The 72,089-nt window shown below is 35.0% G+C and overlaps 1 protein-coding gene and 2 pseudogenes across 1 annotated transcript; 2 read left to right on the top strand and 1 right to left on the bottom strand.

Moving 5' to 3' along the window:
• The first annotated feature begins 10,604 nt into the window (after window positions 1-10,604).
• Window positions 10,605-11,534, top strand: LOC143672691 (olfactory receptor 4P4-like). Its single transcript, XM_077147247.1, has one exon. It carries the CDS (start codon window positions 10,605-10,607, stop codon window positions 11,532-11,534), a length of 930 nt encoding a protein of 309 aa, XP_077003362.1.
• A 19,534-nt stretch (window positions 11,535-31,068) lies between these two features.
• Window positions 31,069-32,474, top strand: LOC143672671 (olfactory receptor 5I1-like; annotated as a pseudogene).
• A 26,693-nt stretch (window positions 32,475-59,167) lies between these two features.
• On the bottom strand, window positions 59,168-59,944 carry LOC143672689 (olfactory receptor 5W2-like; annotated as a pseudogene).
• Window positions 59,945-72,089: the final 12,145 nt, after the last annotated feature.

Below are 72,089 nucleotides of genomic sequence, written 5' to 3'. Positions count from 1 at the left end.
AAATCTGTCTCTCTGAACTGCTGCAATTCTGAAGGCTAGTCACAAGGCTTTTTCAATCATAGGAACAGAAGATAAAGTCTATACAATCATTATTTATAATTACAATTTAGAGATTTCAGGTATTTCCCTCTGTCTACTCCAATGTGCCAGAAAACAAAAAGGAATACCTATATAATGATTCAGCAATCAAATTTGTCCCTTAAATCCTAATTTGTTGGTTGCATTGTTAAGTATATCTTGAGATTATATAATTCAGTACTTCTATCAGTCAGGGTCTTACAGCAAAAGTGTAAAGTCAGCTAAAAGAAATTATATTTGGTGGCTTATCATCTTGCCTGGCTTAGCTGAGTGATGAACTCCTAAGTCACAATAAGGCAAGGGTCTGGGATCCATTCTTTTCTTTCTTCCCCTCATCCATGGGCCTCTCAGGAGCCTAGGTTCTGTTTTTCCCCATGCCCCTTCACTGCCCTCATTCTCCCTTCACACCCTCCTCACAATTTAACTGATAAAATGTCTTTTCATTCATGCTGGCTGGCTATTTGCATTTGCATCTCATCAGTGGAAGAAATTCCACTTAACATCCAAAATAACTACCTTTAATTAACTTCTGTAATGAGTATATAGTAAGAGATTTTATAATAAGTATATAGTAAGAGATTAGCTGCAAAAGATATGGACAGCTGAAAGAAAGGCACAAGGAATATGCAGTACCTGAAGGCTAGTAAGAGTAAAAGTCTGAAATCTACTGCACAGAATGCAGTGGGTGTCAGGTGGGAGATGAAAGAGGATAAAATAATGCAAATTAAAATAAAATATAAGAAGGACTTTGTAAGAAGGACTTTGCCTGGACCCATGAGAATTGTTTGTTCTGAACTAGAGATTATCATTATCATTCTGTTTCCTTTAAGTTCAACTGCCCTCTCATTCTCCCTGCCCCAGAAATTTTTAAAAAGGCAAAAAAAACCACTGAAAACTAAAATTTTTTTAAACGATCATGTTTTGTGGTGTTTTCCTAATTATAACCATTACATGAATATTTCCTAATAGCTATTAACATGAAATAATACTTAGTAATGTAAAATGCAATATAAACAAAAGAACAAAAGCTTTTAAAAGTCCATATGATCACTAAAATAGGATGAGTTTTACTCCTTCTACTGTATAGTGTCCATGGGAGTTTACCTCTCTGGGTCAACTCCTGTACATTTTAATTCAAGGTGATTCCAAGAAAGCTCCCCTATAAGACTCTTGATGGAAGATTCATGGAACTAAGAGGCCTTCTGCATCTATTTGCTGCTTTCATACCACAATCACAGAAGATAAAAGGACCAAATTGGAAGGACACTTGGGCATTCTGAAGAAATGTTGCAGAAGTGAGTTCTAAGGTTAGTATACATATTTATGTGTGTATGTCTGTGTGTGTTTCTGTAAAGCTTTCAGTCTAAATCATCTGAAATCCAAACAACTTTTTAATTTATATAAAGATTTTATCTTTAGTAAATTCAAATTTTAAGGAAAAGTTTTTTTTAATATTTTTGCTGTTGAGGTGAAGATGAACTGAATGAGCATATGAAATATCTAGCGCAGTGTCTACAATGATTACTGTTCAGTTTATGATATCTAAACATATTATGTTAAAATAACCACCAGATAGTTATGATCATTATTGTCCTTTTCACAAACTTTCTTTATTGTCCATGTGATAAATAATTAAGGGTATTGACTGAAAATAAAGATATATTTGGCATGGTTGGAATTTTACATAATCTTTATCCTTTACTTAATATAGTTGTAATTCCTTCTTTTCAGTATTCTTAGTTCAGTGATTTATCATCTTTCAGATTGCAGTTGCCACACTCACAAAAATAATTCTTAACAGGAATTTCTAGATGGTATAAATGATAAAAACAGAAGGACTTTTAGAAGAGAATCTTTAACTGAAGTATAACTTAAAAGTTAGATTAAAAATTTCTCTAAAAAATTGCATTAATTACATGCACATCTGTGTGTGTGTTTGAGTGAAAGAAAGAGAGAGAGAGGGAGGATTGATATGCATAAAGCAGAGGGAAAGTTTGAAGATTAGAAAAAGACAATGAGGGAAATGATTTAAGAATATTTCCAAGGATTCCAGGAAAAATTTCAGGGCAAGGGCACTTTTTCAGAGGATTCCTAATAAACACTCTATGGGTAATGTTTGGAAGAATCTTTTCCTACAATGCTGTATGTGTGTTTTAACAGATGGTCATTCACTTTCAGGGCACCAGGAGTGCATCCATATTTTAAGAGATGCCATGACTTGCGTCAATATTAGATGAATATTTTAAACAAATAGTTTAAATTTGTAATTTCTCAGCAGTTTTGTTCTAATGCTTCATTGTAAAATTGCTGCTACCTTCTTTTTCATTCTTTAATGTCAGATTCTTTCACATACATGAAAACAGGTTTAGATAAACTCATTTTATGAAGAATTTTTTTTGTTAGGCTATATTTTGAGCCCAGAATAAACTACAGTATCCCATGTGTTTTTCTCTCTACTTAATATTTATCTACTCTGAATTCTTTTACCCCTTCCTTTATGGGAGAACAAAAAATAACAGGCTACCAATTAACTGATGAAAATGCAGAGGTATACTTTCTTACAAAGGGTTTGTTGCTATTCAAAATATTTTCATGGAGGCTGTTCAGTGGACTTGGACTTTACTTAGGTTGGAATCAGAAGTCATTTTAGAATATATTCTTTACGTTGAATTTTTTTCTTTGCTATTGGCAGAAGATAGATAGATCCAGTGTAATTACTTGCAATTCCAGATAAACAAGAAATCTCAAAGTGAATGGATAGTAATAGCATGGGAGAAACTATTATACACTCCAAGAAAGGGTGTTCATCCTCATGATGTTTAGTCTATGGACCAAAATACAATTTCATAGCATTCCCTCATTCTGACAAAAAAAAAAAAAAGCCAATCCACTAAATGTAAGATTTTCTTAGTCACACCATAATTTTGATGAGGAGGCATACTTTCAACTTATGATCTCTTTTTTCCACAATACTCTGCATCTCCACACCTACACTCATGGAAATGTAAGTGTAGACCTGTAAGTGGATCATTTTTCATCTCATTAGTTCCTTCCACATGGAAACAAAAATGAATTAGCTTTATAAAGTGTTTCTAAAATGCATCCAAAATACATCTTCAGAATAATCAGGAAAAGATGAAAATGTTTCTTATAATAATATCCTGTGCTCACGTATTCAGAAAGTCAACAATTGTTGTTTTGCTTTCCTATTACACTTAATCCATGTCTTGATCTTGAACCAAACATGCCAAATAGAAATTCACAGAAATTTTAGGAACTTCTTCTTTTTTTATTAATTAAAAAGATTATTAACTAACAAAACATTTAGAAATCATTTCATTCTACATATACAATCAGTAATTCTTAACATCATCACATAGTTGTATATTCATCATTTCTTAGTACATTTGCATCAATTTATAAAAAGAAATAAAAAGACAACAGAAAAAGAAATAAAATGATAATAGAGAGAAAAAAACACTATACCTCACATGCAGCTTGATTCAATGTTTTAACATAATTACATTACAATTAGGTAGTATTGTGCTGTCCATTTCTGAGTTTTTGTATCCAGTCCTGTTGCACAGTCCATATCCCTTCAGCTCCAATTACCCACTATCTTACCCTATTTCTATCTCCTGATGGTCTCTGTTACCAATGACACATTCCAAGTTTATTCACTAATGTCGGTTCATATCAGTGGGACCATACAGTATTTGTCCTGTAGTTTTTGGCTAGACTCACTCAGCATAATGTTCTCTAGGTCCATCCATGTTATTACATGCTTCATAAGTTTATTGTCTTAAAGCTGCATAATATTCCATTGTATGTATATACCACAGTTTGTTTAGCCACTCGTCTGTTGATGGACATTTTGGCTGTTTCCATCTTTTTGCAATTGTAAATAATGTTGCTATAAACATTGGTGTGCAAATGTCCTTTTGTGTCTTTGCCCTTAAGTCCTCTGAGTAGATACCTAGCAATGGTATTGCTGGGTCATATGGCAATTCTATATTCAGCTTGTTGAGGAACTGCCAAACTGTCTTCCACAGTGGTTGCACCATTTGACACTCCCACCAGCAGTGGATAAGTGTGCCTCTTTCTCCACATCCTCTCCGGCACTTGTCATTTTCTGTTTTGTTGATAATGGCCATTCTGGTGGGTGTGAGATGATATCTCATTGTGGTTTTGATTTGAATTTCTCTAATGGCCAGGGACATTGAGCATCTCTTCATGTGCCTTTTGGCCATTTGTATTTCCTCTTCTGAGAAGTGTCTGTTCAAGTCTTTTTCCCATTTTGTAATTGGATTGGCTGTCTTTTTGTTGTTGAGTTGAACAATCTCTTTATAAATTCTGGATACTAGACCTTTATCTGATATGTCATTTCCAAATATTGTCTCCCATTGTGTAGGCTGTCTTTCTACTTTCTTAATGAAGGTCTTTGATGCACAAAAGTGTTTAATTTTGAGGAGCTCCCATTTCTTTCTTTCTTTCTTCAGTGCTCTTGTTTTAGGTTTAAGGTCCATAAAACTGCCTCCAGTTATAAGCTTCGTAAGATATCTCCCTACATTTTCCTCTAACTGTTTTATGGTCTTAGACCTAATGTTTAGATCTTTGATCCATTTTGAGTTAACTTTTGTATAGGGTGTGAGATACAGGTCCTTTTTCATTTTTTTTGCATATGGATATCTAGTTCTCTAGGCACCATTTATTGAAGAGACTGTTCTGTCCCAGGTGAGTTGGCCTGACTGCCTTATCAAAGATCAAATGTCCATAGATGAGAGGGTCTATATCTGAGCACTCTATTCGATTCCATTGGTTGATATATCTATCTTTATGCCAGTACCATGCTGTTTTGACCACTGTGACTTCATAATATGCCTTAAAGTCAGGCAGCGTGACCTCCAGCTTCATTTTTTTCCCTCAAGATACTTTTAGCAATTCGGGGCACCCTGCTCTTCCAGATAAATTTGCTTATTGGTTTTTCTATTTCTGAAAAATAAGTTGTTGGGATTTTGATTGGTATTGTGTTGAATCTGTAAATCAATTTAGGTAGAATTGACATCTTAACTATGTTTAGTCTTCGAATCCATGAACATGGTATGCCCTTTCATCTATTTAGGTCTTCTGTGATTTCTTTTAACAGTTTCTTGTAGTTTTCTTTGTATAGGTCTTTTGTCTCTTTAGTTAAATTTATTCCTAGGTATTTTATTCTTTTAGCTGCAATTGTATGGAATTCGTTTCTTGATTTCCCCCTCAGCTTGTTTATTGATAGTGTATAGAAACACTACAGATTTTTGAATGTTGATCTTGTAACCTGCTACTTTGCTGTACTCGTTTATTAGCTCTAGTAGTTTTGCTGTGGATTTTTCAGGGTTTTCAATGTATAGTATCATATCATCTGCAAACAGTGATAGTTCTACCTCTTCCTTTCCAATTTTGATGCCTTGTATTTCTTTTTCTTGTCTAATTGCTCTGGCTAGAACTTCCAACACGAAGTTGAATAACAGTGATGATAGTGGACATTCTTGTCTTGTTCCTGATCTTAGGGGGAAAGTTTTCAATTTTTCCCCATTGAGGATGATATTAGCTGTGGGTTTTTCATATATTCCCTCTATCATTTTAAGGAAGTTCCCTTGTATTCCTATCTTTTGAAGTGTTTTCAACAGGAAAGGATGTTGAATCTCGTCAAATGCCTTCTCTGCATCAATTGAGATGATCATGTGATTTTTCTGCTTTGATTTGTTGATATGGTGTATTACATTAATTGATTTTCTTATGTTGAACCATCCTTGCATACCTGGGATGAATCCTACTTGGTCATGATGTATAATTCTTTTAATGTGTTGTTGGATTCGATTTGCTAGAATTTTGTTGAAGATTTTTGCATCTATATTCATTAGAGAGATTGGTCTGCGGTTTTCTTTTTTTGTATTATCTTTGCCTGTTTTTCGTATGAGGGTGATGTTGGCTTCATAGAATGAATTAGGTAGCTTTCCCTCCACTTCGATTTTTTTGAATAGTTTGAGCAGGGTTGGTACTAATTGTTTCTGGAATGTTTGCTAGAATTCACATGTGAAGCCGTCTGGTCCTGCACTTTTCTTTTTGGGAAGCTTTTGAATGACTGATTCAATTTCTTTACTTGTGATTGGTTTGTTGAGGTCATCTATTTCTTCTTGAGTCAAAGTTGGTTGTTCATGTCTTTCCAGGAACCCATCCATTTCCTCTAAATTGTTGTATTTATTAGCATAAAGTTGTTCATATTATCCTGTTATTACCTCCTTTATTTCTGTGAGGTCAGTGGTTATGTCTCCTCTTCCATTTCTGATCTTATTTATTTGCATCCTCTCTCTTCTTCTTTTTGTCAATCTTGCTAAGGGCCCATCAATCTTGCTGAATTTCTCATAGAACCAACTTCTGGTCTTATTGATTTTCTCAATTGTTTTCATGTTCTCAGTTTCATTAATTTCTGCTCTAATCTTTGTTATTTCTTTCCTTTTGCTTGGTTTGGGGTTAGTTTGCTGTTTTTTCTCCAGTTCTTCCAAGTGGACAGTTAATTCCCAAATTTTTGCCCTTTCTTCTTTTTTGATACACGCATTTAGGGCAATAAATTTCCCTCTTAGCACTGCCTTTGCTGCGTCCCATGGGTTTTGATATGTTGTGTTTTCATTTTCATTTGCCTTGAGATATTTACTAATTTCTCTTGTAATTTCTTCCTTGACCCACTGCTTGTTTAAGAGTGTGTTGTTGAGCCATCATGTATTTGTGAATTTTCTGGCACTCTGCCTATTATTGATTTCCAACTTCATTCCTTTATGATCTGAGAAAGTGTTGTGCATGATTTCAATCTTTTTAAATTTGTTGAGACTTGCTTTGTGACCCAGCATATGGTCTATCTTTGAGAATGATCCATGAACACTTGAGAAAAAGGTGTATCCTGCTGTTGTGGGATGTAATGTCCTATAAATGTCTGTTAAGTCTAGCTCATTTATTGTAATAATCAAGTTCTCTGTTTCTTTATTGATCCTCTGTCTAGATGTTCTGTCCATTGATGAGAGTGGTGAATTGAAGTCTCCAACTATTATGGTAGATGTGTCTATTTTCCTTTTCAGTATTTGCAGTGTATTCCTCATGCATTTTGGGGCATTCTGGTTCGGTGCATAAATATTTATGATTGTTATGTCTTCTTGTTTAATTGTTCCTTTTATTAGTAGATAGTGTCCTTCTTTGTCTCTTTTAACTGTTTTACATTTGAAGTCTAATTTGTTGGATATTAGTATAGCTACTCCTGCTCTTTTCTGGTTGTTATTTGCATGAAATATCTTTTCCCAACCTTTCACTTTCATCCTATGTTTATCTTTGGGTCTAAGATGTGTTTCCTGTAGTCAGCATGTAGAAGGATCCTGTTTTTTAATCCATTCTGCCAATCTCTGTCTTTGATTGGGGAATTCAGTCCATTAACATTTAGTGTTATTACTGTTTGGGTAATACTTTCCTCTATCATTTTGCATTTTGTATTATATACATCATATCTAATTTTCCTTCTTTCTACACTCTTCTCTACACCTCTCTCTTCTGTCTTTTCGTACCTGACTCTAGTGCTTCCTTTAGTATTTCTTGCAAAGCTGGTCTCTTGGTCAAAAATTCTCTCAGTGACTTTTTGTCTGAGAATGTTTTAATTTCTCCCTCATTTTTGAAGGACAATTTTGCTGGATATAGGAGTCTTGGTTGGCAGTGTTTCTCTTTTAGTAATTTAAATATATCATCCCACTCTCTTCTAGCTTCCATGGTTTCTGCTGAGAAATCTACACATAGTCTTATTGGGGTTCCCTTGTATGTGATGGATTGTTTTAATCTTGCTGCTTTCAAGATCCTCTCTTTCTCTTTGACCTCTGACATTCTAACTATTAAGTGTCTTGGAGAACGCCTATTTGGCTCTAATCTCTTTGGGGTGCACTGCACTTCTTGGATCTATAATTTCAGGTCTTTCATAAGAGTTGGAAAATTTTCAGTGATAATTTCTTCCATTAGTTTTTCTCCTCCTTTTCCCTTCTCTTCTCCTTCTGGGACACCCACAACACGTATTTGTGTGCTTCATATTATCATTCAATTCCGTGAGCCCCTGTTCAAATTTTCCCATTCTTTTCCCTATATTTTCTGTTTCTTTTTGGATTTCAGATGTTCCATCCTCCAGTTCACTAATTCTAACCTCTGTCTCTTGAAATCTACCATTGTAGGTTTCTATTGTTTTTTTTTCATCTCTTCTACTGCATCTTTCATTTCCATAAGTTCTGTGATTTGTTTTTTCAGACTTTCCATTTCTTCTTTTTGTTCATTCCTTGCCTTTTTCATGTCCTCCCTCAATTTATTGATTTGGTTTTTGAAGAGGTTTTCCATTTCTGTTTGTATATTCAGAATTAGTTGTCTCAGTTCCTGTATTTCATTTGAACTATTGGTTTGTTCCTTTGATTGAGCCATATTTTCAATTTTCCTGGTGTGATTTGTTATTTTTTGCTGGTGTCTGGACATTTAATTACCTTAATCAGTTTATTCTGGAGATTGCTTTCACTTATCTTACCTAGGGTTTTCTTGCTAGATGAGTTTGTTGTCTATCTGTTCATTGACCTTCAGTTCAGCTTTTTCTGGGCCTCTAGCTTAAGTTTTGTTTAACAGAGGGTAAATTTTAAGTTCTTATTTTCTTGTTTCTTGACCTGCTTGTAAGGTGCCTTTTCCCTCCCTACCCTTAGGAGGGTCTACATAGGTATTACAGACTCCAGCCAGGTTTTCTTGGACTAAGCTGTCCTCCTTTTAGGGAGAAGGAATCACCTGTGTCAGTTTTCCCTGAGTGTGAGACCCAGCAGGTTGAAAGACTTTCCTGTGAATTCTCTGGGCTCTTTTTTTCTTATCCTGCCCAGTATGTGGCACTTGTCTGTCTGCGGGTCCCACCAGCACAATATGTTGTGGCTCCTTTAACTTTGGAAGGCTCTCCCTGTTGGGGGCATGGTGGAGACAGAGGAAAGGTTGTAGGCTGGTTTTAATGGCTTCAAATTGCGAAGCCTTGGGATCTGAATTCCTTGAGAGAGGGACTCCACCTGAGTTGCACCTCACCCCTCCCGTGGGGAAGGGCCAGGTGGCAGACAGCCCCGAAAGCAGCCTGCTTCTGCGTTTGGGGCAGTTTCAGCCTGTGCAATCCTGGTGCTGGGTCCAGAGGCAACCAAGCCTCCACAGAAACAGCCACAGAAGGATCCATTTAATCCCCTTTCCTCTCTTTCAGTCAGCCCAACAGGTGACCTCTGCCCCGATCAGTTTTGCCTGAGCTGGGGGCCCACCCCTTGTAGTCAGAATTTGCCCATCAATGCCACCACCAGTGTTTGGTTGGACTCAGTCCCTGCTACTGTTGGAGACTCTTTCCTTTCCCTCTGGGAAGCCACCTGTGGGGGAGGGGTGCCGGTCGCTGGCTGCTGCAGCTTGGGAAACTCGCTGTTCTGAGACTCGCAGCTGTTCCGGAGACCTGCAACCTGTCCGGGAAGCCGCCCATTGGGGAAAGGTGCCAGCTGCCTCCCGCCGCAGCTTGGGGAACTCGCCACTCTGAGACTCGCAGCCAGTCTGGGAAGCCACCTGTGAGGGAGGGGCGCCGGCTGCCGGCCGCAGCGGCTTGGGGAAGTGCACGCTGCTCAGGAAACTCACCATTGCAGAGACTCGTAGCTGGTCCAGCTGATCCAGACTGGGGTATACTGTGTGTCTTGTCTCTGCTGTGGCTCCAGGAGGTGTTCTGTACTGTTTCTGGTCACTTAGTAGTTTCTCTGGAGGACGAACTAAAACGCACGCACCTAACAAGCCACCATCTTAGCAACATCTTTTATAGGACTAAAAGTCTTGAATTTTTTTCAAATTTCAAAGAATATATAATGAATTTAACTGTCATATTGAGTTTTACCCTGAGTTTGGGAATGTGGAAATGAATTGTATGCAGCATAACGAAGGGGAGGGAATTGCTTAAATGCCTATGAGGAGTTAGTGGCAAAGATAGATAAAGACCACTTTTCTTTACAGAGATGGAAAACATCTGGAATATCTTAGGCTTGTGGATAATTTAAAGCAGTTTTGATGAGCACAGGAGCTTGCATCTAGTAGAGGTTCATTACTGAGGTCTTCTACTTAATATCTTAAAGATTTGGTATAATTAATTGAACTTTACTTGCCTCTACTTTTTCACATGTAAAATGAATTTAAGAAAGATAACTACTTATTCATTACATTGTTACAGAAGTTATATGCATGTAAATTATCTGTAAAAGTGCCAAGAATAAAATATGCTCCCAATAAATACAATTTGGCATGTAAATAATACCCTAATCAACAAAGTTTTTATAAGATTAAACCACTAATAAAACCACTATGACTTGTGCCATGTCTCAATTTATCAATCTACAATGTTTAAAGGGCTATTAACATTTATCTTTGCTCTCTGTATTATTTCAGATAAAATAAATTTCTTGTCTGTACTCTGAACCCACCTCTTCTTCATGGAAAGTCAGAACAATGTCACTGAATTTGTCTTCTTGGGGCTGTGGGAAGATAAGCAAACAGAGCTACTGTTCTGTCTCTTGTTCATGCTCTCTTACTTGGCTGTCTTAATGGGGAATTTCATCATCTTACTCACAATCACCTGCAGCCATCTAATTGAGCAACCCATGTACTACTTTCTCTGCCACCTCTCCCTCATGGACCTCTCCTTCACCTCCACTGTGGTTCCCCGACTAATCATAGACTTAGCTTCAGAGCAAAAAAACATTTCCTACAGTGCTTGTATGACCCAGCTCTTCAGTGTCCACTTGCTGGCGGGTGTGGAAATATTCATCTTGGTGTCCATGGCTTTTGACTGCTATGTAGTCATTGTCAAGCCCCTGCACTACATGGTCATCATGAACAGACAGAGGTGTAACACACTGATCATTGTGGTCTGGGGCTTGGGTCTTTGGCACTCAATTGCTCTACTGCTCATGATCCTCAGTGTACCTTTCTGTGGCCCTAATCAGATCAACCACTACATGTGTGATGTGAAGCCTCTTTTGAAACTGGTCTGCAAAGATATTCATGTTGTTAATATCTTAGCTACTGTCAATTCAGGGATTGTGTTGGCTGTAGTTTTTCTTGTCCTGGTGGCTTCTTACATAAACATTGTGTACAATCTTAGGACTCACTCCTCTGCAGGGCAACGCAAAGCTCTTCCAACTTGTAGCTCTCACATAATGGTTGTAGTTCTGTTTTTTGTGCCCTGTATCTATATCTATGCTCCACCTGCTGGCAGTGAGAACAAGGACAAGGAAATCTCTGTGTCTTACACTGTAATTTCCCCCATGTTAAATCCTGTCATTTATTCTCTGAGAAATGTGGAGATGAAATTTGCCATGTGGAAAGAGTGGTCTCATATGGCACATTCAGAATTAAAGTAAATAAACTGATATTCATTGCACTTACAAGCTTAGCTTTTTATTCTCCGTATAGTTATCATGAGAAACATTGTGCAAAAAATTTAAGCTTTTTCTGCTAGTTGTACTAGATGACCATTGAATTTACATGAGCCAAAGCATCAAATTCCATTCAAATAGCAATCTCACTTGAAAGGGCCCAACTAGCTACTGATGTCACCATTTGGATTTAAAGAAAGCAGAAATAATTTCTAAAGCACAATGTTTATCATGCTTCTCTCCAATCCAAAATTTCATATGAAAACTAATCTCCTTGGGTTACAATTGAGGCTTCTCACATGTCAATCAGAATTCTTCCCAAATTGGGAACCATACTTTCTTCCAATATAGTAGGCTAGCAATCTTAGAACCCACCTCATTGGTAGAAAGTGTGGTTTAACACAATAATAGGCTGTCCATTCAAGGAGATTTTGTTCAAATACTGACTGCCAATATTTATTTGGCAATTCACTCAGTTTTGGTAACATGTTCTACAAAGTTGTTGTAAGACTGTGGGGGCTAAGACTTGTGATATTTTATCATGGTATATGGTATCATAGAAATTAATATTAAAGTAATTTCCTATTACCCCTTTTTTATTTGTTTTCCTTTGCTAGGATGGTTTAACCCCTACATTGGACATCTCTATATTCTTAAATCGTTCTTTACAATCTCTCACACATTTGGATTTATTTATGTTCTCTCCTTTGGTAAAGATGCCTCTTACTCTCTTCCATGTCTTACCTATGATTCGCACTTCTTCATGTGTTTCATTACACAGCATTATTTTGCAAAGCCATCAAAACACAAAAATTATTTCATTTTTACTCCTCTGTTCTTTAATTGCTAATTATTTGCAATTTTACCCTGCTTCAAATTATGCGCTAGCGTTTCTTCTTTATGAAGTGTATTTCACCAATTTGACTGAGTCATGTATTATGTACTAGGTCTCTTTTATGTATGTTTTGTTTCTTTCTTTTTCTTAGCAATATGTCAGGTAGAAAATAAGATCTAGATAAAAGCTAACAATTGAATTCATAGATATAGGCTCTTTTTTTATTTCAGTGCATACACAATTCTCACATATACAGAATATTCTTTACATCATTTAACTCATGCAACAAAGTGAAGTATGTGACTCTGAAATGCCAAAAAATTAGCACAGTCATAAGTTCCTGTGAAGTATAGGATGGAATTTTGTACCGTTAGTGCCTATAATAACTTCTCATTTATTTTCTGCATCATGGAGACATTATTATTCCAGTTTCTTCTTATTTCACATGTCACACATCACATGATCCAGTCTAATCCTTGTGCCTTGGTTTCCATTTTTCCAGAAACTTCTGTGTCCAGGCACTTGACTTTTCTCAAGAGAATGATTGTGTTACTTTCATGCAGCAATTTTCTGATTGAGCTACACCTTCCTTGAGGCTAGTGGTAGGTCTGGATAAAGCATTGGGTGATAATGTATGCCTTTAATGTCAAGAACTCCTCTTCTGATATTTCATTTCTAGGTGCTCTTCACAAATAAAGCACAACTTTTTTCCCCCTGTGGCCATGGAAACCTCTGGAGTATTAGAGGAAAATCCTCCCATCTATTCTAAAAGAAATAAACTCTGACTAGTTAATCACTTATGGGCCAATTCAATTTAATTTAATGTAGTAGTTCTTCCTGGGAGTATTTGGATATTTTTATTAAAGAACTTTCCTTGTTGATGTGGGATTGTGTTTCTGTGTGTATGGTATGGGTGACTGGGTCAGGTTAAAGACTATCCCATCAGAGAAAATGTTATTCTACAAAACCGTAAAGCCTTTTATTATCATTTTTAAAGTCTCTGTTGAGGATGTTATATTTGTATTCTCTTAAAGTTCTTGCAAAATTTAAGATTATTGTCACAATATATCCTAGAGATTTCAAAGTGATGTTAATTTCAACAATTATTTTCTTTCTTTTCTACATAAACCATCAGATTTCTAAAATCAATTTGATTTTACTAAATGCCTTCTGGCATATTTTTTAATCTGAAAAGGTTCAAAAGTGTCTTATTTCCCTCATTTTCTAATATTTTACTATAAAATGAACTGTCATCTGAATTGGGTTCCACTATCAGGAAAATTGGACTAGCAGCTGTTTTTTATTACCTTCTTTATTCAAAGAACTTTATAAGATGAGTAAATAGGAAATTTATGTCAGGCTTATAATTTAATTTAACTCATATAATAGGACTGGTTAGTATACATTTTCACATACAAGGGACGTGATGTGCACAGTGCATTTCGGAGACCCAGAATTTAAAAAGTGGAGTCAGAAAGAGCCCTTTGCCATAGTCTAGCTGTTTAATCATGAACATAAACCATGTAAAGTCCCATAGTAATTCTTGGCATAGATAATTTTAAATGTCCCATATTTGGTTATAGTAGTTGATTCCATTACTAGGATTTCAGAGAATTTATTTACCATCCTCAGAGGAGTCAAGCAACACCACTCAGTAGAGGTTCTATCCAGGCTCTCCTACTTTGAAATTTAAGATTTATCTTTTGTGCTGCATTATCTCTGGAAGTAATAGCAGCAGTTCTGTCTGTAATAGTAATTACTTAATGAAGCACAGTGTCTGCTTCCCTCATCATCAGCTGGGACCAACAATTGAAGAAGTGGAGAGAGAGAGAGATTGGTGATTTCTTGTCTCAAGTTAACTCTGTTCTTGGCAGGAGCTTTGTTGTTGAGGAGCAAGACTGTGCCCTGTTTCACTTTTTTTCTCAAAAGGACAGAAGAAGTTTGGAAAGTCCAGGGACAAGTGTTCAGTCTCTGACTATCCTCACAATCTGCCAGTGGTTCCACACCTCCTGATGCATGTGTCCTTGAGATTGGAGTCCCAATTTCCCTTAGCATTGTATTTCAAAGCATTTTAAATCTTTATCCATTGCTTTCTTTACTCATTTATTTTCAGTTCCCCAACATTAAAAATTATGTAACAAATTTATTATATAACATGCGTAAAATGATTTCATTGCAACATAATTAGACCTAATACCAAAAGGATTGGCTGGACAGAGTAAATTTACTTAAATTTATTTCTTCCTACCCCACTGGTGAAACATTTTTACTAGATGAAGGTTTTCTTAATGGAAGTTTTTTTTGCATAGAAAAGTATTATTAAATGCCTCTCCTTTGTGCTGTATGTAAATATGCTTCTTTCAGGCTCTTCCTCTTACTCGAATCCATCCAGATTGTCAAAGTGTAAATGAATGCACCACTGTAATCCATCTAGAGATTTTCACATGAAAATCTTTATGTCAATTGCAAATAAGCTTCTAAATTAAACTTTGCAGAATTCCTCAAATGTCAAGTTTGTGAGGTTCTTGTCTCATATGCCTCATCTAAGTGGTTAAATTATCTTTGCATTTAAAATGATATTGTATATCCATTTCAGGGTCAGACACCCAAAACACTAAGTCCAGTGTCCATATCCACTTGGATGAAGCACATGAACCAAAAACTTCACCAAATTGGTTATTTCAGCATTCTGCAGAGCCCAATATTCCAGCAGTCTACTTTCAGTGGGCTTACCTAAAGATTTTCTTGCATAAAACTCTCAAGGTGGATCCAGAAGTAAATCAATTATTACTTGGTGATTTGAGCAAATAGGAGAGAGAGAAATAGAGTGAGGCTTATTGACATGAAGGATTAAGGAAAAACTTTGAATAATACTCTTTATAATCAATAAGGAGCCATTATGATAATCTTGGCATAGTAGAAATCATCATTTGGGAAAAAGGAAATATGTTTAAATAAAATATAATGTGTCTAACTCATCTTTGTGATTTAGGTGTAACTTTGATGTAGTAAAATCATGTTCCATGTTATCTCATAACTTTTTCACAGAATTTACAATGTTAGAGGTTGAAAATAAATAAGTGACAATGTAATAACAAAAAAATTAAAATCTTTGAAGTATGTAACGCTAAAAGAGCTTGGAATCTAATAAATAAGACATATGGAAAATAAAGTGTCATCACTGGTGGACTTTGAGGATGTTCAGAGAGTGTAGTCAGGCAATGGAACTTCCAACCTTCTTCAATCATCATAAGGAAAAAGTGAGACAAAGCACACCCTTGCTTCTCAGTCAAAAGGCCCTGGCCAAGCCCAAAGTAACTTCAGGGAATAAGTCATCAACATCGTTCTCTCCATTATCTCAAAAATATGATGCTCCAACTGGTGAGAGAAGGAAACATCTGTACCTTTTTAACTCAGTTACTATTACAGACGTAACTGTTCTCCTACTACCAGACACAATGCAGCACAGTGGTTGAAACTTGAACTTCAAAATCAGAGAACCTGGTACCCTCTAACTAGCCACACTGCCCAACTCCTGTTGTGATGATGTGCAAATTGTTTGAGGTCCTAGAAACAAGAGCAACTACTGCAACCACAAATGGAACATTTGCTGTACACTATGTCAATAATTGAATTAGAAATTTTATGTGACATTTTTTGTGGGGTTGAAGCTAGACTAATGTGAACAGTGTTTTCTGAATCCATAGCATAAATTCTACAACACTATAATGCACCCTTGGTGAAATATCCCCTGCAGGTGAGAATCGAATATCTGAACACTGGGGATTTTCTATATCAGCTGGGCTTTAATATAATCTTAGCAAACAAAAACCCTATAGACACTTAGCAGTTGTGACCATGAGCTTATTGCTTAATATTTTTAAACCTCTTTATCTTCATCTATGCAACTGGGAAATTATTACATAATTCAGAAATATATTAAGGAATACATGAGGTAGTATGAAATACCCTGTTATCACACATGGCACACAAGTCATTTTCCTTTTGCTTTATTTCTTCCAGGAGTGAGAGGCTTTGCAACAGCTTATGTTGTCATTGTTATGGAACTATAAATGATAAATATAACAAATGAAGAACAATAGATTGCATAAAAAATTAGATATAAGGAAGCCTATGTCCTGTAGTTGTCATACCTAACCATATGGTCAACAAATTTCTAAAAGCCAAAAAAGGAAGAAGGAAAAGAATTTTATAATCATCAGTCAAATATTTTTACGTTAAGTGACCCCATTCACTTTATATAACTTATTCTCATATTTTTTGGGGGGAACTCTTTTCCATGTTTTATTTGGAAGCTGCCTGATTCATGCATTGTCAAGTATTCAAATAAAATTTCCAAAAGAATATTTCTCTAATAATTTATTTTTGCATAAATAGAAACAAAATATTTTCCTAACTGGAAAACCTCTTGACAATGGAAAAAGAGAAAGAAGAGCAATTTTATTATTAAATAAGCCTTTAAGAAGAATGTGATGCATCACAGGTGATCAGCAAAGGGAGCTCACCTTTTGATGTGGTTGGGGGATACAACTTGTCATATACACATTCTCAAGTAATTTCAAAGGAGGATTTGTAGGTAGTGGCTAGCTTTCCTGGGAAATGATGCTAATCTCTTTCAAGAAAGTGTAAGTTAAGGGCACTATCTTCCTTGATTTTATTACAAAGAAATGGAGACCCTCTTGAGACATGAACTTTGCAACATTTTACATCTTGAATGTAGGTATATTTAAAAGGACAAAAAAAATTAAATGTAGAGAGAGATGGAAGGGCATAAGAAGGCTCATTCTTATATCCAGTAGGAAGAATTAAACTCTTTATAATTATTTTACATTAGCATATGTCCTTCTCATGCACACCTACACAACCAAGTTAATGTAGATATGAACCACAACAACAAAATTGCAACTAGACTTAAGGAAAGTGATCAATTAAACTACAATTTCCACAACCCATTGGTGAAAAGAACAATGTTATTCTGATGAAAAAGTGATTATCTTAAGACAATTCTTAACACTAATCACGGCCTGATTTTTTTCTTGCACTATAAAAATATAGTGAAGCAATTTTTATTTCTTTGGTAGATTAAATAATTTTAAATAAATATTCTGCATGCTTTTTTTTGTGTTCTATACCAAATAAGAAGAGGTGATCTTATGGTTAAAATACAGTTGCCATGATACATTTAAATTTTCTTCTAGGGTATAAAATACACCATGTTATAATAAAGCACACTATATTTGATGGCTAAAATAAATTTTTTAATTTTAATTTTAATTTTAATATAGCAGTTTGTTTGAAAGGTTCCTCTTTGAGCATAATTTGCTCATCTAGTCTTTGAAATTGTTTGCAAAGGAAGATTAGGAATGCTAGAAATGTGAGCCATGTATACTTGGAAATTATTCTTCCTGATAAGATCAGATATAATGTTATAACTACTACTTATAATTGATGATGCATTCGTGCTGTTCATGCAAATTTATAGCATTGTAAATGAATACCTAGGGGAAATATCGTTAGGTCAGAAGTGTATGATAGCTGAAGTAGTGCCAATTTGCCAGGGTTGCTATGACAAATATCACAGAATGAGTTAGCATAAACAATAGAAGTTTTTTGTCTTGCCATTTTTTAGGTTTTATTTCTGTGGTGGTTTGGAGTTAATTACCCCTGGAAAATATGTTCTTGAACCCTACCCATTCCTGTTGGTGTGAACCCATTGTAAATAGGACCTCTTGATGAGGTTACTTCAGTTAAGGTGTGACCCGTCTTAGTCAAGATCAGTCTTATTCCTGTTACAGGAGTCATTTGTAAGCAGAATGAAATTCAAACAGAGAGAAACAGCCATAAACTGAACATCAATGGAACCAAGTAGAGAAGGGAGTGATCAGGAGAGACCACAGTGTTCATCGCCATGTGACAGTGGAGCTCAGAACCAAGACTCACCATCGGTTACCCCCAGAACACCAGTCTTTCAGGAGAAAGGATCACATTGATAATGGCTTGATTTGGTCCTTTTCCCAGACTCCAAATCATTATCAAATAAATTCTCATGTTTAATCCAACAAATTGCATGGCATTTGCTTTAGTCACAGAATGTTTATTAAAAAAAGATGGTCTTAACATGATGGTGGGTATGATTCTCAGTGTTATAATGAGGTATAGGTCACTTACAGGTTAGGATTTAAGTTACTGAGCATGTCAAACAGGTCAATTCCAATTAGAACCAGTTTGTCTAATAAAATAGGTTATGATTTGGGGTGGATTAGTTCTGAATCAACTCAAGTTCCTTCACACAAACATTAAGGGGCTGTATGCATGATCACAGTATGTCAAGATTGTGAAACAGGGTAAGGGATTAACAAACAGTGTTGGCCATAAGTCATTATGAGGCTTTATAGTCACAAGGTGAAGATCATATATGTATACAAGAGAGCATTATTATCAAAGATCAAGGCATCTAGGTCACAGTTCAGTGAGTTTCAGTAGCTTCAGGAATTTACTTTTGGCTATTCTGCAACATACTAGAAAGTAAAAAAGGCATTTATATAATGATTCAGGAACTATAATCATTTGTTAATTCAACTTCAGTTTGCAATGTTTGGACATCCGTATGAACAAACAAAAAGGAACCTCAATATATACCTCATGCATCATACAGAGCAAATTCAAAATGTATCTTAGAACTATATGTACAATGCAAAAATGCAAAACGTTTCAAACAAAACTGGGACAAAATTATTTCTCGTTTTAGAATAGGCAGAAAGTCCTGTATTCCAAGGCTAAAAGGATGATCCTTTTAAAAAATGAATTGAAATTAATCAAAACTAAAACCTTTGCAGAAAATTATATTGAGAAGATCAGAGATGAATTCAGGATTGAGTTGGTAATGTTCCACATCACAAATGAGAAACAAATAAGCATTGCTAATGAATATCTAAGTGTGTGCATTTGTGCAGGTAGGGCAGTATGTATCCTCTTTCTATGTATCAATAAGGGTGAGCTTGAATGAAGAGTGGTCAATCTCAGGCATTATGGTGAACTGGAGAACCATTCAAACACTGAGATCTGATATCTTTCATTCTGAAGTGCTAGAGTCCTCCATTTACTCAAGGCTACTTAACTTTCAAAGACAGGAAAAAATAATTAAGTTTACAACACCCATTTCTTTCAATTGAAGACAAAGTCTTGTTCAGTAGTTTACTGGTTGTTTAGGCTGGTTTTTAAACTTCAGAAACTAGCTCAAACTAATGATTTCTGAATAATAGAGTTTATAATACTTATTTCAAAATATGCATATGATGAAGGTTACTTGATACAATAAACTTAAAGCTTCAATATTTTTGCAATAAATTATTAGTATTAAGAAGTTTGATATGAACCATAAGTGGCACTCTATTGTAATGATTTCTTGAAGGTTTAATTGTGTGAAATAACCTTTAATGTTTAGATTTGCATATGGAAGTATGGGAACAGCTAAGTGAATTTCAGTGTGTTTTGGGGGTTGAATCTGTATAACCTCTGACAATGCAGAGACTTGGAAATAACTGCATAGTGATCAAGATAAAAGAAAGGCTGTATTTTAAATTTTATTTATATATTTTTATTGATAAACAACATACAACACAAACATTCTTAACATATAAATATTCCATACATGATGTACAATCAATGACTCACAATATGATTACATAGTAGTATATTCATCACCAGAATCATTTTTTAGAACATTTGCATCACTCCAGAAAACAGGGAAAAAAAACCTCATGCATATCATACCCCTTACCCCTCCCTCTCATTGATCACTAGAATTTCCATCTACCCAATAGATTTTAATCTTTGTTCCCCCTATTTTTTTCTATACCACTTAACACTCCCTTTCATTGATCACTAGTATTTCAATCTACTTACTTTGTTTTAACATTTGTTCCTCCTATTATTTATTTGTTTTTAATTCATATTTTTTACTCATCTGTCCATACCATAGATAAAAGGAGCATCAGACACAAGGTTTTCACAATCACATAGTCACATTGCAAAAGCTATATCATTATACATTCATCTTCAAGAAATGCTACTGGAACACAGCTCTACAGTTTAAGGCATTTCCCTCTAGCCTCTCTAATACACCTTAAACTAAAAAGGAAATATCTATATAATGCATAAGAATAAACTTCAGGATAACCTCTCCACTCTGTTTGAAATGTCTAAGCCCCTGACAATTAATCTTGTCTCATTTTTCTTTTCCCCCTTTTGGTCAAGAAGGCATCTCAGTCCTGTGATTCTGAGTCCCAGCTCATTCTAGGATTTCTGTCTCACATTGCCAGGGAGGTTTACACCACTTGGAGTCATGCTCCACATAGATAGAGGAGAGCAGTAACTTTGCTTACCATGTTGGTTGAGAGAGATAGGCCACATCTGAGCAACAAAAGAGGATCTCTGGGGGTGACTCTTAGGCCTAATTTTAAATGGGCTTAGCCTATTGAAAAGCTATACTTTGAATGATGATTTTCTCTGACATTTTCAGCATGTTTCCACTTAGTCATAAATCATTTCCAATTCTGGTATGCACAAATGAGTAAATGTTTCTTCTTTTTTACTTTCCTTTTCTTTGGTTTCCCATTACCCAGCCATTTATTCCAACAATGTTAGTCCCTGGCAATGAATAACTTGGTTATAGTTGATCCTACATGTCATTGATTTTCTTGGTCTATTTGATTTCATTGGAGTATATATTTAGATTACTCTTAAAAATGATCCTTGTGGAACAATAAATTCCTGACTTGGCTATGTCATTCTTTATTTCAAACATTTGGCCAGTTAATATAATGCAATTCCAGGTTGCAATGTCCTTTCTCCTATTCTTCAGAAAGCTAGATTAGCACACAGACTGCAGAGTCCCTGATTTGCACTGGGACCCTGGAGAAACAGTGCCTGAGACAGGCCAACCAAAAGATGGAAAGTAAATGCCCAAAGGCCCAAGGGTCATTACCCTGAACAGTGGTTTATAGACATTTGGCTAGGATCCATTTAAACATGCTTCAGGGAGTATGCATTTGAAGAGTTTCCAAAGACCTGTTAATTCTTAAATTGTTACATTGTATTTGAGTTTCTGGTTTGTAATTTTCTGGATTTATTTCACCTTTATGTAATGGAGAAGAATTCTCAGAGTATTTAATTTAGGGGGACTTTTCCTGATGCAGCCTGAATATAACATGAAGGCCAGACTGATGACCAGTGAATTACTCATATAAGTTTGGTTTGGAGAGAATCTCATGAACCACATCTTTGGGTGTTATGTTCTGTTTACATTTATTCCATATAAATTCATCTTTAGACCATAACTTCACTTGCACATAGGATAATATGATTAGTACAAAATTGTTTTAGCACACTTTAGTTTGAATTGCACACTATAAATAAGCTCTCTTCCAGTTGAGAATAGTACAGTTAAAGTTAATAAAATTTCAGTTGAGTCCCGCTAAAATGTTCATGTAGCCTCCTCCAAATTCTTATCAAGAAATATCTCCATTTATGTTTGTTATCAACAATAAGAGGAATTCAGTATACTTTAGACAAACTGCCCTCTTAAAATAAACTGGATTCATTTGTATCAACTAAGCAAATGTTGAAGCATAGCATGTTCTTCTACCACTAGGGGAAAATTGCACTTATGATGAAAACTGTAATTTAACATTAGAACATTTATGGCTAGTATGCTATAGCACACATAAAAGGTCATAGAAAATGTTTATTCAAACCATCAAAGAAAAAATTTTAAAATTCACCATACTTTTATATTGATAGAACAAAAATCAGACTAAGAATTTGTGTTAGGAATGGCCCTTAAAAATGCCAATTTATCATCAGAATAACTTTGTTTCACCTAATGATTTGCAAAAAATTGAAATTTACTTCATCACTTTCATTAAATTTATGCTTTACTTTACTTTTCTTTTTCTTTTCCTATGTATTTCCTCATTGAAATTTTTTCTATCTATAAGCATGACAATGTTACTAGTTACTAAACTGCTTAATCAAAGACTAAAAATGCTTGGCATGAATGCTGTATAACACTATGGTATTTCATGCTATCACATGTATTCCTTATATTTCTGAATTGTGTAATGATTCAGTCATTATATAATTGACAAAAATGAAGTTTAAGGAAATTAAGCTTTGAGTTCAATATTCCCAATTGCCTAGTTTATTTTATACTTCTCAAGGTTTCCAACTCTGTCTCTGTTGCCACTGTTTTAACCACTTATGCAGAAGCTCTCTAATATATATTTATTTTCATCACTTATGACTTCAATTAATTTTAATAACAATGATTTTTCTCACTTGAATCTATTTACATTTTCCTTTCACCTCTGCTAATAGCAGTAATCCTAATAGCACAGTCCCTCAGATAGCAGGATGGAATTTTAGAAGACATTGTGGATTAAACATATCAGATCAGGGCAGGCCATGGTGGTTCAGCAGGAAAAGTTCTTACCTGCCATGATGAAGACCCGGGTTTGATTCCTGCTGCCTGCCCATGCAAAAAAAAGAAAAGAAAAGAAAAGAAAAAAATTAAACCCATCAGATCAGGAGAACAAGCAAGAATATTGACCTATGGAATGTAGACCAAGTAAAACTGAAGTATACTTATTTCAAAATGATTTAACATCTGAGAATTCTGGACTATGTATTTATATTAACCACAAGTTAAAGCTTTACATCAATATTCAGGAAGATTGGGTGGTCCAGTAACTTGCTGAATAACATAATATTTCTGCAGAGATAAGGATTCACAGTTCCCACCACTGCTTCACCCTATGACATCCTTCCATCATCCTACTCAGCTCTTATGCATGAGGTATGGCATCAAAGAGTGAGAATCCATATATCTCTCTTCTAATATCAGTAGTCTATTAATTATTGACTCTGAAAAATCACTGAGATTTTTGATTTGACTTTATTTTTTGGAAATTTTGGACTTTGAGTGATCATTTTTAAATAGTTCACTAACCAACTTACATAACAATTATTTAAAGCAATTGATATTATGTAAACATATGTGCTTAATAATAAACAGTATACCACTTCATTGAGAGATAATCAATATCAGTTGTAATAAGTAAAGGAAAATAACTGCTCCTCATTCATTCAATAGTATTTAGTTTCCTTTAAGTGTTAAACACTCTTGCCTGGTAATTACTTTTCAATAGCTTTAAGAAATTAAAGTTTAACAATTTGAACAATTTAATCTTAAACATTTGCATCTCCTGATTAATTTTCAGATGATTCAGTGAAGTGTTCCAGATCATGCTGGGTGAAGGAAAGTTGATGCTATGGCTATGGCAATGCATTTTTAAATAAGCAAGACCAGTATTAAAATGTACAGTGTGCAAAAAAAGTGTACAACAAAAAAAAGAAATAAGAAATGATGACCCATCAAAAGGAAGAGGGTAAAAATACAGAAACCGCAATAAAGAATGCAGACACACTGAAAAAAGCCTTCAAAATATGTTCTTAAAAATGTTCAAGTAGATGAAAAGTACAGAGAAAGAACTAATGTATATCAGGATAGCAATGAATGAGCAATATGAGAGTCTAAGTAAAGAGTTAGAAATTTTAAAAATGAACCAAATAGAACTGCTGGAGTTGAAGACCACAATAATTACAATGAAAAATGTACTTATAGTTTCAAGAACCCGTTGGAGCTGGCAGAAGAAAGAATCAGTGAACTTGAAAACAAGACACTTGAAATGAGTCAGACTGAGAAGTAAAAAGAGAAAATAAACATAAAAGCAAAAATATCTTAAGTCAACTATGGAACACCATCAAGGGCATCAATATATGTATAATGGGAGTCCCAGAAGGATAAAAAAGAGGAAAAAAAGGTAGAAGAAATGGTCAAAATCAAATAAATAATGACAGATAAATTCCCAAACTTAATAAAAGATGCAAATATGCAAATCCAAAAAACTCAGAGGACACCAAGCAGGATAAACAGAAAGAAAAATAAACTCCATCATTATACTGAGTACACTGTCACATGCTAAGGACAAGGAGAGAGTTCTGAAAGCTGCAAGATGAAAGCAACCTGTTATGTATGAGTTAATCTCAATTAGACTGATGTCAATTTCTCGGCAGAAACTAGGAGGCAAGAAGACAGTAGGTTGATATATGTAAAAGTGCTAAATATAAAAAAAAACTGACTGCCAAACATTATATTTCTGAAGAGGCACTTTCAAAAATGAGGGAGAGATGAATTTCTCAAAAAAACAAATGTTAAGGGAGTTCATCACAATTAAACCTTTCCTACAAGCAATGCTAAAGGAAGTTCTTCATATTGTAACAAAAGGACACTAGATAGTGGTTAAAAGCAGCATCCAAAAATAAAGACCTGTGACAAGGGGAACCACTTGCATAATTATAAATGCTAGTACTATTGCATTATATTGTTTAGTATGAAATTTCACTTCTTAATTCCTACAGATGTTAAAATGCCAATGCATAAAAATAATTATAAATCTATGTTTTCAGGCATACATTGGACAAACATTTATGTGGAAACAAGGACAAAAATAGTAGGGTGGGTCATGGTGGCTCAGCAGGCAGAGTTTTCACCTGCCATGCTAGAGACCCAGATTCAATTCCCAGAGCCTTTCCATGCACCAAAATAATAATAATAATAACTAATAATGGTAGTGGGATAGAGGAGTATAAGAAAAGTCTATGTATGCTATTGAAATTAATTTGGTATCATTTCAAATATGACTTTATTTAGGTTGTTACATTTTAACCCCATGATAACTGCAAGGAAAATAGATGAAAAAAATATATTCAGATAGAAATGAGAAGGTACTAAATAGGGTACAACACAAGAAATCTGCTAAATATAAAGGTAAGGGGAAAATATAAGAGTGGGGAACAAAGTATAAGACTTAGAAATGCAAAATAACAAAATGGCAGGTCATAATCCTCTAGTATTAGTAAAGATTTTAAATGTAAATAAATTAAATTCCCCAATCAAAAGGTAGAGATTGACAGAATGGATTAAAAAGCATGAACCCACTATAAGCTATCTGCAATACTTACCTTAATTTCAAAGGTACACGTGGGCTGAGGGTGAAAGGATGAATAAAATACCATTGAAGTAGTAACCAAACAAAGTCGGGGGTGACTATACTACTACTGAGTAAAATAAACTTTAAGTCAAAACAATCATAATGGATGTGATGATTAGGTTCCTCTGTCAGCTTGGCCTGGTGATGGTGCCCTGTTGTCTAGTCAAGAAAGCACAGGCTTGACTGTTACTGCAAGGAGATGTCATGAAGTAAAATCACCTGTAAAGTTGATTGCATTTAAATATACAAACAAATAAAGAAAGTGTCTTCAGCAGTGAGATATGCTTAATCCAATTAGTGGAAGGTTTTTTAGAGGAGAATTGATGACTTCAGCCATCAGAAGACAGGACTTTCATATCCACTTCAACCAGCCAACTTCTCCTGGAGTATACATTGAAAACCTTCATCACAGTTGCCCTTGCAGCCTGCCCTATGGAATTGGGATCCATGCATGCACACAGTTGTGTAAGACACTTTTATAAAATCTCCTAATATTTACAGATATCTCCTGTTTCTCCTGTATCCTTCAATAACCTTCACAAATAAAAGGGACAAAAATGGTCATTACATATTGATAAAGGAGATAATGCAACTGAAATATGTAGCAATTTTCAAAATATATGCACCTAACAGTAGATACAAATATGTACTGCAAATATTGATAGACTTTAAGGGAGAAATTTCTCATTCTACTTTAATAGTAGGAAATGTTAACATTTTTCTCTCTACAATGGATAGAGCATTTAGTGAAAAAATCAATAAAGAAGCACAGAACTTGATAATACATTAAAACAACTAGACCTAATAGATATATATAAAGATCAAATGGTGTACTGGTTGATACTAAAATAATTAATAATGTCTGGTGAAGCTCAAACTTTGCCCAACTGTTCAATAATAACTAATATCTATTGAGTTTTTGGTATGTGACAACCATTCTTCAAAATAATTCATATGTAATAGTTCTTTTAATCCTGATCATGATGCTAAACCTAGAGTAATATACAATTTTCACATCTGAAAATGAGCAATAGTGCTATTAATGATTTGCTCAAAGTCACAAAGATAGTGAGTACACAACTGGGATGTAAATCCAAGTATTCTGTCTGTAGGGTCTATGCTTTTAATCAACACATTATAAGTCTCTGTTATTGTGTTGAAAGAACTAAACCTGTCTTTTCTTGCCCATATACCTTAAATGACAATTTAACTTAGTTTATACTAATATTTATATATCAAATGCATTGTATTCAACTTCTAAGAAATAATGACACCTAATTAATCTTCTTTTTACATTCTGGTATCTCTGTTTCAGTTCTACATTCTGTGGAGGCAATGCTTATTGAAGATCGTTATTATTCCAATAATACAGAATTTTTGTCTTTCCACCCTGGCTCTTTTATATCAGTGCTTTGCAACTCAATGCAATCATCTGGCCAACTTACCGAAAATTCACCAAATTTATCTAGCAGAAACAGAAAAAAGGTATAAAAATGAATTTTGAGAATTAAAAAATTCTTAATCATTAAATATTGTAGTATATTTCATTCTCTGTGCTCAGATAACAAATATTCATATACACTACTTTAAATTTATAGACAATTTTAATAAGAACATTTAGATTTATTATAAGTCTGCAACAAATTGGGATAAGGCTAAGATTTGGTATTGTTAGATCAAGTTCTTGGATAACAATGACAGATAAAAATGGAACTAAATATAAATAAATGTTAAATTTATTTTAAATGTTAAATTTAAATTTAAATGGTAAATTTAAATGGTATTTAAATTCTGAGCTTGGAGGAGACAGAATCATTGAAGTGGTTAAGAAGGTGACATAATAAAAAAATCTATTTTATACAGTTCTTACTTAGACAGTGGTACATGGATATATTTCGCTACATGAATGGCGATAGGGGCTCCAGGGAATGAGACCAAGTAAGAGCTTCAAATGAGGAAAAAAGCAAACAGGTGTTAAATAAAAGAATGATAGTGATAGTAAAGAAAGTTTGGATAGTTGCTGTATTTGCAAGATTGAGTGAACGGTTCTTGGCAAGCTTTCATTAGGGGAAGTTAGTTATTTGTACTGTAACTGAGAAATAAGGATTTAAAGGATGATTTTGATTACTGAATCATTATACAGTTGTTCTTTTTGCTTTCTGGGATATTGGAGTAGACAGAGGGGTATACCTGAAAGTCCTAAGCTATAATTGAGCTGTGTGGATATCTTAAAGGACTGTAAAAGCCCTTATCTCTTGTCTGGTGCCTTTGTGACTAGAAGCTGTTATGCCCCTTACCTGGTCATTTTCTTGTAGACCCTATGCTAATGAAGACAACCATTAACTAGCCTCAGCCCCTCACATTTGTAAACCATATTGACTAGGCTCTGCTATTGAAAGATGACTAGCTCTATAGCTCTGCCTCCCTTCCTTTCAATTTATGTTAATTTAAATTAACAATGTTTATTTTCTGTTCTGCTAAGCTCTGCTATTGAAAGACAGATAGCTCTGCCCCTCTTCCTTTCAACTTGTGTTAACATTGTTTAACAATGTTTTGTTTTCTGCCTTGAACTTCTTATCAACACTGTTTTCTTATCTTCTTTGAATTTACTATCTGAAGTGACCTCATCCCCCCCCTTTAGAATCCTTAAAAACCTCAAATCTTCTACTCTGGGAGATAGATTTTAGGCTGTTAGGATGTCTGTTCTTCTACTACACATGTAGTAATTAACTCTTTCTCTCTTTGAAACCTTGGTGTCTCAGGAATTGGTTATTGAGTGCATTGGGCAAAAAATCCGTGCACATTGTCCAGTAATAATATCATCAATGTAGGTGATAGAGACATATTTCAAAATAGGGATAACAGAATAGAAAAAGTGTTAGGGAGTGGAATCTTTCTACATGTTTAAATCTTATTTTGGACATGCTAAAATTTACATAGTACCTATTTGGCATCCAAATGGGTATTGTCACTTAGATATGTACTGACTCCCTATAGGGAATAAGTATGAGCTGGATGTCATGATTTTGGAATAGAAATATGAAAGTTTTCATTGTGCATTTGGTCATTTAAGAAAAGACAAAATTAACTAGAGCTGTTGTATATGGTGAGAAGAGAAGAAAGTCAATAATGACTCTCTAAGAAAGTACAACAGTCCTTTGAGGTAGACTAGGGTCATATAGAACTGTGGGAGTTAAATCAAGAAAGGAGTTTAGATGCCAAGAAAGGTGGGAATTTAAGACAAAAGGAGATGTCAAAACTATTATATTGAAAGAAAAAATCAAGTGAAGTGCACTGTTTATGAAATAATACTCTTTAGCTTTGGCGGTTATGGAACAGTTTGAGGTGTTGAATAAAAAGGGCTTTAATTAAATTGTCAAAACAAAAGTCATCTCTCAGTAGGCTGAAATGGGAAAGTGGAAAGCTGTGTATATCCCTCTAAGGGAACATTGCAATAAAGCATTCCATTCAAAAGGAAAATAGAATACAGTAGATAAAGGGCAATATTTTTAAAGCTAGAAATGACAAATATTGTTATGTGCTGAAAATATAAGAAAGAGTAATAACATAAGTTTTTGAATTAAAGCAAATAGCTGGCATTGTATACACATTTGGGGGAATTATCCTCAGAGGATGGAGTAATATCTTTCCCCTCAAAAAAGCAAGCAGGTGGAAGGAAGGGTGTCACAGAGGAATTAACACACTTTTAGTTGACTTGATTAGAAAGCCAAGGATGTATGTATTTGCTACCCTATTGTGTCATCTGTAACATAGAAATACATTTCTGAAAGTGAGACAAGATGATGAGTTCTTAAAAAGAATAGGGAGCATTAAAGTAGCTGTTCAATAATTGAGGGAAATAACTATGAAGTATTAAAAAATAAATATGAGAGAGAAGAAAAGAGTAAAATTTTAAAATGGTGAATGCAAATGTAAAACAAACAACATGTATCAAAAATTGTACTGAATTCATTAATGAATTAAGCTGTTACACCTGGTACAAAGGAGAATTCAAAGAACCACACTTTTACAGATCAGGAAAATACAAAAACATTTACGAATATTAGCTTTTTCCATAGGAGGGTGAGAAATCAGTTGTTCTCTACTGGAAAGGGTGTATGTTTATGGACAAGTATCATCTGCATTGCCATCAATTATACACAATTCACAGGGTCCTAAATACCAATGGATGGCTAGATGAACCAATTTCAAAGACCTATAATTTTTCACTACAGAGGGCATAGAAACATTCCTGAATATCACTGATGTATGATACGCTGGGTTGAATATAACAAATTGACAAGCATAAAGATTTCTCTAGTTATATCCACAGCATGGAAAAATAAAATACATATCTGGACTGATTCAAAATTACTATGTTGCCACTTTGGAACAGTTTGTGAGTATAAAGAACCTGTCCATAGGAGAAAATACTATTGTTCTCATATTATAGATGAAGAAACTGAAATTTACAGATTAATTTTTATTTCACATATACTGAGTTTGATGACAAGATTCAGTCACTTGTCTATTCCATTCAAAATATTTCTTGTTGTTTTTTCTATTTTAATCAATGAATTTCAAAATAATCCAAAAAAATTCATTGTTCCTCAGAGGCAAAGTCACATCGGAAGGTGAGAAATACAGAACTTCTGGTCCTCAATCCCTAATACTTCACCTGATATTTAATTAGGGAAATGGGAAGTCATTAGCCAAATACTTCCTTTTTTGAACTGGTTGTTGCAAAAGCTGTGGTTTAAATTCCTGGGCTAGTTGCTGCAGAAACTGTAAATCAGCATTCTATTTTTGTATATGATTTTGTCATTAATTATTCATATACACAAACTCAGTGTTTATATATCAGGGATTATAACTTAGTTCTTTAATTTTTACTAGTTGACAATCTACTATCATTTGATATTATACAAGGCATTGTTTATACAGTTATAGAAAATAAAATCTGTCATTTATACTCTCACAAGTTCTACAGTCTAAGTAGGGAGACAAAATAAACACATAACAGACCATAATAAAAGAATCACAAATTTAGTAAGTGCTATGTAGAGAATGTATAGGATCTTCTGATAGAGAATAATGAAGGGATTACTTACAGTTTTCTCAGTTAAGACTTCATTAAAAATATAGTGCTTAAGCTGTTGTTTGAGAATAATGAAATTTGGAAGATGTTTTGTCAGAAGAAACTGCATATGCAAGGGCTCTGAGGGCCAAGGCTCATACAGCAGCACTCTGAAAAAGCAGCCACTCTGGGAGACTGGTTGATAGCTCAAATTCTGTTGTGCTATGCTGGATGAGCTGTTCTCTTTCAAAGAGCTGAAACTAATTGAGAAATGGAGCACCTTTTCCTTTGTACAAAGTCATCTATCTATTATTCAATCCCTAAACCTGTGAGGTTACTTAATTTCAGAGGTGGAAACTTTCCCTTAGCTCCAGCAGTGCTGATGGAGACAAGCTTTCAATGTGTTAGAGGGAGTTTTTGGGACTGTAGCATGGGAGGAGATGGCAAAATGAACTGTTTCCAAAGAGATTGGACATGGGGAATATGGTAGAGAGACTAGGACAACAGTCTAGGAATGAGGTGAAGGAGGTATCAACTAATGTGGTATTGGGAATGGTACAATTGGACAGAGATGGGATATTTTAATTGTGGAATTGTTGTTCATTAGATGTAATGAAAAAGAATGCTGAAAATTTATGGAAGACACCCAGTTTTAGAGTTCAGCAGCTGGCTTCATGATGGTGCCATTTACCATGAAAACCAATAACTTTAAGGAATAGGGGATATTAAATTTAGCAGCTACTTTTAAATGAAGGATTCCACTGCTAAAATATTTGAAAACCTATGCAGTGCACTATATTCCAATGTGTTATTAAGATGTCCAAATGAATTTTAGAACTACTGCTCTATTTCTTTTAACCTTTTTTTTGTTTGTGTTCAAGTTATTAACTAATATCATCATCATCACTCTGTCATTACTCCATATATCTAGGAATATTGCAAAGAGGTGGAGGAGGAGAATGCCACAGTGAAGACTGAATTCTTTCTTCTTGGATTTAGTGACCACCCAGAACTTCAGAGTCTTCTTTTTGCTGTGTTTTTTTCCATCTACTCTGTGACCATAATGGGGAATCTTGGGATGATTTTTTTAATCATAACCAGTTCCTACTTGCACACACCTATGTATTTTTTCCTCTGCATACTGTCCTTCATAGATGCATGTTATTCTTCTGTCATTGCACCCAAATTACTTGTGGACTTGGTTTATGATAAGAAAACCATTTCTTACAATGGGTGTGCTGCACAGTTATATTTTTTTCTGTTCTTTGGTTGATACAGAGTCTTTCCTTTTGGCTGTCATGGCTTATGACTGATACATAGCAATATGCAACCCACTGCTTTATACTGTTATTATGTCTAAGAGGATTTGTTGCCAGCTTGCAATTGGAGCATTTTTAGGGGGCACCATGAGCTCAATTATTCACACTGCTAACACCTTTCTTCTGTCTTTCTGCTCCAAAGAAGTTAACCACTTCTTTTGTGATATCTCTCCATTATTCTATCTGTCCTGTACTGACACTTACATGCATGACATGGTTTTGGTAGTCTCTGCTAGTTTTGTTGAAGCTGTCTGTCTTCTAATGGTTCTTCTTTCTTATGTCTACATCATCACAGCTATTTTCAGGACAGGATCTACAGAGGGAAGAAGGAAAGGCTTCTCCACTTGTGCTTCCCACCTGATCATAGTCACTATATACCATGGTACCCTAATCTTCATTTATTTGTGCCCCAGCACAGATCACTCACTGGATATTGACAAAGTGACCTCTGCGTTCTATACATTGATTATGCCTATGTTGAACCCTCTGATTTACAGTCTAAGGAATAAAGATGTCAAAAGTGCCCTTAGAAAAATGATTAGCCTGAAATTACTTTCTTAGGAAGGGATAAAATTGCATATGGTAGCCTTTCAACAGTGTTCAATCCTTGTATGGTTAGAATTGATGGAAAAGTCAATTTAATGTGAGTGTTTCCCACATCTGCAGATAATAAGTCTTCAACAAAAGAATATGGCCAGAGCCTAGTACCTGAGTCAGGTTACTTTCATATCATTTATATTATGTACATTTATTATTTTAATGTTGAAATTTTATGCACTTACTTCAGTGGCATATTCATCTTTAACTTTATCTCCTATATTTCATAAACTTGCATCCCAATATTGGATAAGCCATTGATATAGTATAATCCTTTTTTTGCAAAAGAAAATAAATACAATTCACTGAGTCTTTTTTCTTGTTTTCTGTGTACATATGTGCACATTGTAGTTTAGTTTTTCAAATTTTACTCACACAAAGAAGCATGGCTCAAATAGTAATGCTGTATGATTATACGTGGATTACCCTTCAATTTTCATGTGATAACTCTGAACACCACTAGATATTTATATGTGCTTATTTTAAGACCCTCAGCATGTTCTACCTTACCTTGTAGCACTTTGATACTGTGATTTATCCCTGTAATAGATTTACTCCTTAACAGTCTATGCATTATTTGATCCTTTCCTTCTTTATGAAAGGGAAAACCAAATTTGTAGAGTCTGCTTTGTTCAACTAATGTTGCCATTGCATGACCTTGGAAAAAATTGTTAAAATATGCACTCCAGCTGGAGGGGCTGACTATCCTTCCAGAAGGAAATGTATTTTGATAAAGTTATCAGGGTACCAGGAAGCTCCTCTGGGTCCCTAGCAAGTTCTCAGAAGACCAAACTGGGACCTGTAATGTAAGCTAATTAGAATTCAGCTACTATTGTGTAAAGATACCGTATAAACTGCATGCAAGCTGTTAGACAAAGAAGGAGGGAGAATCTCATCAGAATGAGAGAGTGGATCTCATCTAGGAAGAGAATGCTCTATTCTGGATTTTTATCAGCCAGACTCTGAATGCTGTCTCTGAGATTCCCCAGAGCTCCTCTCCAGGTGTTAATGCTATCCCTTCTGGAGATGTAACTATGTCTTATTTCTAATAATCTTCTAATTATTTTCCTAATAAATTCTGTTTTTACATCACTGAAGTCTGCATTGTCCATGAATCTGAGTCTATAAATTAAAATGCCACAAATATCACATTACCTATTGTGTAACACTTTATTACAGGATATCCCCAATATAGATACTCAGAGAATTTATAAGAAATAAATACAAATAAATTTATTACTAATTGTTTTTAACTTATATTTTGTGCCTTCAATAGGGAGAAACTATTTCTTTCTCTTGCAGTATTTTGATTCATTTTCAAGTATGGCACTGAATACATAAATGTCTTAAAAGATGCTACCTTCAATAGTGGTTTTTTAGATAACAATCTATAAATATTGACTAAATAAAAAATGGGCTCAAAGAATATTTCCTCAAGGATATATTCAATCTGGAATTTCTTCCTTGATAAGCAAAGAGCAAAATGTTCTATGTGGTGGTGGGCTTTTGGAACCACAGATGGAAACTGGGACCTATGAATGGTGGGATATAATCTGGTCTACTGCTAGTCTGCTCTATGGGACATAAAAAAAAGTGTGACTGGAATGTACAAAGAAAGTGATAAGCCTGAAAGTAGTGGGGAGATGAAAGCCTTCTGATTGTGAAAATTTATGGTAGGCTCTGACACCATACCATAATTCTATTCACTACAGTAAGACCTATTCTCAAAAGAGGGGGTTTTCCTTGCAGATCAATGATGACTCAGAGCTCCAGCCACTTTGTGCTTTCAACTGTGAAGAATGGAGTGTAATGCATTCTGAAGATGATAACAATTTTCTAAATATTGAGCAGGAACTATTTTCTGTAATGCATGGGTCAGTGATACTAGATAGCTACTGATCCATTCCTTAATGCAATTTTATTGATATATGTTTATATACCATGCAGTCATCCAAAGTTTGTCATTTTTGGTTCACAGTATCATCATATGGTTGTGTTATCATCACCACAATACATTTTTGAAAATTTGTTTACTCAAAAATAAATAAAATGAAGTATAAAAATAGAAAAGAGGCAATGTGATGGTGGCTCAGGGACATAATTCTCATTTGGCATGCTGGACACCTGGGTTGGATTCCCGGTGCCTGCCCATGCAAAAAAATAATAATAATTAAAAAAAATACCAGAAACATCCCATACCACTTCTCAGTTGTGTGCTGGTTTGAAACTGTTATGTATCCCAGAAAAGTCACATTCTTTTAATCTAATCCAGTGTTGTGGAGGCAGACCCACTGTAGGTTGGATTCCCTTGAGCAGGTAATTTCCATGTAGATGTGACCCTTCCTATAAAGGTGGGTCCCAGTGAACTTACCTGAGTCCTCATAAGGGCTCACAGAGAGAGAAATTGCTCAGAGCAAATACAGAGATGAAACAAGGTGCAGAAGTTTAGAGATGCTTGGAGAGAGAAGCTCAGAGAGGAGACCACTGGAACCAGAAGCCCAAAGCAATGAAATCTTGGAGCAAAAGGTCAGCAGATGTCACCATGTGACTTTCAATGTGACAGAGAAAGCCCTGATGTGACCAGTCTTTCTTGAATGAAGGTGTCCTCTTGTACATGCCTTAATTTGGATACGTTCATGACTTTAGAACTGTGCACTTGTAACTTAGTTAGTCCCTTTCATAAAAGCCAATCCATTCCTTGGATATTGCATTCCAGCAGCTTTAGCAAACCAAAACACCTGCCTTATTATTTATTTATATTTTGTCCTTATTTGTTTACTCAAATGTCCATATACTGAATAAAGGGAGTGTCAGAGAAGGTTTTCACAACCACACAGTCACAATGTAAGAGCTGTATAGTTTTATAATTGTTTTCAAGACTCAAGGCCACTGTACTACTGTTCAGTGGTTTCAATCATTTCCCACTACTTACTTCAATACACTGAAAAATGAAAAGGGACAGCTATATAATATATAAGAATAACCCTCTAGAATGAGCTCTTGACTCTATTTGCAATCTCTCATCCACTGAAAATTTATTTTGCTTCATTCTTTTCCCTCTTCTGATCAAGAATGATTCCTCAATTCCACAGTGCTGGGTTCAGGCTCACCCTTGGAATCATGTCCCACATTGTTAGGGGAATTTACACTCCTGGGAGTAATTTTCAACATGAGGGGAGGGTAGTAAGTTTACCTGCAGAGATGGCTTTGTGAGGGAGAGACCATATCTGAGCAACAAAAGAGGCTCTCTGGTGATGATTTGTAAGCTTAATTATAAGTAGCCTTAGGTTTTCCTCTGCATGAATAAGTTTCATAATGGCAAGCCCCAATATCAAGGTCTTGGCCTATTATATTAGTAGTCCCTAGTGCTTGCAAGAATATCTGGAATTCTCCAGGTGGGGAAGTTTAATATTTCCACATTTTTTCCCAGTCCCTTAAGGGGGCTCTGTAAATATTTTTTTATTCCCTGCATAAACTACTCTGGAATGTATCAGAGCATCACACCAACCTGCATAAACCAACAAGATCTCACACCCTTTCCAAGGTTCCATGTAATATGATGTTCAAATAATAAGTTGACCATACAAGTTAAATTAGTTAGTGGGCTAACAAAATTTAAATTTGCTTCTAGCCAACCATCACATTGAAACTAAAGCTCTCTAAACTTCCAGCTGATCTCATATACAGGTCAAGCCAGGTCAAAGTCAGCAAGAATTGACTAGATTAGGACAAGCATCCAGTTTATCCTGCAAGAATGAGGAAAAGTAAATGGCTCTTCTTTTAAGCCAATATGCTTTCAAGTGGCTTGCTAGTTAGCCATTAGGGTCAGCCTCTTTCTCAAGTTTTGGAAAAGTTACAAAAGTAATTGTTCTAGTTTGCTAGCTGTTGGAATGCAACATACCTGAAACAGAATGGCTTTTAAAAAGGGAATTTAATAAATTGCTAGTTTGCAGTTCTAAGGCTGAGAAAATGTCCCAATTAAAATGAGTCCATAGAAATGTCCAACCTAAGGCATCCAGGGAAAGATACCTTGGTTCAAGAAGGCCGATGAAGTTCAGGGTTTCTCTCTCAAGTGAGTAGGCACATGGATAACACAGTCACAGTTTCTCTCTTGGTTGGAAGGGCATATGGTGAGCAAAGCATCATCTGCTAGTGTTCTCTCCTGGCTTCCTGTTTCATGAAGCCCTTGGGAGGTGTTTTCCTTGTAATAAGCATGGTATTGATTTCCCTCACTTTTTTTTCTTTTGCATGGGCAGGGATCAGGAATCGAACCTGGGCAGGTGAGAATTCTAACACTAAGCCACTGTGGTCCGCCCAAACTCACATTTCTTTTTTACTTGAATAAAACTTTATAAACACTCCAAAGTTCCTTAGGTCTAAAATAAATAGTAAGACAGCTTGGGAGTGAGTGGGCTGCCTAGATGATGCAAGTTTGCAAACAATAGCTTTTAGAACTGTTCTTACAGTTTTTCTCTCTAGGAATGCTCTCCTCCAAGAGGGATGCATCATGTGGCCAATAGTTTGGGGATTAACTGAGAAAAACAAATTAAAGGATTAAATATTACCACCACTTTATTTTATGTTTCCTTTCAAAACATTACCATATACATTAAAACATATGACTAATGCCATTCCTTTTCATGGACAATGTCTTAGTTTCCTGGCTGCTAAAATAAATACCATCCAATGGGTTAGCTTAAACAACAAGAATTTATTGGCTCATGGTTTTGAGGGTAAGGGAAGTTCAAAATCAAGATGTAAACAAGGCAATTACCTCTCCCTGAAGATTCTGTCATCCTTTGGCTGGTTGCCCTTTCTGTTGGATTTTTCTTCTGTGTCCAATTTCCTTTGCTTAAAAATACTTCAGCTGCATTGGATTAAGATCCACCCTCATTCACTTTGGTCATTACTTAATTGATAACATTTTCAAAGTTCCTATTACAAATTGGTTCACACCCACAGGACAAAGGGTTGATACTTGAACATGCTTTTTTGGTGAATCTAATTCAATCCCCAGCAGAAAGAAATATGAGAAATCCAGAAAGATTCCTAGTGGGAATTTTCAATGCCAGAGGCTATTAAATGGGGATGTTTCAAAGATCCCTCCTAGACTTAGTCCTTTGCTGACTATAAAATGTCTACTTAAACCAATAGTGTTCACACCAGAGTCTGTGTGCTCTAGATATAACAAAAATTTCAGGAATTTCATGGATATAATTAGGCATGATGAATTAATGTCTAAATTCATAAAATTATAACCATTTTCCTAAAATTAATTGGAAGATGCCCTTAGGTTGGGGAATGTTTTTAGTTTTCCTTTCCCACCTAGCACATTTTAAAATTTCTCTCTCTCACTTAACAAATTCAAGATATTTCTTTTATCCACTCAGACACTGCTATGATGAATTGCCACATGAGAGGAACAGAAACAAAGATAAAGTTCTAAACTCAAAACACAACCACTTGAATATTTTCATCTTGTTGTTTTCTTTAATCAAAGCACCTCAAATAATGGTATGACAAAAACATGTATTTGAGGTCTTCTTCCTGGAAATATCTTTTTCTCTTTGAGTATTATGAAATAATCTAGATAAGAAATCGAAAAATATTACTCTGCAGAGCAGATCCAGTGGCATCTATTATTATGAGAAAAAGAAACAGTAGTAACAAAATGGAAAGCATGCATTATTTGTTTACTTTATTGTTTTTGTTGTTGTTGGTCTCTTATACTAACTCCACTATGGAATCTAGTTGAAAAAGCATGGAGGTTCTCTTAGCAGTCCCCTTCAGAGTGAAGGTGACAACACAAGAAGCCCAGGACTGCTCATGGAAAGACCCAGACATGTGAACATCCTCAAAAGCAGAAGAGAGAGGAATCATTTGGCCTTGGGTAACACATTGTGAAATGCTTTTTGAATGTGGGGCTTTTTATACTTGGTCATATTGTGACATTTTGTGCCAGATAATTCTTTGCTGTGTGTGGCTGCCTTGTGCACACACTGTAGGGTGTTTAGCAGTACCTATAGCCTCTATCCAGCAGATGCCAGCAGAATGTTACCCAATTGGCATAACCAAAAAGTCTGCAGATGTTGCCAATTACCTTTGAGGGGTAAAGTCCCTCCTCAGTGAGAACCACTGCTTCATGTGTATGTATTAATCTGATTTTTAGCTTTTACCCTTGAAAAAAAGAAAAGGTTTTCAATCTTATGTACTACCTTGAACTCAAGGAAAGTTAAATAACTCAATTTTCCTGGTAAGAAAACCTTATCATTGGAATCATTGTCTGTTTTCAGGTAGGGATTTCTCGATGCTTGTTTCCTTTACCTCTTCTAAATCAACTGAGAGTGGGGGAATACTTGGTTGTGTTGGATTCTAGTCCAGATACTCTTTCCCTCATAATAATTCATTTGGTGCCTCAACAGTCATACATGTACTAATCAAGAGTCGGGAAGAAGTGGGCCCTTATCCACTATCTGCATTTTTTGTGTTTTAAGACTTGAAGTAATCTACCTCTCATTGAAGAAAAAGAGTTCTCACCTTCTCCACTCCATTCCATGAATACTCATATTTAGTGAAAAAACAGGCAAGTTTATATATTCCCCTTTTGAAAAATGGAGATAAAACATGTACATTTCAAAGATGCTATGATGATTAGGTATACAATGCAATCTATAAATGTTGGCATAATATTCTCTCTGTGCAAACTGGTCTGCTATTTTTTAATGTGAACTGTTACCACAACCATTTTTCAGGTTATTAAAAACTCTTCAGAATTAATTTAATAGTGATACATTACTTTTAAGTTTAATATCATAAGTAATGTTGTAGTGTGTTAGTAGGCATTTTTGTTATTCATTTCTTATTTGCATCTTTGGTCAGTTCTTGTGATAGAGTGAAAGAAATGAAATCAATTTATGAATAATGTAATTTTAGGGCTTCAGGGCCATTTTTACAAGAAGTGTCATGGGAGCAGTATAATATTTAAGAGTATCCAATTCCTTAAACCCTGGCCAATATTCAAGAGCATAGCTAACAAAATCATTATGGTAATGTCTTAGAAAAATACCGATAGAGTGTAAAAATTACAGATATCAACACAAAATGGAAACTTCTGATTTAGTAATTAAAAAAATACATTTATCCCATTACTTCAAAGGAAAAGTGAAGGAACAGTATTTTATATTGTAAACTTTACTTTCTAGGATCCCAGGTTTGGGTAATTATTTGAAGGACTTTTGGGGAAACATGAAATTTAAACCATGGCACAATAAAGCAAATTAAATACAATTTTACCTTCTTTCTAGTGATATTATCCCAAAGATAATTTAAAGAGTCTTATAGACTTCTGTAGCTACAATTGTTTTGTAATGATTTTGTGTGAACTGTGAGCCTTGTTCATTTGTATTCCACTATTTCTGAATTACTCCTAAACTTCATAAAAGCCGTGTCCTATTTCTTTGTTGCCAAAATTATTTCACTTAATTATTCTCATATCTGAGTTTAGGAGAGAACAAAGTTGAATTTTTAATTCTATAATGGAGAAGGAATTTTAGTTTAATTTAGTTTTGTTTTCTTTTCTTTTTCCCAGTCCCAAATAAAGTGGGGACACAGCAGGGAAACTGCAGCACCGTGTCAGACTTCATTCTCCTGGGATTATCAGACCTCCCTGAGTTGAACATCTTCTTCTTTCTTATGTTCCTTCTCAGCCATGGAGTCACACTGTGGCAACTGGGCATGACCACAGTGATCCAGGACAGCTCTCAACTTCACACCCCGATATATTTTTCCTTAGCCACTTGTCCCCTGTGGATTTCTGAAACTCCATGATCATTGGGCCTAAGATGCTGGCCAATATCTTAGACAAAGCCAAAAACTATTTCCTTCCTGGGCTGCACTTTACAGTGTTTCTCATTTTGGTCATGTGTAATCACTGAGTTCATGCTGCTTGCTATGATAGTCTATGCCTATTTTGTGATTATCTATAATCCATTGTTGTACATGGTTGTCATGTTGCAGGAGCTCATGACAGTCTGGCATCTGCATGGAATAATGTATTCTCTGCTTCACAAGTATTTAGCTCTTCAGATTCCATGCTATAGATCAAATGTGATTAACCAGTTCTGTGATTTGCCCCCTCTCTTATCTCTTGCCTACTCTGCTGTGTCTAGGAATGAATAGATGCTGTTTATTGTGGCCACTTTCAATGAGATCAACACCATCATGATAATTCTCACCTCCTATTTGTTTATTCTCATTGCAATCCTGAGGATGCACTCTGCAGATGGAAGGTGCAAAGCCTTTTCCACCTGCCTCTCCCATCTTACAGCCATTGTTATCTTTCATGGAAAAATTCTTTTCATTTATTGCCAGACCAGTTCTGTCTGTAGTCTGGAAACTGATAAAGTGGTCAAAGTGTTCTATACTGCAGTGATTCTCATGCTGAATCTCCTGATCTAAAGCCTGAGGAAGAAGGTTGTGAAAGCAGCTCTCAGGAAAAATGGCAGTCTTCAAAATACTACTTCAGAGAAAATTTTTAGCAGTAGCTAGATTTCCTAGTTGGGAGTGTGATGGAGGGCTGAGTAAGTGGGTTGCAGTGTTGGAATGGAGTGAACAGTAAGTTGCTAGATAGTTCTGAATGAGTCTTTTTGATTCAGTTATTTTATGTGTTTTCAATTTTCAAGAGTGTCAGGACTCAGAAAAAAATCTTCCCATATAAAAGGAACTTTTTTTAGCCAGGGGCGCCTTCAGCTTCTTTTGCAGAACCAGATGTGGCAGCAAGATCCCCAGGCATCCCACATGTTCATTCACATCATTGCATGCCTCACAACTTTGTTCCTTTTTGTAGCAGCACAACCTTCATTCATAAGTATGCACCATCGTTCACAAATCTACTTCTCTGTCAGTGCATTATTCAACCACCTGCATTCATTGGGTTTCATGCATAGGGCTCAAAGTCCATAGTCCATAAAAACTCTGAATTTCAGATAATTTCATTGTTCCCAAGAGAAAGAAAACCAATAAACACACCTCACCAAATAGGATATCTAAGCCTCCTCTTGTTGTTGCTGTGGTAGTGCTGATGGTTTCCTTTTGGACAAAGCTCATAGCATGCAATAGCAGTTTTCCCCCTGAACCTTGGACTTAAACATTCTTTGTACAGGAACCATATCTTTGAAGTACCACTTGCAAGAACTAATTCATATTTCTGGTGTTAATCAGTGGGACATGCAGGCCTATACAAATCTTGTTCATCTTCAATGTGGTAATATTACTTATAGACCCACTAGGGAGCCCCTTCACTCCTGCCTATTTCCTTACTTTGAAGTTCAGCCTCATTAGCTAAGGGTTCACCCATCTCCAGCTTCTATGTATCTCTAAGTCCTCTATATTCTGTATAGTAAGCCTCTGATGATGCTTTATGCTGGTCATAAAAGTTTTATCATGCAGTGTCTATCCTTTTGTGTCTGACTGGTTTCAGTCAGCATTATGTCCTCAAGGCTCATCCACCTTGTCATGTGCTTCAGGACATCATTTTGTCTTGTTGCTGTATGGTGTTCCATCCTATGTGTGTACCGCATTTTGTTGATCCACTCATCTGTTGATGGGCGTTTGGTTTGTTCTCATCTTTTGATGATTGTGAAAAAAGCCGCTATGAACATGAAAAAAAAAATCCCCAGGCATGCTGGTGTGGCACCCATCAGAAGGCACCACACCCATCAGAAATGATAAACAGTCATGTAGTCAAGACCTGTCCCTGCTTGATAACTCTCCCCTCCTAGCATGTTTTTTCATATAAAATCACAGCTCTCAGAAAGAGCTGGGGCATTTCCTTTCTTTTCACTGGCAGGTTTCACTGACTCCACCCACTCTCTTCCCTCAATAAATCTGTTAAGCTATCACTCACTGTCCTAAGTGGAATCCTTCATGACTCCATGCCTACAAACAGTAGGACTGAGTGTGTTTCAAAATGTTCATCCCACATTTTGCTTTCTTTGATGTGTTTTGTCTAAGAGGAAATGAGAAAGGGCACTGCTAAGAAACAGGCATTTAATATGCTGCAAAACCTTTATGAATCTAATAAATAACCCATGACAACTACACTTTCTTTCTGTATCCACCATGGAAACTAGGATTCTTTTCAAAAGCATGCTTCTATTTTCCATGTAGCATAGTTGCATTCATTTGTATAATTATTATTATCATTAGCAATATTTCTGATTATCTTGTCACTTATTTTTTCTTCTGGTCTTCATAATTGCTATGATCTAGTCATAGTGGATCAAATTCCTCCTATAGCTCATAAATGGATGACCTCTCCTCTGCATACACTCTTTGCAAACATCTGCTTTTCTTCAACTCCCCTTTCTTCACCTTTTCTCTGCATGCCTAAATCACACCTCTCCATTCAGTCACTATTAATATGCATGAATTTACACTTTAATTGTTTTTCTGTTTCATGTCAGTTTCTACATTTCATTTACTTTTTGGAAAAAAAAAGATTCTCTCCTTATGCCAGTAATGATGTGAGAATTATAATGAGCTTGAATCCATGAAACCATGATTTTGATCCTGATTTTTTTCTTTTGTTACATAATTTATCACTTACAATTTCAGTTTCCTGAAGTTTATATGTTGGATAATATTGCCAACCTCACAACATTATATTGAGATTACATTTTGAGAACGTATTTGACATATGACAGCTCACTGGACCAGAGGAGGTACTTACTTAATGTCTATTTAAATGAAGTCTTTGTGGCCTGGGGTTATTTTCCTTTTATTCTTTCATTACCATTAGCATATCATTGTTTTCTTTCATTTTTATTTTATTAAATGGTTAATGAATAAATACTGGTGAATAATGCTTTTCCTTCAACTCCTATAATATAAACAGCCTTGTATGTTTCCTTGGTTGTTGATATTCATTCACCAAGGAGAAGCTCTGTTAGGGAGGTTGGTTCAAAGGAAATTTTCCTTATCAATGGAATAAATGGTATATGTATCAGACAATGTATGAACTGAGGGCACTATATTGACTTTCAAGGATTATGAATTGGCTTAAAATTGTACACATTTTCATGAGTATGATATCATTTAGGATCCTCTCACTAAAACAAATCCTTAGTGGGATTTAATACATGAAATTTTAGATGTAGAGAAGCTGAAACAGCACAAAGGAGATACTGTGTATTAATTGAAGGATTGTTACCTGAAGGAAACAGCTATTATACTTGACATTGGGTGACAAAAGAGAAAGAGATATTGTTATCAGAATCTCAGAGCTTAGAGGAAGCTCTCACTCAGCAGCTAACTCCTTGAGTAAGAGTCCTGGTTCTCAGGGTGCCTGAGCCACACAGGGTGGGTTAGGACTCAGCAGTTTTCACACCTCTGGTGGTATATCCAATAGGGACTTTGAACAACAAATTCTACTGTTCCAACCTCTGAAGAGAATAGTGAAGTAATGAAAAGCTGTTAGCCAACACCATGTGTCTATTTCTGCTGGATTCACCTAAATGGTCATTGGAAAACTAAAAGGAATCCATTCCTCTCTTTTCTCCACATCTTTACAGTCCTCCCTTTCTCTTTCCTTCCCACCCCCACCTCCAATTCCTCCACTTAGCAAAATCTAACAAGAAGACAGATATCAAGATGTAAGGAGAATGAACTGTTTAGATTCTCTGAAACATTATCACAGACTGAAGAATGGAAAATAAGACATAGAGATGAAACAATGGACACCAAAACAACTTTAGATTGCAAGAAATCTAAATGCAAGGAAGAGATACTTTTGCTACTTATTATCTCTCCAGAGTGAATAAATCTCTCTAGATCTGACCACTTAAATAAGCATCAAGATTCTTCAGCCTTTACCCGTTATATAAATCATAGATACAATTGTTACTTTGTAGCATTTGTAAACCAGATATGATGGAGAAAATGGTGCTGTTGTTGATGGTCACCCTTTAAGATCTAGGTAAGTGAAGTTACATGGATCCATTTCAAAGTGTAAACCTAAGGCTTTCCCTTCAATTCTTATAATATAAGCAGCATTGTATGTTTCCTTGGTTGTTGATGTTCATAGTCACTAAGATGAAGTTCCTTTGGGAAGGTTGTTTCAAAGGAAATTTTCCTCATCAGTGGAATGTTCTCTTAGCAGTTAGTGACTTTGGTGATATGACAGAATTGAAGGGATGCTTCAGCATTAGCTAGGGCATGAGGGAGAGACTTAATGACTGAACCATAAATCCCATTCACTACAATTGTGTACTTTCTCATTTTGCATCTGCAGTTAAAGTGGTATATTCAAAGTGCATGATTCACCAAGAAAAATATATAAGGACCCATATTCACTATAACAATATATTTGGAATAGCATAAGGTTTTGGAAAAATTCTAATGTTGATTTTACCCAAAAGAATAGATCATTTATGTGATAACTTGAAAATTTGGAACAGAAGATAAAAAATAAAGGGAAGAATTTGAGAAATTGAAGTATTAACTTTTCAAATAAAATTGAAGTATTAACTTTTCAATTATATATATATATATTTGCATGGACACGCACCAGAAATCAAGCCCAGGTGTCTGGCATGCCAAGTGAGAATTCTGTCTCGTGAGCCTCCACGGCCTGCCCTCAATGATATGTTAAATCATTTTCTATGAGATCCCCATTCAAGCACTTTGCCCTATTTCTACTTGGTATTAATGTTTTCATAATGACTTGCAAGATATTTTATATTTCAAGAATACTGACTCCTAAGGAATATAATGAGAAATTATAATAATTTGGTATTTGTCAATTAACGTTACATAGTATGCATATATCTTATTGCATAGTTTATTTTTTAAGTACCTATATTAATTTCTTTTACAATGTAAAGAATAAAAGCAGTATAAATCATTTTACTATATTCTATGTTTCATGTTGAATTTTATGCTGTTTTAAAAAAATTTAAATCTTTATGTCTTAAATTTATTGGTTTTTATGTAATTTTGCATGTTTGTTGACTGAATGCAAACAAAGAAATTGTTTAACTCCTCATTTTGTGATAGCAATTGTGTAGCAATTGTGCAGTAATTTTCAAAACCCTATTTACTTCCTTATCTACTGAAACTCTATCATTGATTGAAGTCAATAATGAATAATCCATTTTGAAATAGTAAATGTGGAATTTTCATGCTTAACCATCAGTGAATATCTTAATAATTAATTAAATGTGATTAAGCATTTTATTCTATTTGGTTAAAGGCAAATCTGGCCATTTCCTTACCTTCAAATGGAATTTTTATGTAGTCATTTAGACACATTAACCATTTTGTTTCCTAAGAAGTTCATAAAAAACAGGGAGGGCAAGCTTTAGTGAGAGTTATTAAATGAAAATTATAAAGCTTGTTAAAATCTCACTTACTTAAATCTTTAAAAAATAAAATCAGAGTTATGCCTTCAATTTAGGAGGCAGATAAATAGAAAGAGTTATTTTCCCACTCTTATAGCACAAAACACTAGATATTCTGTGTGCTTGTTTGAAAGGGTGTATGGACATTAGGAAGCCATGTTTTAATCAAAATCCCATTTTGTAAAGGCAGAATAATCCCTATTCACTATTCTATGGTTGAAATTGTGATTAGATCATCTTCCTGGAGATGTAACACAATCAAGCATGGTTGCTAAACTGGATTGGGGGAAATGTGTCTCCACCCATTTGGGTGGGTCTTGATTAGTTTCTGGAGTCCTATAAAAGAGGGAACACTTTGGAGAATAAGAAATTCAGGGAGAGCAAAGCAGAATAGCCATGAGAAGCAGAGTCCACCAGTCAGTGTCCTTTGGAGATGAAGAAGGAAAATGCATCCCAGGGAGCTTCATGAAACAGGAAGCCAGGAGAAGAAGCTTGCAGACAATGCCATGCTCGTCATGTGCCCTTCCAGATGAGAGAGAAACTCTTTGTTCGCCATGTGCTGTTCCACTTGGGAGAGAAACTCTGAACTTTATCAGCCTTCTTGAACCAAAGTATCTTTCCCTAGATGCATTTCTATAGGCTTGTTTTCATTGGAACATTTCCTCAGCCTTAGGCTTTATTAAATTCCCCTTTTTATAAACCATTCTGTTTCTGGTATATTGCATTCCAGCAGCTAGCAAACTAGAACATTCTGAAAAATCACAATATTTCTGGGTTCCATTACATAGCAGGGGACACTGGGCAACTAAACAACACAAGCTTTGAGTAGCGAGTAATAGCATCTACTTCTAGAATAGGGAGAAGAATCCTGGGAGATATCCTCTCATAGGTTCAGGTGCAAAATGAAAACCTAAAGTTTAGGAGACATTAGACATTATGAATCTTTAATAAACAAGAGAGTATCTTAGGACAAGAACTTAAAGTTTACTGTCACACTTTTACCTAAAAGTAATGTATATATCAGCCCAAAAAGGCAAAAATCCTAGCCATGATTTAAGGTGCCTTGATTGAAGAATTAAAAATGAAAGCAGGCTTCATGAACAACAATATATCTAAGTTACCCTTTGTTTTGGCCCACAGGTTGTTATTTATGAGGTTATCACTATATATAGGCTGGTTATACTGTTCCTTTTTTTTCTTTTTGGACTTTTGAAATGGAAGGTGGAAAGGAGAGCCAGAATATCTCCACATTGTTGGTTGCATTCTTTTTGCAGATCAATTTTTGGAATGCATTACATGATAGTTGAGAATAGGAAAACTGCTGTACCTAAAACTGCCTTTTGTTCATGTACACTGAAAAGACTTTGGCTGCACCCAGGGACACACAGATATAAGTTTGGAACACTGTGGGCAAGATTTACATTATAAATAAGTGCACACTTAAAACAAATACTTGAGGTGGTCTCATTTAGTGGCTGCCAGCTTTGGGGATGCATTATGGAGAATGCAGCCCCAACACTGGCTCAAAGCCATATAATTGGGAAAACAAAGAAGCATAATGATTAGACTTCAACTTTGGCCAAATTGCACCTCCCCGTGCTTCAGTAATTGCTGATAAATTGATTAAGAAAGAATTGATATATTGTTTAGATTATTATGATGATTAAACTACATAGTTTTGTATAACATTTAAGACCTTTGAGTGGGATTATAAAAAGAGCACATGAGTGGATACTTGTATAATGTTGAGGACAGGTTCTTGCACATAAGTGCTCTGCTGTGTAGGCTATTAGTATAATTTCCTGACCAGAACATTAATTTTCTTTCTGGTATGTGTAGTAATTGTGTTGTGGCTTAGACCCCATGGGTTGCATGAAGATAGGAGAGTTTGTCATATTGTAAGACAATATGTCATATCATGAGACAATAAGAAAGGGAAAGTTCCTAAGACATACACATGTAATTTCAGAATGGCAAAATGAGCTGTGGCTCACATACACAATACTGGAATGCAAAATTCCATAATGCACTAAGAGATTTGTTAGGAAGCACTGGTGGTTTTAAATAATTGTTTCTCAAATTAGGATTAAGAAAAAAAATTCCTGATGATATGCCACAGGGATTAATTTTGTCTTGTAGTGTCCATAGAATTAGTATTATTTATTTATTTTTTACTTCTTTATTCCTTAGAGAATATTTATTATTTTCAAAAATTAAGGTATCTAGTCCCCAGGAGCTCAATTATAGTATGAAGTCTTAACTCTATTACATATACACTCCGAAATCTTCAGGACCGGAGAGGAAATGCCTGTCCATCAGTTTTGTTAGCTAAAACTAGACTCAAGCTACAAAAAATTTTCTGAGCAAAAGTTATTCTAAAGGTAGGTTGAATTCAGCCCTTCTGATTAAAGAACTTTTAACAGAGCCCATCATCTGGTGTGACTTGTGGCTGGAAATACTTCTTTTACATTGAGGTATTTGATGGGAAATTGGGAGAATTATCATCTGAACATAAATATAAGATAATATCTACTACTGTGAGGAAGAATATAGACTTAAAAAATGGTATATCATTTCCTTATTCTTTCCCTCTAGCTGCCCCTGCCCTCTTTATTTAATATCAGTGTCCTTTGTGGAATCTGGTCAAAGTGACTGTGGAGAGGCTCCCTAAATGTCACCTTAATTCTGAAAATTGAAGTAGTGTGTCCATCAGCAGGCCAGGGAGAGTCAGGGACATATGAACCATTTCTGCTGAAGAAAGAAAATATATTCTTTTGAAGTATCTATTGCATTTACCACAACCTAATTTCCTACTACTGGCCTAGTAAATTTGCGAGAATAGTTTCCAAGTTCATATTCCTCTTTTAACTTGGACAGGCAAATAATTCACATATTTTTGATTAAGTGTAAAAGAAAGCCTAACCAAGGACCACATTCTTTAAATTTAATCCAAGATATGGAAAAAAAATTCCAGGTTGCATGACTTCTTCACACAGTTTTCATTGCACACCAGTGTGAAGTCAGGTATGTACTCCTCCTGCAACCTCAGATCTCACAGTCCCAAATAATGGGATTGCAGAAAAACTCATCTGGGTAAAATTATGTTACTGACAGAATGAACTAAAACAAAGTATATACTATATACTAATCACAAGAGATGAAGCACTGATTAGACAGAGCTTATTAAGTTTATCAGGAAACAGGTGTCAATTTCCAAGTGGCCATAAAGCATGTCATTGAATCTATTTCATATCCATCAAATCACCTAACATAATAGAACATCTCAATTAAATTCTATTGTGGTAATGAGTATAGTAATAAGCCTGTGGAATAAGGACATGAAGGTAGTACTCATGAAAATGTAGACATTCAAATTATCCTTTTTCAGTAGCTGATTCCTCAGCTGAAATTAGGATTTCAAATGGAAATGTTAGAGAGAATCTTGTATTTGGGTAGATAAGGATGAAATGGTAAGGAGAGATGGATTTTTGGAGCTACATTTTGTGCATCCTCCTCTATTGTCCACTCATCTTGACTCTTATTTTAAAATACCAAATATGGACAGAGCATAATTTAAATGCATCTGGCAGCTTTACTGTTCTTTTCCAATCTCTAAGTGATTTGAGTAGGTATCTGGGATGTTTCTTAAGTCTCCATGTTTGGGATCTAAGCAACACCAATTCTAACAAAGAGAAATCAGGAAGACATGTCTTTACAACAATGTTAAGATATATGTGCCCCTTCTTATTGAACTGACTCCACTAATCTTCCAGAAAATATATACATAACTTATTTCATATTATTTGCATTTCCTGGAAAACTCTGGGCTGAGTTTTCCATGGGTTTATGTGCATTTGGATTATTTTAAATTATATTTTATTTATCTTCTCTTTGTCTTTTCTGCTGCAAGGGTATATTATTAATGTCAGAAATTTTTCATATCTAAAATGGAGATAATATTCTAACTATCAAAATAATTATGATTAAATAAATATTACATGTACATTATTAGAGCTACATAGTATATATTCCAATTGTTTAACCAAGTATCTGATATTGTTACTATTGTTTTTACCTTTATTTTTTGCTTACCATGACACTTTAGTTCTTCACTAACTAAATTAATCAGGTATTTGGAGTATTCAGAATCTACAGTGCACTTGTCATTAGAGCTTCAGGGACACACAGTTTCTCAGTAGTGTGGATAACTACCTGCCTCTTTCTCCTTCATAGATATCAGTGCCATGAATATAATGACTCATTATTGTGTTCTTAACACAAGGCAGCCTGTATTAGATACAGCTTCATAAAATCTTTCAAATATCAGTTTTCACTTCTGTTTTCCTTATAAGATCCTTAGCACTTTTACCTTACATTGTACCTCTTTGAGTTCCTTATCTATCCCTCTAAAAAACTTGTATATTAACTACTTGTTCATTATTTGATCCCTTGCTTCTTTATAACAGAATCCTCCTCAGTGGAGATACCAAGTGAATTTATATGAAATGAATGTACATTTACTAGTTATTGTTTCTAACCTAGATTATTTGCCTCTAATAGAAAGAAATTATTTCTCTTTCTTGTAGTATTTTGGTCCATTCTCAAGTGTGGTAATGTATATATAAGTGATTTAAAAGATATTGCCTAACATTGTGGCTTATTACACACCAATTTGCAAATACTGACTAAATCAAAGACTGCGTTCTAGTTTGCTAGCTGCTGGAATGCAATATACCAGAATAAGAATGGCTTTTAAAAAGGGAAATTTAATGAGCTACTAGTTTACAGCTCTAAGGCCGAGAAAATGTCCCAATTAGAACAAATCAATAGAAATGTCCAATCAAAGGTATTGATTCAGGGAACGATACCTTGGCTCAAGAAAGTGGATGAAGGTCAGGGTTTCTCTCTCAAATGAGAAGGCACATGGCAAACACGGCATCCATCTGCTAACTTTCTCTCCTGGCTTCTGGTTTCATGAAGCTCCCCGGGAGGTGCTTTCCTTCTTCATCTCTAAAGGTTGCTGGTTCATGGAATCTGCTTGGTGCTGAGGCACCATTCTCTGCTCTCTCTGCATCTCCCATTCTCCAAAACATTTCCTCTTTTATAGGACTATAATAAACCAATCAAGACCCACCCAAATTGGTGGAGACATGTCATCACCTAATCCAGTTTAAAAACCACTCTTGACTAAATCACATCATCCAGGGAGATGATCTGATTACAGTTTCAAACACATAGTATTGAATAGAGATTATTCTACCTTCACAAAATGATATTTTGATTAAAACATGGCTTTTCTGGGGGGCATACATCCTTTTAAACCAGCACAGACCAGTTCGAAGAATATTCTCCCAAGAATATGGTCAGTCTGAAATCTCTTTTTCAGAGTAAGCAAACAGCTAAATATTCTATGGGGTGAGGGTGTCTTGGAGCCAGAGATGGAAACTGGAGCCTATGAATGGTGGGACATATTCTGGCTTATTGTTAGTCTGCTCTATGGCACATAAAGAAAGTGTGACTGGAAAGTTGAATGAGCTAAACCCAAAGATGAAGGAGTGAAGATAAACTAGAGAGGAAAGCCTTCTGACTGTGAAAATGTTTGCTGGGCTCTAATTCCATACCACAGTGCCACTCACTGCAATAGGACCTATTTTCACAAAAGAAGGTTTTCCATGCAGATCAATAAAGGGGCCAGTTTGTGTTTTTTGTTGTCAAAATTGGACTGTATTGCCATCTGAGGATGATAAAAAATCAAGTTTTTCTTCCTAAATACTCCTAAGGAAATGCTCTTTGAAGTGCATAGATCAGTTATAATAGATAACTACTGGCCCATTTTTAGCTAAATGTGCCATTTTGTTCATGGATCTATGGTTAGGGTTACATGGGATAACATAAAATCATGTGCAAATGGGTTAATTATTTAAACTCACTTGTTGGGTATGTAAAATTTCAGATTTAGATAAGGAATGTGGTTCCTGGTATTGGTCATGGCACAGACATAGCAATGTGGGACCAGCATCAGTAGCCATGGAGAAACAACTACTGAGCTTTAACCAGCAGTGAAGGCAGAGTCAGGAAGAACAAATATTAATGCAGCTGAGCAGAAGGCTAGAATCTATAACAGGTGTTTGCAGACTTGATGAACAGAAGTCAGCAAACTTGGTGAGCACAAGTATGTGGACTCAGTGAGTTCTAAAAAGGATAGTAGAGGGAGCCTGGAGGCTCCCTTTCATGAGACAATTTTGTGGAACATATACCTTTTTACTAGCTCTGGGTTTACAGTCCCTGGGTAGGTAATTCATTGTTAGGAGCTCTGTATAATCTTGGAAGCTCTCTTTGAAATATTTGTTCCTGTGATAATAACCAACATTGTACCAGTTTGAAAGGATGTATACACACTAGAAAAGCCATGTTTTAATCCTAATCCCATTTTGTAAAGGCAACCATTTCTTCTAATCCCTATACAATACTATATACTTGGAACTTTAATTAAATTATCTCCCTGGAGATGTGACTCAATTAGAAGTGGCTGTTAAATTGCATTAGGTAGAGATGTGTCCCCACCCATTCCAGGTCAGTCTTGATCAGTTTTACTGGAATCCTTTAAAGAAGAAGCACTTTGGAAAAAGCTAGAGAATAACAAGAGAGAAAGCCATGAGATTCTGAGAGAGCAGAGAATGCCACAGCACCACAAAGTAGAAAATCCACCAGCCAGTGACTTTTGGAGATGAAGAAGAAAAATGCCTGCCAGGGAGCTGGAGAGGAAGCTAACAGATGATACTGTGTTTCCCATGTGCCCTTCCAGCTGAGAGAGAAACCATGAGTGTGTTTGCCATGTGCCTTTTCAATCGAGAGAGAAAATCTGAACTTCATCAGCCTTCTTGAATCAAGGTATCTTTTCCTGGATACCTTAGACTAGACACTTCTATAAACTTGCTTTAATTGGGATATATTCATAGTCTAAAAACTGTTAACTTGAAACTTATTAAGTTCCCCTTTTGAAAAGCCATTTCATTTCTTTTGTATTGTATTTTGGCAGCTAGCAGTAGGGAGTTCATTGTTAGGTGCTCTGTATAATCTTGGAAACTGTCTTTGAAATGTTTGTTCCTGTGATAATAACCAGCATTTTTTTGAGCTTTTAAATAATGTCACATACCCTGAAGAGTTAAATGTGTATATATATAGTTTTTTTTTTTTTTTGCATAGGCAGGCACTGGGAATTGAACCCATGTCCTTGGCATAGCAGGTGAGAATTCTTCCATTGATCCACCATGGCCCACTTTAGATACATTTTTAATCTCTTAAATAAAGAGGAAACTGAAGTCTAATAAGGCTAATTATCTTGAGGACATACAATTAACAGGTCATTGGTAGCATACAAGACGTTAACTGGGATTTGTTTCAATTGGAAGTTCAAGTTATCTTAAAATCTCTTCCATTTTTTTCTGTTTCTTAAAACCAAAACAATAAAAAACTAACAAGTAAGGCAATTTATGAGTTCCCACTCATGTGTAAAGACCATTGAGTATCTTCAAAAGAAAAGACAGAAAAAAATGCAAAGAATGTATTTTTCCTGCACATATATGTGAAAGATGGGCAGTGGTGTCAATTTCAGATAACATGAGTATGTTTAATTTGTATACTCATGAATATATTTAATAATTTCTTCTAATAGAGTACACTGAATTGAGAAAGGATTTGAACAGTCATTGAGATGTTCTATAAATAATATAACTTATTCTATTGAAACTTGAGGTATTTGAGGTTATAGAAGAAAATAACATCATCTTTAGTCAAGCAACATTTATTATTTCTCCTTCACCAATCTCAATATAGGCATTGTTTAAATTCCATATTACAAATGCACCCATACACATATACATGTTCCAATTAAATCAATTGAGACAACACAGGAAGTTTTTTATATAGATAGACAAACCTACCTTTAATCACATTTCCTAGAGATAACCATGCTTTCTAATACAGGCTATCAGATTTAAAATTTTTAACCAACAGGTGAAAATAAAACACACATATGTATAAAATATTATGAATAGAGGTATTGTATTCCTGTCTATTGAATGCAAGTAATTTACTTCATCCATGCTATGATGTATTTACAATGCTTCATATTATAAACAAGACTGATGAGTAAAATTATACATACATAATTTATTGTTTCTAGGTGTCTCTTTAAAATAAGCCCTCATAAAATGGACTTAAGTAGAGACCAAATTGGAGTTCATAACAAATGTTAGGTATTTCTCACATATTTTCTAATATGTCTCCAGAGTCTATTCTACATTTCATATATTATTTCATATATTCAGATTTTTTAGTAACACCCTGATTATACCAATATAGTTAGCAATGTTTATAATCTTACAGGCATGAAATGTTTGAGAAAAGCAAAGCAGTTGCTTTCAATAAATTCCTGTATACACATTCTACATTAAAAAGTAATTCTCTTTTTTCTTTACACATGAGCAGGAACTCATAAATTGCCTTACTTGTTAGTTTTTTATTGTTTTGGTTTTAAGAAACAGATAAAAGGGTGGGCCACGGTGGCTCAGCAGGCAAGGATGCTTGCCTGCCATGCCAGAAGACCCAGGTTCGGTTCCTGGTGCCTGCCCATGAAAAAAAAAAGAAAAAAAAAGAAACAGATAAAAAAATGGTAGAGATTTTAAGATAAGAACTTGAGCTTCCAAATTGAAACAGAGCAAAAAAAAGTAATTCACTTTTCAAATGTGAGGGTAATATCAGTTTACATTAAATTATTGCTTGGGAATTCAAAATTAGTGTTCCACAGATTTTTTGATTTCTAAGTGAACAAAAAGTCACCTAAGTAACATATTTAAACCAAGGCAATAAAGGTGATAAAGGGTAGAGAGAAGCAAATAGGGAGGCTGTTATATTGGAAATAAATAGTTTAATTTATTTTAGCTGACACTGAAATATTATTAAAGTTGGTATGAAGACTAAGTGATGTGGATGACTACTAAATTACATCATTCCAGGGAGCAAATGGAAAATAAGGAAGATGGTATCCTCTGAAGATGGTATCTTTCTTCTCCCTTAAGAAGAAATCCCTTAGGGGAGATACAGAGGGTATAATGTAGTGTAGAGGGTATACTGACCTCTGTATTGTTCAGATTTAGTGTGGTATTTTATAATGTGGAATCATTCCCTTATAGCCACAAGCAAGGATTGCTATGTGTTCATTAAACATCTAGTCTAGACTTATATTTTGAGATAATATACAAAAGCCAAGCACACATCTTGTAAAATCTATCTTAATGCAGTTGATTTAAATGCCACTGAACCAATCAATGCAAAATTTGCATGTAAACAAACAGTCACAATTAAGGTATTACACATATGAAATTTTATGCACACCAACACTGAAGATCATTTCCTGTTTCTTTCAAAATATGACTTTGGAGTAAAGAGGAACATGGTTTTGTTATTGTAATTGTTTATTGTTCTCTCTATAATGCTAGGAAACTTATCAGACTAAAATCTGTGAAACTAGTATAATTTTACTTTTGAGATAGTGATTTAGGTGACAATTTTAATGCATTTTCACATTTCATTGACATTCTTTGTTTAATGATCCTGGTACTAAATTGCCAAATATATACCTGTGGGAAATAGTGTTGAGGCAAAACTCAAACTACTTGAGTAACTGGTAAATAATTGTCCAGTGGCAACCACAAGAAATTGATACGTTTGCATTACCCAACTGCTTTACTTCCATTATGCACTTCTCTAGTGCATGTTTGGAGGAAGTGTGGTCACCCTTGCTCACCCCCTGATTCTTTTCCAATCTCATTTCCCTTTAGGTGCTTCTCCTTCTCCAGGGATGGTAAATCCCTTCAGGGTGCACTCTATTCTGGACCCAGACCAAGCTTCTTAAACACAACTGCCCTTAAGAACACATTGCCTCACTTCCCTCTAGCTCTTCTCATTAAAACCCGTGCTTGCATAGTTACATCATGTTTACAAACTGGATATCATAATTGGCTTACTGAAGATTGGAGCAAATCAGTGTATTTAAGAGCAATTTAGACATCAAGGCAAGTACATGAGAAACACATGTCTAGGTTTAAGGCTTTCTGGGTGACCCTACTGGCCCTAAAAGAACATTATGTATTCAACTGTCTATATACAAGACCACCTTCTTCAGGGAATTGTTTTCTGTCCCTAAGGTGTGGACTGTTATGAAACAGAGTTCACTGCATAACACTAGTGACAAACTACTTTTAGTCTCACTGATAATGATGAATCTGTAGAAGTGACCATATGTTGTTGAAAACATTATTGGTCTACAAGACAAGACATTTTGAATAAAATAAAGAATGAGCATTGGTTGATATATTCTATGAAATTTGTACTCTACATCAAATTTACAAATATATTTGAATACTTGTTACATATAAGAATCTACCACACATTGAAAAAATATTAATGAAAGGAAACAGTTGCTTAAATATGATAATGAATAGTCTTTGATTTTGGAAATATTTTAGAAAATAATCATATAATTAGTATGTATTAAGTGATTTTTCAGAAATGAAAATTCTGTGCACCCATAACCCACAGCATAAGATAGGACATCACTAAGCATCTCAGAAATTATCCACACACCAATCACAAGTTGACATCCAATTTAAGTCATTTGTTTGTATATTCTTAACCTTGTGGTGAAATCATTGTTTTATATACAATTATATCTAGCTTCTTTCATTAAAGCTTATGTTTGTGGCATTTCTCCATGTTACTGTTTGTTGTCATCATTTTTCATTCTCACTGCTGTATAGTAGTCCAATAAGCCACATCAATCATTATGTTTTATATAGAACAGTGATTTGTAAATATCAACCATAAAAATTTATGAGAACACATTCATCCCCAATTCATTTAATATTGGTTCTGGTTGTTGCAATGCAGGAAGAAACATGAATGCTTGTGACAGAAAAGTTATTGCCTGCAAATTCTAAAATAGTATTAATGACATGCAAAAAATCCCAACTCTGATCTAATTTATTGATAGAAACTTCAGTTGTTTTCAGATTTATATTATTGTAAATAACTCTACCGTGAATTTTTTTTGTACATGAATGTTTTATGGACATATTCCTACATGTATTCCTTGACTCTTGTCACTGAAATCCCTACACATAAGAATTGTGTATTAGAGAAAAAATGGTGTATTGGGCCATAGTGGCTTAGCAGGCAGAGTTCTCATCTGCCATGCTTGAGACCCAGGTTCAGTTCCTGTTCCCTGCCCATGTAGAAAAAAGAATGGTGCACTAATGGAGAACTGAGAAGAAATCCCTTAAGGGAGATAAAGTTGCTGCTTCTGGCTTTAATGTATACCTCCTACTTACAGAGTCACTGAACATTAGTACTTCTCAATTGTCACTAATGTAGTCAAGCAGGGTTATCAACACTAGGTGTCTTTCTATTTGATGTTTTATACACATACTCAAATCCTTTAGAGAAAACACAATCAAAGTAATCAATTCATTTATGGTCAAACATTTATAGGGCTTAAAATATCTCTCCCCCTATTTTACACACACGAGGTGCATAAAGGAGCCAGTCTGCAGATCAAATTGACCTTTAGAAGTGGTAATATATAATGGCATAGGAAGCAAAATGAATTAATTAGATGTCATGTTTAGATATTCCAAAATATTGTCAATCTTCTCACATCTTCCACTGTTCGAACTTCAATTTCTCAACTTCAAACAGAGTTTTCTGCCATGAGGCTGCTCGTAATAACAATTTCAACAGAGCATCAGTTAATTGACAAAATATGGTGGAGGAGGAACCCTTTAAAGCTTTTTCTAAACCAATCATTTCCATAGGCCTTTTCTACTTCTATGTTTTCTCCTAACATGTCCAAGTGTTTCACAAAGAAATGCTGATTTGTAAAACACAGGAAGTCCTTGGGCTTTATTCCTATGCTAGAATGTTTTCACACAGGTCATTTTACAATGTTAGCTGTCAAGTCTAATACATTCAATGACTTTAGCTTGTACAATTATAGCTATATAAGTAGGAGTGTCCTTGAGCATTGCTAGAACTGAAGCAGAAAAAGTAGATGAATATCAAGAAAGTGCATCAATGAATGTTCTTTTTCCTAAATTGTATACATGTATTCATTTATACATTTATTACTCCTAGTAATCATGAAATACATGTACTTACAAGCTACAATATATATTTAGTTTTGACTAACATTTAATCAGCACTTAACATTAACATTTTTAATTTAGTACTTATCTGATTTCCCACTTTGTATCAAAAACACGAAGGAGCTTATTTGTATATTGGGAATGAATAACTTAATTATTAAGCACAAAATATTCACATATTGGAGAAAATGATTTAATAAAAAGAATAACATTGTAAAAATCCTTGAGGAGATCATTGCTTATGAATACAAAAAGTAGCATTTAACATAGATTGAGAAAGAGGAAGAGAAAGATAGCTCTTTGCCAGAAGTGATGGAAGAGTTAAAAATTACTATTCAAGGACTACTTTCCTCAGGCTCTTGCTTTTATTTATTCTAAGAAACATTTTAAGCATGTTGGATTTCTTTCAGGCAACTTGTTGCCCTCCTCAAGTCCTCTCTAACTGCTATTTCTTCTGTACATAATCTTTTCATTTCCTTAACTTGCATCTTTGCTTATCTTTTAAACCTGTAACAAAATTACTCCATTGAGGGAAATTTTTCTCTGCATACAAAAGTCAGCATTATGTTTTAGATTTTCACTGTCTTTTTATTTTGTGATGATTTGCAATTTGTGAATTTTTGAAAGCTAAATTAATTGCTGCTTGTTTTTCCACGAGATTATCCATTAATATAAGAACAGCTGGATTCATCATGAAATACTAAGCACCTAAATGTACAAAAGAAATGTAATAAACATGCATTACATTTTACAATAATTGAGATAACACCCAAATGAAAGTTTGAACAAATAAAATTTGACATGGCAAAAAATATCAGGTAAATTTTATTCAATGAGATATTTATATATATAAATTCAGGACTTATAATGAAGCATGATCATTTAATGAAACACAAAATTTTGATGATTGCAATTTGGTACACTCTTTTCAAGAATTAGTATATGAAGCAACTCATTTCTTACGTATTTTCACATGATTTTATGAAATCAACAAGCACAAATAAATGCATGCACATCTGTTCACATACTACATGTTTATTATTATGCATATTTAATATCAGCTTTCTTTTTTCAGCCTTTCCAAAGCCTCTTTCACATCTTTATTCTGCAAGTTACAAATGAAAGGATTTAACATGGGAATCACAAGGAAGTGAAACAATGATGTCATTTTGTCTTGTTCTATGGAGCAGGAAGAACTGGGTTGGAAATACATGAAGACCACTGTTCCATGGAAAACTGCAACAGCAGTCAAGTAAGAAGTGCAGGTAGAGAAAGCTTTGAATCTTCCCTCAACAGATCGGATCTTGAAAACTGATAGGATGATATAACAATAGGATGCTAGAACACCTGAAATGGTACTCAGTTCAATGAAGCCAAACATGGTGAATAATACCAGTTCATTGGCCTGTGTATCAGAACATGAAAGGAGGTAAAGGGGAAGTAAATCACAGAAGAAATGATTAATCTCATTTGACACACAGAAACATAAACATAAGTGGAATGCTAAAATTGTATGTGTCAGAGCATCCATCCTTCCCATCAGGTAAACCCCAGCCATGAACATGGAGCACATCCTGCTGGACATGTAGCATCTTGGGCCCAATTGCTGGGAAATAACAGAGGTCACAGAAGGTGAGGTGGCTGAGAAAAAGGTACATCAGTGTATGAAGCTGGGAATCCATTCTAATTAAAATGATCAGTCCAAGTTTGGCAGAATATCAATGAGATAAACAACCATGAGGATGGTGAATAAGGTCCCTTTGATCTCAGAGTTAGTAGTTATTCCCAAGAAAAGAAATTCAATCAAAGAGGAACAATTTTACTCATCCATTCTTTTTTGTTGCTGACTAAATTCTGGCAAAGATAATCAAGAAAATGGTATATCCATGTTTAACTCTCTGGACATCCACAAACTATTATCTTTAAATCAAGAAATTACTTGTTCCTGTGAATTTTCTTCTTTATCTTCAGACTATTATCCAGACAAGTGTTAGTCCCCAAATAAGCATTCTTAGCCACTTCACACTTATGAGTTATATGTGATCAGAATTGAGAACCTTTGACCTATATGTGGATGCCTTTCATGTGATATGCAACTCCTCATGTTCTCAATTTCTCTTGGCCTTCACTTCTTTACATTAGGGAGTTTAATTGGATTAATTATAATCTCATTCCATTATCAAAATATTTTGATAAAGACACCCATGTTAGAGAGACAAAGCTCAAAGATGCGAGATCAATGATCTGACATGCTTGAAAGTATTTACATTGTCAAAAGACTATGATCACATTTATTCTGTGCCTACAAAATCACAATTGCATTAAAATATCTACATGAGAGCTCTAGAAAAAAAATTATTTATTATTATTATTTACCATTTAGACAATATTAAAAATATACAATGTAACTGTTTGGTGTCTATGTTGTCTTTACTACTTAGTGAGATATGAAGTATATTATATTGAGTTTTTCTATATAAAGATATTACTGCTTTGCTGCAATATTCATCACCTATTTGTAGAAGTGGTCTAGTACAAAAGGACACATTTCCTGACCAGTGAAAGAGAAGCGCTGAAGAAAACATAGAAATGGTGAAATTCTACACCTACATTCGCATTCTTTTGGATTTTACATTGACATTTCCATTTTAAAAAGATACAGGAAATGAGATAAGTGTTTCTGAAATATGTAAGGTTCCATTTCTTCTGTAAGTGTGCATTTATGTTAATGTGTGTGCTGTGATTGTGTATGTGTGTACACTCTCTCTGTTGATATGAGATTTAGAATGTGTATGATGATTTTATTTTAGCTTTTAGACCTAAGTAAATATGGCATGTGATCCATATGGAATTGAATTTTCACAAGGTGATATTTGTAATATGCACCTCAATTACTTTTGAGATAAAACTGAAAACAAAATCTAAAAGTCAGGTATACACTTGTACAATGATAAAAGCAGTAAGGTTTTCTTATGAATCTAAATTAAATAAAATAATGCAGATCAAGACTACAATGAGATGCAACCTCACACATATTATTAGAATGGCTGCTATTAAGCAAACAGGAAACTACAAATGTTGAAGAGGATGTGGAGAAATTGGAACACTTGCACTGCTGGTGGGAAGGTATAATGGTACAGCTGCTATGGAAGGTCAGTCTGGCAGTTCCTCAGAAAAATAAATATCAAGTTACCCTTTGACTCAGCAATACCACTACTCAGTATATACCAAGAAGAGATGAAAGTGGTGATGCAAACATTTGCATACCGATGTTCATGCAGATAAGTAATTAACAAAATGTGGTATATACATATAATGGAATATTTAGGCAACAGTAAGATGAAATGATGTCTTGAAGCACATAACAAGATGGAAGGACCTTGAAAACATAATGCTGGATGAAGGCAGACACAAAAGCATAGATACTGTGTGATTTAAATGTTATGCCTGTGGTAAAGGTAAAATCAGAGGTTTATGTTACAGATTATAGGGGACCTACAGAAGCTAGAGGTGGGTGAATGGTTTACTAATGAGGTTGAACTTAATTGTAAGGGAAGAATAGATGTGATAGAAATGAAGGTGGTTCACTAGTGGGTCTATAAGTAATATTAAATATTGAAGGTGGACATAATTTAGAGTGGCTGTATAGACTCATGTGTTCCATTGGTTAACACTGCAAATATAGATAAGACCTTGCATGAACTACTGCAAAAGTATGAATCTTGTAGAGAGTGTATAATTTGAGGGTATGGAGGAAAACTGCTGTTACATGCTATAGGCTATGTTCAACAGGAAAACATCATCAATACCACAGAAATACCAGGGGCAGATGGTGCAGGGAGGGACAAGAGTTAAGGGGGATTTGGATTTTCTGTTTGGTCAGGGTGTGTTGTTGGTTGTCTTTTCTGTTGGGAACAATGCAGTTGTGTAAAATTGAGAATGTCAATGGACTGTTGACTTTGGGTGTTATACATGTGGCCCAACAGATGGTGGTGGCTGAAAGATGCACTGACTGATAAGTATATTGGCAAATGATAGTGCATACATATGATACTGACTTTGGACATTCAATCACCAATAGATGGAGGTGATTGAAAGATGCACTGACTGAGAAGTATATGGGTGAACAAGAGTGTATGCATATGATCAAATATTGTGCTTGGATTTCAAACTACAAAAGGAGTGAACTTGTGAGGCATGCAACATTGTGAATGAACCTGTGGGGCATTTGGTGAAGCAAAATAAGCCAGAAACAAAAGCGAAAAAATATTGTATGTTCTCATCAAGAAAATACATATAAGTTAACTAGGGCTTAGATTGTAAGCCCTTATTTAGTCCAGAGTGATAATTGTTATTTAGTTCAGAGTCCTAATTGTTATTTCTGGATTTTGAAAGGCTGTTTTGCATATGTTTAATCTGATATTTAGAGATAAGAATGAAGTAGACCAGGTTGAGATTAAGGTATTTCAGAATACAGGGGTAAGGAAGACATTGTATTTTAGAACTTCATCTATTATTTAAGACCAAAGGAGGAAAAATTTATTTTGTCCAGAATCTATAGTTTCTATAGCACTTGATTTAACTCAACCTGTCTGGATAAATTATTTAAAAAATCCAAAGACAGGGAACCCAGAATAAGAATGAAAGCCTTTAATCCTGTATAGCTTAATGTAATGCCTGGATATTTCCCAGAGTATATTAAGCAGATCATCAAAAAGTTTTGGCAAAATCCCTTGAGGAATGGAAGAAAAATATGAAACTATTAAACTTTACCACTGGGGAAGCTCCAGATACTGTGTCAAACATTAGGGACACCCAAGTCAATAGGCCATGTGGCTTGCTCTTGTAAAGCTTATGTATGTAGTAGATAAGCCTAGCCTACCTATAGATATACCTAAGAGTTACTTATGGAGAACTTCTTTTGTTGCTCAGATGTAGTCTCCCTCTCTAAGCACAACCCACAAATCATTGTCTACCCCATTATGTGGGACATGATATCTAGGGGTGAAAGTCTCCTTGGTGGCATGGAAAATGACTCCCAAGGATGAGCATGGCCCTGACACCATGGGATCAACAATACCATCCTGAGCAAAAGGAGGAAAAGAAGTGTAACAAATATTGTATCAGTGACTGAGAGTCCAAAGAGAATCAAGAGGCTATTCTGGTGGTCACTCTTATGTAAGCTTAAGTTAGACATTGCTACCTATCATAGCTTTCCAACCCAAGCCAAACCATTCTTAAAGAACACCCAGGGTGATATATAAGATTCTACAAAGGTACCATGCACTAGAGCAACTTTCCAGAAACCTAAAACCTCCCAATTCATCCTTAGACCAGCTAAATTCTAAAATGAAGAATACCAACTCTCCAGAATATCAACTAGTTCCATCCTCTTATCACATATTACTGACAGCCTCTTACAACATGAAGAAATCAGGATGGGCATAGCCCAAATATCCCTAAAGAGTAGGAGAAAGATAAAAATTTATGGTGGATTTATGCAGAGAAGGTAGTGTTTAGCAAATGAGTGTGATTGCTGAATCATTATATTGATATTCCTTTTAATCTCCAGTGTCTTGGAGATGTTCATAGTAAAAAGCTAAAACTTTGAAATTGTGTACCATTCCAAACTCTGAAATTTGTTATACAGCTAATTGTTGTGATGTGCTTTGAAATTTACTGCTTTTATGTATATGTTACTTTTCATGAAAAAGAAAAACAAAGTTGATTGTGATGATAAATAAAAAAACAAACTAAAAAATACTTTGTGTGTGTATGGATAGTAATGTGATCAATGAAACTGTTTCACCTTTGAGTAGAAAATATTTTGGGGACCTGTAGTTTGCAGCTTTTATTATTTTATACCCAAGAAAGGAAGAATAAAATGACTCATTTCCAAATCTCTTGTATATTTTTCCAAAATATATTTTTCCAAAAATATGTTTCCATTATTTTATTTAAATTGGTAAGTCATCAACCTATCTGAGTTGTACAGGTGTTTCTGTCCTTGTCTCTGGAAGGAGATGACATTTTATTTTGCTCATTACACTTGGGACTTAAAAATCTCTCAGGCTCCTGCCCTCACACTTCTGTGTAATGAAAACATGAGATTAATTAGATTTGGTTCTGTTCTTTTCCCATGAATACTGCAATGATTTCAAAATACTGAGCTTTTAATTCTTCACTCTTGTCACCAAATAGGTCAGTACCAGGAAAGGTACATACAAATTATTTTTGATTAATTTTTTTTTGTTAGAGAATTGTAGGTTTACAGAAATAACATACATAAAATATATAAAACACAGAGCTCCCATGTACCACCCCATCATTAAAACCTTGCATTAGTGTGGGACATGTGTTCTAATTTGTGTACATTTGTTATAATTTATTTAAGAACATTTCTGTAATTGTACTATTACCTATAGTCCATCATTGCAGTAGAATCCTCTGTTTTGCTCCTATGCTTCTACTTTTCATTTTTATTCTAATAACATCTAAAATATAAATTTTTCCTTTTAACCACATTCACATATATAATTCAGTGCTGTTAATTCTATTCATTATATTTTGGCATCATTGCCACCATCAATTACTGAAACTTTACAATCAACTCAAATAGAAATTCTGTGCAATTTAAGCATTAACTCCCCAATCTCTACACCCTATCTAGCCACCAGAAACATATATTCTTGATTAAGATTCTATGAGCTTACTTATTCCAATTATTTCATATCAATGGCACCATACAATATCTGTCCTTTTGTGTCTGGCTTATTTCACTCAATATGACATCACATAAATCAGAACTTCATTTCTTTTTAACTTGAAATTGATTTTAATGCTATGCTTTACAGCTACCCTACATAAATGCCTTCCTTCTCCAGTCAGACCTACATATATGCCTTTCTTCTCCAGTGAAACTCAAAGAGAACAGCTGCTTGTACTTATACTTCCAACTCCTTCCTACTATTCATTTTTTTTATTTTTTTATTTTTTTATTAATCAAAAAAAGAAAAGAAATTAACACAACATCTATAAATCATTCCATTCTACACATGCACTCAGTAATTCTTAGTATCATCACATAGATGTATGATCATCATTTCTTAGTACATTTGCATTGATTTAGGAAAAGAACTAGCAAAACAGCAGAAAAAGATATAGAATGTTAATATAGAGAATTAAAATAATAATACTAATAAAATATATATATATATATAAAAAGGAAAAAGAAAAAAAACAAAAACAAAAGATACAAACACACAAACAAACAAACAGAAAACCATATTTCAGGTGCAGCTTCATTCAGTGTTCCAACCTAGTTACATTACACTTAGGTATTATTGTGCTGTCCATTTTTGAGTTTTTGTATCTAGTCCTGTTGCACAGTCTGTATTCCTTCAGCTCCAATTACCCATTATCTTACCCTGTTTCTAACTCCTGCTGGTCTCTGTTACCATTGATATATTCCAAGCTGATTCTTGAATGTCGGTTCACAACAGTGGGACCATACAGTATTTGTCCTTTAGTTTTGGGCTAGACTCACTCAGCATAATGTTCTCTAGGTCCATCCATGTTATTACATGCTTCATAAGTTTATTCTGTCTTAAAGCTGCATAATATTCCATCGTAGGTATGCGCCACAGTTTGTTTAGCCACTCGTCTGTTGATGGACATTTTGGCTGTTTCCATCTCTTTGCAATTGTAGATAATGCTGCTATAAACACTGGTGTGCAAATGCCCGTCTGTGTCTTTGCCTTTAAGTCCTTTGAGTAGATACCTAGCAGTGGTATTGCTGGGTCATAATCCATTCTGCCATTCTATGTCTTTTGATTGGGAAATTCAGTCCATTAACTTTTAGTGTTATTACTATTTGGATAATATTTTCCTCTACCATTTTGGCTTTTGTATTATATATATCATATCTGATTTTCCTTCTTTCTACACTTTACTCCATACCTCTCTCTTCTGTCTTTTCGTATCTGACTCTAGTGCTCCCTTTAGTATTTCTTGCAGAGCTGGTCTCTTGGTCACAAATTCTCTCAGTGACTTTTTGTCTATAAATGTTTTAATTTCTCCTTCATTTTTGAAGGATAATTTTGCTGGATATAGGAGTCTTGGTTGGCAGTTTTTCTCTTTTAGTAATTTAAATATATCATCCCACTGTCTTCTAGCTTCCATGGTTTCTGCTGAGAAATCTACACATAGTCTTATTGGGTTTCCCTTGTATGTGACAGATTGTTTTTCTCTTGCTGCTTTCAAGATCCTCTCTTTCTCTTTGACATTCTAACTAGTAAGTGTCTTGGAGAATGCCTATTTGGGTCTAATCTCTTTGGGGTGCGCTGCACTTCTTGGATCTGTAATTTTAGGTCTTTCATAAGAGTTGGGAAATTTTCAGTGATAATTTCTTCCATTAATTTTTCTCCTCCTTTTCCCTTCTCTTCTCCTTCTGGGACACCCACAACACGTATATTTGTGCGCTTCATATTGTCATTCAGTTCCCTGATTCCCTGCTCAAGTTTTTCCATTCTTTTCCCTATAGTTTCTGTTTCTTTTTGGAATTCAGATGTTCCATCCTCCAGTTCACTAATAGTAGCTTCTGTCTCTTTAGATCTACCATTGTAGGTATCCATTGTTTTTTCCATTTTTTCTTCTTTGTCCTTCACTCCCACAAGTTCTGTGATTTGTTTTTTCAGATTTTCTATTTCTTCTTTTTGTTCAGCCCATGTCTTCTTCATGTCCTCCCTCAATTTATTGATTTGGTTTTTGAAGAATTTTTCCATTTCTGTTCGTATATTCAGCATTAGTTGTCTCAGCTCCTGTATCTCATTTGAACTATTGGTTTGTTCCTTTGACTGGGCCATATCTTCAATTTTCCAAGCGTCATCCATTATTTTCTGCTGGTGTCTGGGCATTTGATCAGATTTCCCTGGGTGTGGGACCCAGCTGGTTGAAAGGTTTTTCTGTGTAATCTCTGGGTTCTGTTTTTCTTTTCCTGCCCAGTAGGTGGCGCTCATGGCGGTCGTTTGTCTGTGGGGCAGTCGGCCCAGGAAACCGTGCATGGAGGCGGGGGTCGCTGGCCGTGGCTTGGGGGAGTGCCGGTCCAAATTGCCCAGCTGGCCCGAGATGCCAAGCGTGATGGGAGGGCCCCACTATCCAATGTTCCCAGTCAGACCGGGGAGCCACATGCGTGGAGGGGACCCCAGTCGCCAGCCGCCCCGGCCAGGAAAACGTGCGCCCCTCGGGTATCTCACCGCAGCAGATTCTCCCTGCCTGTTCAGCCGTTCCAGAATGGGGTACACTGTCTTTTTGGTCTCTGTCATGACTCTGGGAGCTGTTTCGTGTTGTTTCTGTTTCTTTAGTTGCTTTTCTGGAGGAGGAACTAAGACCCGTGCATCTTACTAAGCCGCCATCTTTTCCGGAAGTCTCCTACTATTCATTTTTCTTTCTTCCATTTATGAAACATTTTCATTCACCTCTTTATTTAGAAATGCCACTGCACTTTAATAGTAATTTAAAAACTTTTTTGAGGTAAAAATATATTATAAGATTCAGACTTTAAAATATGTATCATTTAATATTTTAAAATATTCACAAGTTTGGGCAGCCATTATCATTATCTATGAACATTTTCATCACTCCCAAAAGACGCCCCATACACCCTAGCAGTCAATCTCCAACCTGATTTCCCCCATCTCCAGTCCTTACCATCCACTAATCTGCTTTCTAGCTATTTTAATCTCTATTTTCTGAATATTTAAAATAAATGGAATCATAATATGTGGACTTTTGTGTCAGACTTCTTTCACTTTCTATGTTTCCAAGCTTCATCCATGTTGTAACATGCATCAGTACTTCATTTCTTTATATAGCCAAATAATATCCCATTGTATGGGCATATGAATTTCATTTATCCATTCATCAGTTGATGGACAGTTGAGTTGATATTTATACATTTTTTCAGTTATGATTAATGCTGCTGACATTGATAACAATGATAATTTAAATGCCATTATCTTTACCAAGCTATCACAATGCCTTTCTTCTAGTAAGCACCCAATTAATATTAGTTGATGAATGAACAAAGTAGCCAAATAAATAAGCTTATGTTATAGTTATATGACTTACTTACTCTATATTACCTCTCACTGATAAAATATAATTAGTAAACAACAATAACTGCCGTATATTTTAAGCTACCATAATTTGGAGTTTTAGTTATGAAAAATCTATCAAACACTGTTTCTGGGGTCTCAAAATATTTCTAGAAGTAAAAGGAATTTGAACTTGACTTTAAAAGTACAAAGATTTTGAAATTGACCTTGAAAAATGTCTTGGAAATATGCAAAACAAAGCACCCAATGAGTTATATTAGTGTTGCAAAAGAGATCCAGAAATAGAATTTAAAAAAATTGGGGTTCACTCTCTTACTTATGTATTAAATACTAAGATAGTAATAATCCTAAGAACTCTATTTCTTGTTCTATTTAAATCATTAAAACCCTCTAGACATAGGTACAATGAAATTTATTGGGTATTAGAAGAGTTAATCACATTTTCAATGTTCTGTCTTCTGTTCTTGCCTGAGAAAGTGTGAATGAGATACAGTAAAACCAGGACAGAAGACAATTTACCTAATTTTGCTGTTTCCCTTGTATTTAGAAAAAGATAAGTACTTTGCTTTAGACTTAGAAAAAATTGGTAGGAATTGCATCTTGGTCACAAGTGGGCTGTTTGATCTTGGAATATTAAGCATAAGTTCTCTTATCTCTAATATAAGAATGACAACAAAACTCCATTAAATTAAATGGATTAAATGAGGGAAATATCTATCATCTATCTGATCATCTTATTTACCCACCTACCTACCTATATATCCATCCATATAGTGACTCTTTATAGAGACTAACAAAAGTAGCCAAACAACAAAAAATAGTTTCAATTGTCACACTATTATTCACTACTCTCACCTTATGGACAGTGCTATGAATAAGGTTGCATTAATAATGGCTAATATTTATGTAATGCTTCTCATGTGCAAGACAATAGTCTAAGCACTTTACATATAATTTACATAATCATCATAATAAAACTAAGAAACTTTTGATGTAAAGTACTATAATTTTTGCTTATTTATAGAAACAGGATTAGAAAACAAGCTCCTGACTTTAAAGCCTTGTGATACCTTGTGTCTTTAGGAGGTACACTGTCTTTACCAACTCCCTAATTTGGATGAAAAAATTGAGGCTTAATGTAGTTGTATAAAATTATGTACTCAGAGCTGCAACTCAAATTCAGCTGTGTTCAAAGCCAAAAGACCATGCTGTTAGCCATGAAGGTAAGTAGAATATTAAGGTGGCCATTGTGAGGCATATTGAGGGATATAAAGCAGTTGGAGGAAGAGAGAAACAGCTCACATATTTACTGAAACAACAGGGCATGAACTCTTAGAAACTTTACATTGATGACTTCTGATATTCTAAGAATTCCAGATTTAGAAAGATGAGATAAAAGGGAAAAGACATCAAAGGTAAAAGTAGCATAATATAGAGTTCCTGGGATTCTTCCTTTAAAATACTATGATGGGTGGGCCACGGTGGCTCAGCAGGTAAGAGTGCTTGCCTGTTGTATTAGTTAGGGTTCTCTAGAGAAACAGAATCAACAGGGAACACTTGCAAATATAAAATTTATGAAAGTGTCTCACGTGACCGTAGGAACGCAGAGTCCAAAATCCACAGGGCAGGCTGCGAAGCCGATGACTCCAATGGATGGCCTGGATGAACTCCAGAGGAGAGGCTCACCAGCCAAAGCAGGAATGCAACCTGTCTCCTCTGAGTCCTCCTTAAAAGGCTTCCCATGATTGCATTTAGCATCACTAATTGCAGAAGACACTCTCCTTTGGCTGATTACAAATGGAATCAGCTGTGGATGTAGCTGACGTGATCATGGCCTAATCCTATGAAATGTCCTCATTGCAACAGACAGGCCAGTGCTTGCCCAATCAGATGAACAGGTACCACAACTTGGCCAAGTTGACACCTGTCCCTAACCATGACACCTGCCATGCCCGAGGACCTGGGTTTGACTCCCAGTGCCTGCCCATGTTTAAAAATATATATATATATTTCCTCTTTAAAAAAATAAATAAAATAAATAAAAATAAAAATAAAATACTATGATGTAATCACTTGCCACAATTCACTAAATTCTTCCCAGTCAGTAACAACATGTTCATAGGATAGAAAATAAAACCATCAGAAAGCCAATCATATTTCAGTTCTCTTAACTGTAATAGAAACTTATTTCAACAAAATATATTTAGAGTCCCAGAAAAACTACATCAGAAAGACTGATAAAAAATTAGATTGCTTTGTAAGTGCATAACTGAATAATGAAAGTGCTTCCACAACTGTTTGTACATAGATCAATGATTCTTGCTTTCAGAACCAAAAAAGCCAATTTATACACCATTAAGCCAGTCTAATAACAACAGAATCTACTTACCCAGAAGGAGCTATTTCCAATCACCTATGTGAATAATTTCACTAATACAGCAAAGCATTTTTACATGCATTCTTATGACAATGAGAACCTAATAGTTGAAGGATTCTAAGCATGGTGATTTTGAAAGTGCACCTAAGGAATAATTTGTAGGATACTGACATTACACATTTTTTTCTCTAAAATAAATTTTATGTAATTACAAGAGAAATACTTTATTGTTAATTAGAACACAAACTTTCCTTTCAGTAATGTTTGGGTTGCTTTTATTGATACCTGGAGTGAGTGCTAAAAAATACCCCCCATTTCTGTGGAAGATGTTTGCAAATAATTCAAATGTTTAAAAATGTTAACTGCTGCCAATTAAGTTATCAAAAAATCTCATAGAAGCTCAAAATTTTTACCTATTATCATCAATACTGGAAATTGATAAATAATATTTTCTGGCATAAATGGGTAAGTGAAGTGGAGGCTTCTGTGGAATGTGGTATCAGCAGCTGTTTTCTGAGAAGTTGACAAGATGTAAAGATAAGTGTTTTATGCCAAAGAGCATCAAGAGTCTTGCAACAACATTCTTGGTTAATACATGTCTTATCATATACTTAATTACTGTGCTCCACTAAAAATTCACAGTAAAAGGCTAGCTGTAATTAGTAGAACTTCTTTAATTGTATTATAAGGTCTAAAAACTGCAGTATAATATAGATTTCATAATTCACACTATATTACTGAGTCTTAGTGACTGTCTAGTTAAAATTTCTCAGGACATGGAAATGTTCTCATATAGTTTGTGATGGTCAATGCATAACTATATGATTATGCCAGGGGCCATTGATAGTACACCTAGAATGATTTTATGGTGTGTGGATAAAAGTGTTTAAAACAATAAATAGAAAACTACAAGAGCAGGAGGATATGTAGAGAAAGAGGCACACCTATTCACTACTCACAGGGAAGTAGAACTGTGCATCCCCTCTGGAATGCAGTGTGGTGGTTCCTCAGGAATCAAGTACAGAATTGCCATTGTATCTAGCAACCATATTACTTGGTATGTACTCAGAACAACTGAAGGCAGAGACATGAATAGACATTTGTGCAACAATGTATATGGTGGTATTATTCATGATTGTTAATGTATGGAGGTGGTGCAAGGGTCCAGAGATTGATGAGTGGAAGGGCAAGTTGTGATGTCTACATACAATGGATTACTGTTTGGCTCCATGTATCAATAAAAACAACCCAAATATTACTGATTGAAAGTGTCAGGCATGAAATATTATGAATGAATCTAGAGGACATTATGTTAGGTAAAATAAGCCAGAAACAGAAGGATAGATATAGTGTGGTCTTACTCATATGAACTAATTTTAATGAGCAGAGGTTATCAGGAGATACATAAGGGCAGAGATTAGGCAATTGATGCTTAAGGAATAAAGAGTGTTCAATAAGGTTGATTGTAAAGGCTCAGAAATGAATAG

Source organism: Tamandua tetradactyla (genome assembly GCF_023851605.1).
Source record: "Tamandua tetradactyla isolate mTamTet1 chromosome 1 unlocalized genomic scaffold, mTamTet1.pri SUPER_1_unloc_1, whole genome shotgun sequence".
NCBI classification, from domain to species: domain Eukaryota; kingdom Metazoa; phylum Chordata; class Mammalia; order Pilosa; family Myrmecophagidae; genus Tamandua; species Tamandua tetradactyla.
The sequence above is the reverse complement of the archived record's forward strand: the minus strand, read 5'-3'. Positions and strand labels throughout refer to the sequence as shown.

Bases quoted from the DNA above. Each gene is read 5' to 3' on its own strand.
- LOC143672691 (XM_077147247.1), top strand. From the start codon at position 10,605: ATGGAAAGTCAGAACAATGTCACTGAATTTGTCTTCTTGGGGCTGTGG.